The sequence below is a fragment of the Triticum aestivum genome, chromosome 4D (genome assembly GCF_018294505.1).
Source record: "Triticum aestivum cultivar Chinese Spring chromosome 4D, IWGSC CS RefSeq v2.1, whole genome shotgun sequence".
NCBI classification, from domain to species: Eukaryota; Viridiplantae; Streptophyta; class Magnoliopsida; order Poales; family Poaceae; genus Triticum; species Triticum aestivum.
Genome location: NC_057805.1, coordinates 303,742,551 through 303,814,639, shown reverse-complemented (window position 1 = coordinate 303,814,639; position 72,089 = coordinate 303,742,551). Strand labels below are relative to the sequence as shown.

Genomic DNA, 72,089 nt, shown 5'->3' with positions numbered 1-72,089 from the left:
CAGGCTCGGTCTGACCGCCTTGGGCCGCCCTAGTCGGAGGAGTCGGCCCCGGCGCCTCCCTCACGAAGATGACGTCGTCGCCGCTCCCGCCCAGACCCGGCTGGGAACCGCTGGCTCCCCTGGCGAGGGATCCACGTCCCCGGGCGCCATGGCCTCCCCTGCCGCCGCTTCAGCCTCGGCCTCTGCCTGGGCCTTGGCTGCAGCCTCGGCGAGCGCCTTCGCCGCCTCCTCGTCCCGAGCTGCCTGGGCGGCGGCTGCCTTCCGTGCCTCCGCCTCCCGCGCTTCCTGCTCCTCCCGCACCTCCCGCGCGTTCCTTTCCGTCGCCTCCAGGAGGGCGGCGCGGGGATCTACGCGGCGGGTGGTGCTCCCAGAGCCCCCTGGCGACTCGACAACGGAGCCGGCAGCCGCCCGCTCGAGTGACAGTGGAGCTCTGATCAAAGAAAAGAAGACAAAGGTTCAGAAGACCACCCAAGAAAAGAAAGAAGGAGAATACACAGAAAGAAAGAAAGCTTACGCTGACACAGCCTGCGGCTGCTTCACCACTTTGCGGAAGCGAGCCGCCTTCGCGGCCGCTTCTTCCCGCCTGGTGGCTGCCGCCCCACCCCTCGGCTTCTTCGTCCGGCTACCGAACATGCCCTGGGTGGCGCGACGTTTCTGGCCTCTACCCCGAGCAGGCTGCGCGCCGGAGGAGCCCGCGCCGCGTCCGGAGGCTGGCTGGCGGGGCGGGACGACTTCGGCTTCATCCTCGTCCGGCCAATCGTCGAAGGTCGCGGAGAACCCGGCGCCGCCTGCTTCGCCGCCGGCTTGGCCACCAGCCGGCTCGGCGGCTTCCTCCATATGGACCGCCCCCAGATCGGGGTCCTCCTGGTCGTGCTCGGTCCGGTCGGGGGCGAAGCGGCGCTCCACGTCCGCCCCGCCGGCCGGCCGAAGCAGAGGATTCTGTCAAAAGAGCGAGCCGACTGAGTTAGAGTCGGCCCGGAGGAACTCGGCGACAAAGAGAAAAAGAGAAGGGGAGCGTACCGTAGGCGGAGGATTGGCGCGGCTGTATGGCTCCTTGCCGAATTGCCAGTCGTCGGGAAGCTGGCAGTTGGCGAGGTAGTTCACCATGTCGGCAGCGTCGGCCTGCGGCATCTCCTTGGTACACATCCAGCTCGGATCGAGCTGGCCGCTCATCTGACAGATCAGATGAGGCCGGCTCTGGAGCGGGAGGACCCGGCGCGTGACGAACGCGGCCAGGAGGTCGGGCCCCGTCAGGCCCTCCGTCTGGACCATCACCCGCAGGCGGGCGATGGCGGCGTTTCCTCCCTGCGACAGCGTCACCGCCTGGAAGGACCACTGGGGCAGCCTCCCCGCCGGCTGGCCGGCTACGTAAGCCGGCAGGTTGACGTAGTCGCCCCGTGGAGCGATGTTCCGCACGTAGAAGTATGACTTCTGCCACTTCTTCACTGATTGGATCAGCGTGATGACGGGGAAGGGGTTGTCGGTGCCCGATCTCCGCGACGTGATGAAGGCACCAGTGTGGGCCGGCACGCCCTTGCTGCGCGTACCCAGCTTCAACTGGAAGAACTCCCCCCAGAGCTCAAGGGTGGGGAGGACGCCGAGATAGCCCTCGCACAGGGTGACGAAGGCCGACAGCAGCACCACCGCGTTGGGGGTGAGGTGGTGCGGCTGGAGCTGATAGAAGTCCAGCCAGGTGCGGAAGAAGGCGCTCACTGGCAGGCCGAAGCCGCGCAGGAAGTGCGAGCGGAAGACCACCCGCTCGCCATCCCGTGGCGCTGGCCTGATTTCTTTCTCCGGCGCGAGGCGGACCTCCACTTTGTCCGCACTGGGCAGACGCCGTGTGTCGCGGAGGAAGTCGATGTGGTCGTTGTGGACGATGGAGCCATCCCAATCCCCGCCAAGCTGCTCTACGTGGGGAGGCATGGCGGAAGCCGGCACGGCGGCGGAGGAGCGTGCGAAGGAAGAGCGCGGCGGCGAGGCGCTGTCGCAGGAACGAGCAAGGCGAGAAGACGAAGGGAGTAGGAGGAGCGTGCGAGGGTCTGCCGCCCTCCACCTCCCCCTACTTATAGCCTCACGCAGCCGAAGAGGCCGGACGTGGGGGGGAGACGTGGGATTAACTGCGCCCACTCCCCCCACGTCTCGCGTTTATTACGCATAAGTGCGAGCCGAAACTGCCGCACGGAACATGCGGGCGGTTCCGGGATACAAAAGATCCGCGCCTGGGCTGGGGCGCGGACGTGGCGGGCCCCCTCTCTGCGGCAACGTCCCGTCTCGCGCGTGGGCTGGCAGGCTTTCCGGCTACGTGGCGCGCCGTCGGCCCGTGGCCGGCCCGCAGCCCGGCGCACATGCCAGCGGGTTCCCGCCCTCCGACTCCAGAAGATTTCGGCTCAGGCGACGTGCCTGACCAAGGCCGGCTCCCAGCTGCCGGCTTGTCGCGATGGGAAGCTGTTCGAGCTTCTCGAACCCTACTCCACCTCGAAGCCCGATCAGCTTCGGGGACTACTGTAGGAGTAAGTGGCCACGGGTAGCCAAACCGGCTACCCCTGGCTCTTCAGAAAATTTATCAGGCCTTTGGGCCTTCAAGCACTCCAAGCATTTGGGCCGCCTTCCCGGGCCGGCTACCACTAAAGCCGACTCCCGGAAGGCGACCCAGCCTCGCCGACTCCAAGAAGCCGGCCAAGAGAAACGCCGACTGCTAGAAGCCGGCCGAGACCACAACCGCCCCTACATAACGACGACCTGACGGGGCATGGCCACAGTGCGGCCCACGACCCCCGAGGCCCGAGGCAGGCATGGTTACAGGAGGCCGTACGGGAGGGATGTCTCCCGTGCGGCCGGGCACTGTAGCCACGCCAGCTACGACGTCATCCACGACCCACTCCTGCACGGCCCAAGGACTGCGGGCCCCTTCAGCCAGAGGGAGGCGTGAAGGCGGCCCGGCCTTTCCTAGTCGGCCAGGAGCATAGCCGGCCTCCAGAAGCCGGCGACTCCCTTCCTCGAAGCAGGAGCCCATTTAAGGAGACAAGACGAGGCGAGGCTACAGTGATAGCCCCCGACGCGGACCACTGTAGCCACGCTTACCTCGATAAAGCCCTCATCATCAGAGGCGCGGCTACAGTAAGCAGCCGCCGACAAGACCCTAGGCGGTGGGGCCGGCCTGCCGACCGAGTAGCCGGCAGCCGGTGGGACCCACCAGCCGGCGGAGGAGCCGGCAGGCGTAGACACTGACGGCTGGGGCCAGTTCCCAGTCGGATTACCATTGTACCCCCGGGGGGTAGGCCTATATAAACCCCCCGGAGCACCCATGCAAAGGGTTGGCACCTCTGCATGTTTGGCTTCCAAGCATAGCACACGCACACACATCATAGATAGAGAGAAGCAAGAGCTAGCCTTGTTCTTCTTCTCCCTTGATCCCAACAGCTCTAGGAGCGATTGTAGCTACTCTTTATCGAGCTAGTGATCATGCGGAAACCCCGCAGAGCAGGACTAGGGGTGTTATCTCCTCGGAGAGCCCCGAACCTGGGTAAGATTCGCCGGCGTGCATGTCTTCGCCTCATCCCGTTTCCAGGCACCGGCGACGTTTTATTGGCTCCCACAATGATAAGCCATCCTTTGGCATATGTCGCACCAACCACCCGACAGAAAGCACAAAGGATCGAACTCATACCCTAACTTGGCGATGAGCTCGCTACGGTGGCAACGGCAGTGAAGATTCCCGTTGACAGCAGCGGAGACCAGCAGCAGGAGGTCGCTAGCGATGAGGAGACAATCCGGAGACTCGAGTCGGCAAAGCAGGATATGCACGGGCGAAGGGTTTCGGAGGAATTTCCAAAATTGACCCATGGGTATATATATCCTGACCCTATCGGTGTGCCGAGTGGAACGACTCGGTGGCACCGAGATGCAGAATCGCAAGCGGTTACTGCAACTCGGTGTGACCGAACTGATCTAATCGGTTGCACCGAGATTGAAAACCTAGATCAACTCAATGAACTCGGTATGACCGAAAGGGATGAATCGGTCAGACCAAAATACACAGAGAGGTTTTGGAAGTTTAAGTCTATGACGAATCGGTGGCTCCGAGTGCTCCTCACCAGGAGGGTTCGAATCTGACTTGATCAAACTTTGTGATGTAGCATGAATAGAGTTTGAGATGAGAAAAGAATAGATAGCTAGAGTAAGTTCTTAGGCATTCTTGTCCATCCATTTGGCAAAACAAAAAGACCAAACAATCAAAGCAACAAATGGATGTCCTCGAATGAAAAAAATATGCAATCAACATGCTCACACAATAAGATGGAAAATGAAATATGTGGCAAAGCATGCACAAACACTCTAGCATCTATCAAGCAATTGGCGATGACTAGGTCATCTATATAAGAGTATATTGACTGAGGAGTCAAATGAGAACATTTGATCTTAGGTCATACTCATCGTTTAAGCACAAGTGGGGTTACCACTTTTACATAAAGCATTGTTGTATTCACACCATTAGAGTTGCTTTAGCTCAATTCTTAGAGTAAAGCTCCCCCTAGATGTGATATCCCCCCTAAGAGGGATGAACTAACATTGGGTTTTGTCGATGATGACTTCATGTAGATGTTGAAGATGTGGATGCTCAATGTTGATGTAGATCACTTGGAGCAATCCATTGGAGTGAGTTGCACTTTCAATACCTACATGGGTTAGTCCCACAAGAAACAAACAAGGATATCCATAGACATAGAGTGAAGTACATACAAGATGATGTCCATGAAAGTATTAGGTTACCTTGTCCCTTGTCTTACCAACAAGAGGGTTTGTGACTCCTTGAACTAGTGCAAGATGTAGAAGTTGTTTGCACATGTTCTCGCCAAAATGATGTGAGTGAAGTATGTTGGCGGAGTCACCCTCAAGAACTATCTAGTTCTTCTTCTTCGGGATCCACATCAACTTGATGGGAATCCTTTGAGTTGTTGTCGTACTTGATGAAGTAGAACTTGATGTAGTCTTGGGAACCCACTTGACCAAGGCCTTGGGAGCTTCTTCAAATGCATCAATTTCCTCTTGAAGCTTGTCCTTGCCTTTTTGCTTGTGGTCTTGTGGTGGAAGATCATCTTGAGCTTGTGTCCCCTTGAAGGAAGTAGGATCATACTTCTCTTGTTGAGGAACAAACTTAGTCTTGGGGTATTGATGTTCTTCCCACTCAACTCCATTGGCATTGAACTTTCATTCAAAACCAACACCTTGATTCTTCTGGTGCCTTCCTTGCTTGCGTATAATTTCCTCAAATTGCTTACTTCCGGCAAGGATCTTGTAAACAACTTTCTCTATAATTCCCTTCAATAGGCTATTTTCTTGCTCAAGTGTAACTTGGCCAAGAGAATCATTAGTGGAATCAAGAGAACTACTAGCAGCAACAATATTGGATTTAGCATGATTATTGTTACTACTAGATGAAGAATCTTTCTTATTCTTGTTACTAGATTTTACTTGTGGCATGTAAGTAGACAAGAGTAAACACTTGGCAATGTAAGAAGAAATTTTCTTACGAAGACCATCATTGATTGCTTTTAAGAACCCATGCTCTTGCTCTAGGTTGAGCTTTTCAAAGCGTAGCTTCTCATGAGTCTTTAAAAGCTCTCGATGATCTTCTAAGGTAGTTTCATGAGCTAACTTAAGAGTGTTTAGTTCTTTAGTTAGATGCTCAATCTCCTTCTTATCATCGTCATTCATTTTATCTTGAGTAGCATGATTAATAGCAAGTTCATCATATTTTTCATCACTAGAGTTGTCAACAAGTAAATCATCATCACCTAGCAAATCATCTTCATCACTATTGAAATCAACATACTCGGGTGTGATACCTTTGGGCCTTTAGCCATGGCATCTTCCAATTCCTTCATTTGATGAATCAAAAATGTCATAGGAATTGGTTGACACAAGTGCTAGACCGGCAACACCTTCATCTTGAGTATATTCTGAGTCGGAGTGATAACTTCTCTCAGAGTGGTGGTCGGAGTCGGAGCCGGATACCCATTCACCAACATGATCTTGATGTCTTCGTTTTGTATAGCTCCTTGATGACTTGTCCTTCCTTTCCGAATCCTTGCTTCTGCGAGAGGTTCTTCGTTCATAACGATCATATCTACTCCTCTCTCTTGGAGCTGATTCTTCTCTATTGCTTCTCCTTTTAGGTGATTCTTCTCTTCTTTTGTAGGGAGTCGTACACTCATTGGAGTAGTGCCCGGGTCTTCCACAATTGTAGCAATTACGCTCACGACTAGATCTTTTGTCATTGTAGGACCTTGACTTGGAACTTATTTCTTTGCTTCTACTCTTGTAGAACTTGTTTAAGTTCTTCACCATTAGGCTCAATTCTTCATTGAAGGCTTGTTTCTCACTTGATGATGTAGGAGCATCACATGAGGCTTTGTAAGCACCACTAGACTTGTTGTGAAGCTCTTCTTTATCCTTGAGTGACATCTCATGAGCAGCAATTCTTCCAATGACTTCGGTTGGCTTGAGATCTTTGTAATTGGGCATCATTTGGACCAAAGTGCACACGGTCTCATATTTTCCATCCAAGGCTCTTAGGATCTTCTTGATGATGAATCTGTCGGTCATCTCTTCACTTCCTTAGCCGCAATCTCATTTGTGATGAGAGCAAGCCTAGAGTACATTTCAGCGACACCTTCACCATCCTTCATTTCGAACTTGTCAAGCTGACTTTCAAGCACATCCAATTTGGATTCCTTGACGGAGTCGGTAGCTTCGTGCATATCAATCAAAGTATCCCAAATTTCCTTAGCATTCTCAAGATGGCTGATTTTGTTAAATTCTTCGGGGCACAATCCGTTGAAGAGGATATCGCAAGCTTGAGCATTGTATTGCAACATCTTCAATTCTTCCGCGGTCGCTTCACGATTCGGTTCTCTCCCATCGAAGAATTCACCTTGCAAGCCAATACACACAATAGCCCAAACGGCGGGGTTATGTCCAAGAATAGGCATTTTTCATCTTATGCTTCCAACTAGCAAAATTAGTACCATCAAAGTAAGGACATCTACGGTGGTAATTTTGCTAGACGCCTTACTCTCCTAGGTTGTGAAACCAAGGCTATGATCACCAAAACTATGGAAATCAAGGCAAAGGGAGACCTAAGCTCTGATACCACTTGTAGGATCGAAAGTATGTCTAGAGGGGGGTGATTAGACTACTTGACCAAATAAAAATCTAGCCTTTTCCCATTTTAAGTCTTGGCAGATTTTAGCAACTTAGCACAAGTCAAGCAATCAACCTACACATGCAATTCTAAGAGTATAGCAGTAGAATGTAAATCATTGCATATGAAGGTAAAGGGGAGGAGTTTGAAGGGACCAAACGCAATATAGACATGGAGATTTTTGGCGTTGTTCCGATAGGTGGTGCTATCGTACATCCACGTTGATGGAGACTTCAACCCACGAAGGGTAACGGCTGCGCGAGTCCACGAAGGGCTCCACCCACGAAGGGTCCACGAAGAAGCAACCTTGTCTATCCCAACATGGTCATCACCCATGAAGGACTTGCCTCGCTAGGGTAGATCTTCACGAAGTAGGCGATCTCCTTGCCCATACAAACTCCTTGGTTCAACTCCACAATCTTGACGAAGGCTCCCAAGTGACACCTAACAAATCTAGGAGACGCCACTCTCCAAAAGGTAATAGATGGTGTGTTGATGATGAACTCCTTGCTCTTGTGCTTCAAATGATAGTCTCCCCAACACTCAACTCTCTCTCACACAGATTTGAATATGGTGGAAAGATGATTTGAGTGGAAAGCAACTTGGGGAAGGCTAGAGATCAAGATTCTTGTGGTTGGATTGGAATGTCTTTGTCTCAACACATGAGTAGGTGGTTCTCTCTCAGAAAATGAGTAGTGGAAGTATAGGCACGTTCTGATGGCTCTCCTCACGAATGGAGGAAGGGTGGAGGGGTATATATAGCCTCCACACAAAATCTAACCGTTACACACAATTTACCAAACTCGATGGGACCGAATAGTGAAACTCGGTCAGACCGATTCAGTTCCAAATGTGAACGTTAGGCTTTTCAGTGGGACCGATGTGCTAGGGTTAGGGCATAACTTGATCTCGGTGAGACCGATCACATGAACTCGGTGAGACCGATTTCAGTAATAGGCAAACAGAGAGTTGGTCAGGAAAACTCGGTGGGACCGATCGCTCATTTCGGTAAGACCGAAACGTTACGAAAAGGGAACAGAGAGTTTGCATTGCGAACTCGGTGGGACCGATCGCTCATTTCGGTTAGACCGAAACGTTACGAAGGGAAATAGAGAACTTGCAATCCCATCTTGGTGAGACTGAGATCCCTATTGGTGAGACCGAACTGATTAGGGTTTCTGGCTATGGCTATGTCAATAGAACTCGGTGGCGCCGGATAGATCAAATCGGTGGGGCCAAGTTTGACTTTAGGTTTAGGACATACGTGGGATTGAGAAAGAGGTTGAGGGCTTTGGGAGCATATCACTAAGCATTTTGAGCAAGCAAGCCATTAAGCAACACCTCATCCCCTTTTAATAGTATTTGCTTTTCCTATGGACTCAATGTGATCTTGGATCACTAAAATGAAAATGTAGAATCTTGAGCTTTTGCCAATATGTGTCCTTAACATTTTGAGGGGTCCACATCTCTAGTCCATGCCATGCCAATCATTAAACTTTCTGAAATGATCATCTTGAAATAGTATTAGTTCAATGAGCTGTATGTTGTTAAGAATTACCAAAACCACCCAGGGATTAGTTGCACTTTCACTTGTTCAGCAACCAGAATGTATTTCGCCTCTTTCTTTACCGTCTTTAATAGTACAAGTATACAACTGTGGTTCATCATTCTTTATTTGGTTCTTATGTAATTCTTGAACATATGTACCTGTGAATCGAATAATGCATTTGTTGTTTGAACCTGATGGATATGAATACAGCTATAGCATACTTTCAAATTCAAATTCGGTACAATTTGAAATAGCAGCAATTACGTTACGGTGAAGTTACGCTCCACAGGTCGTTACGGCGCACATGGTCGGTAAAACACAAACGTTTGTGATATAAACCATAATCCGACATGGTTCACAGAGAGGAAACGTGTGGGAGCATGCACACAGTTGCCGTTTGCAAACCGTGTGTGATGTCAGACAATAATACAAACGGTGCGGGCAAACTAAACCTTTGTGATAGGTGCCTTATCATACACGATTTGCAACCATGAACTGTTTCTGATGTATTACGCATCATAAACGTTGCACCACAGAATAGTGTGTGCAATAGTTATCATGTATGACGATGTTACAACGGTCCGACATTTCGTAATCCTATATGACACTCGTATGACCATTAGCTAATCTTCTTAATTAGTTATCGCACACAGTTCGGGAAAAGTGAATGTGTGTGATTGTCTGCTTATCATACATGTTCTATAATCGTGAACCGTTCGTGATGGGCCGCGCATCGTAAAAGTAGCACCACAGAATACGGACTTTAATGGCAATGCGAGCACAAACAAGTAGGGACAACTATATATATGCACCAAGGCTCCCTATCCCCGACGGTTTTTGGGTCGTGTGGGAAGGACCCCCCCCCTATCGCAGTCACTCACTAGGCAACGGTTCAGAATGCCGTCACGGAAAGGGGTTAAAAAACGTTTGTATAGCACCTTGCTACCTCTTGAGCATGCGTTGGTTTTCCCTTGAAGAGGAAAGGGTGATGCAGCAAAGTAGTGTAAGTATTTCCCTTAGTTTTTGAGAACCAAGGTATCAATCCAATAGGAGACTACACGCGAGTCACCTAGTACCTGCACAAACAATCAAGAACCTTGCAACCAACGCGATTAAGGGGTTGTCAATCCCATCACGGCCACTTGCAAAAGTGAGATCTGATAAAGATAATAAGATAAATATTTTTGGTATTTTTGTTGTATAGATTGGAAAGTAAAGATTGCAAAATAAACGGCGACAGAAATTGGCAAGTTGATAATAAACTAATATGATCTAAAATAGACCCGGGGGCTATAGGTTTCATTAGTGGCTTCTCTCAAGATAGCATATATACGGTGGGTGAACAAATTACTGCCGAGCAATTGATAGAAAAGTGCATAGTTATGATGATATCTAAGGCAATGATCATGAATATAGGCATCACGTCCGTGTCAAGTAGACCGAAACGATTCTGCATCTACTACTATTACTCCACACATCGACCGCTATCCAGCATGCATCTAGAGTATTAAGTTCATAAGAACGGAGTAACGCATTAGGCAAGATGACATGATGTAGAGGGATAAACTCAAGCAATATGATATAACCCCCATCTTTTTATCCTCGATGGCAACAATACAATACGTGCCTTGCTGCCCCTGCTGTCACTGGGAAAGGACACCGCAAGATTGAACCCAAAGCTAAGCACTTCTCCCATTGCAAGAAAGATCAATCTAGTAGTCCAAACTAAACCGATAATTCGAAGAGACTTGCAAAGATATCAAATCATGCATATAAGAATTCAGAGAATAACCAAATAATATTCATAGATAATCAAGTTCATAAACCCACAATTCATCGGATCTCGAGAAACACACCACAAAAGAGTATTACATCGAATAGATCTCCAAGAACATCGAGAAGAACTTTGTATTGAGATCCAAAGAGAGAGAAGAAGCCATCTAGCTAATAACTATGGACCCGAAGGTCAGTGGTAAACTACTCACACATCATCGGAGAGGCTCTGGTGTTGATGTAGAAGCCCTCCGTGATCGAATCCCCCTCCGGCAGATCGCCGAAAAAGGCCCCAAGATGGGATCTCACGGGTACAGAAGGTTGCGGCGGTGGAATAGTGGTTTCATGGCTCCCCTGGATGTTTTTAGTGTATAAGAGTATATATAGGCAAAAGAAGTAGGTTGGTGGAGCTACGAGGGGCCCACGAGGGTGGGGGCGCGTACCCCCTGGGCGCGCCCTCCTGCCTCGTGACCGCCTTGTTGCTTCCTTGACTTCCACTCCAAGTCTCCTGGATTGCGCTTGTTCTAGAAAAGATCCTCGCGAAGGTTTCGTTCCGTTTGGATTCCATTTGATATTCCTTTTCTGCGAAACACTGAAATAGGCAAAAAATAGCAATTTGCACTGGGCCTTCGGTTAATAGGTTAGTCCCAAAAATAATATAAAAGAGCATAATAAAGCCCATTAAACATCCAAAACAGATAATATAATAGCATGGAACAATCAAAAATTATAGATACGTTGGAGACGTATCAAGCATCCCCAAGCTTAATTCCTGCTCGTCCTCGAGTAGGTAAATGATAAAACAGAATTTTTTATGTGGAATGCTACCCAATATAATTTTCAATGTAAATCTCTTTATTGTGGCATGAATGTTTAGATCCAAAAGATTCTAGACAAAGTTTTAATATTGACATAAAAATAGTAATACTTCAAGCATGCTAACCAAGCAATTATGTCTTATGAAAATAACATAGCCAAAGAAAGCTTATCCCTACAAAATCATATAGTTTGGCCATGCTTCATTTTCGTCACACAAAATGCTCCCATCATGCACAACCCCGATGACAAGCCAAGCAATTGTTTCCTACTTATCCTTTTCAAACTCTTTCAACTCTTACGCAATATATGAGCGCAAGCCATGGACATAGCACTATGGGTGGAATAGCATATGATGATGGGGGTTATGTGAGAAGACAAAAAAGGAGAAAGTCTCACATTTACGCGGCTAATCAATGGGCTATGGAGATGCCCATCAATTGATGTCAATGCGAGGAGTAGGGATTGCCCTGCAACGGATGCACTAGAGCTATAAATATATGAAAGCTCATCAAAAGAAACTAAGTGGGTGTGCATCCAACTTGCTTGCTCACGAAGACCTAGGGCATTTTGAGGAAGCCCATCATCGGGATATACAAGCCAAGTTCTATAATGAAAAATTCCCACTAGTATATGAAAGTGACAAATAAGAAACTCTCTATCATGAAGATCATGGTGCTATTTTGAAGCACAAGTGTGGAAAAAAAGGATAGTAACATTGTCCCTTCTCCCTTTTTCTCTCATTTTTTGGGCTTCTTTGGCCTCTTTGTTTTTATTTGGGCTTCTTTGGCCTCTCTTTTTCGTCCGGAGTCTCATCCCGAATTGTGGGGGAATCATAGTCTCCATCATCCTTTCCTCACATGGGAGAATGCTATAATAATGAAAATCATCACACTTCTATTTATTTACAACTCAAGAATTACAACTTGATACTTAGAACAAAATATGACTCTATGTGAATGCCTCCGGCGGTGTACCAGGATATGCAATGAATCAAGAGCGACATGTATGAAATAATTATGAAGGTGGCTTTGCCACAAATACGATGTCAACTACATGATCATGCAAAGCAATATGACAATGATGGAGCGTGTCATAATAAACGGAATGGTGGTAAGTTGCATGGCAATATATCTCAGAATGGCTATGGAAATACCATAATAGGTAGGTATGGTGGCTGTTTTGAGGAAGATATAAGGAGGCTTATGTGTGATAGAGCGTATCATATCACGGGGTTTGGATGCACCGACAAAGTTTGCACCAACTCTCGAGGTAAGAAAGGGCAATGCACGGTACCGAAGAGGCTAGCAATGATGGAAGGGTGAGAGTGCGTATAATCCATGGACTCAACATTAGTCATAAAGAACTCACATACTTATTGCAAAAATCTACAAGTCATCAAAACTAAGCACTACGCGCATGCTCCTAGAGGGATAGATTGGTAGGAAAAGACCATCGCTCGTCCCCGACCGCCACTCATAAGGAAAGCAATCAAAGAACACCCCATGCTTCAAATTTGTCACACAACATTCACCATACGTGCATGCTACGGGACTTGCAATCCTCAACACAAGTATTCCTCAATTCCACAATTACCCAACTAGCATGACTCTAACATTACCACCTTTATATCTCAAAACACTATCAAGTATCAAACTTATCATAGTATTCAATGCACTCTATATGGAAGTTTTTATTATACCCATCTTGGATGCCTATCATATTAGGACTAATTTTATAGCCAAAGCAAATTACCATGCTGTTCTAAAAGACTCTCAAAATAATATAAGGAAGCATGAGAGATAAATAATTTCTATAAAATAAAACCACCACCGTGCTCTAAAAAGGTATAAGTGAAGCACTAGAGCAAAATTATCTAGCTCAAAAGATATAAGTGAAGCACATAGAGTATTCTAATAAATTCCGATTCATGTGTGTGTCTCCCAAAAGGTGTGTACAGCAAGAATGATTGTGGTAAACTAAAAAGCAAAGACTCAAATCATACAATACGCTCCAAGAAAAACACATATCATGTGGTGAATAAAAATACAGCCTCAAGTAAAGTTACCGATAGACGAAGACGAAAGAGGGGATGCCTTCTGGGGCATCCCCAAGCTTAGGCTTTTGGTTGTCCTTGAATTTTACCTTGGGGTGCCTTGGGAATCCCCAAGCTTAGGCTCTTGCCACTCCTTGTTCCATAATCCATCAAATCTTTACCCAAAAACTTGAAAACTTCACAACACAAAACTCAAACAGAAAATCTCATGAGCTCCGTTAGTATATTCTAATAAATTCCGATTCATGTGTGTGTCTCCCAAAAGGTGTGTACAGCAAGAATGATTGTGGTAAACTAAAAAGCAAAGACTCAAATCATACAATACGCTCCAAGCAAAACACATATCATGTGGTGAATAAAAATACAGCCTCAAGTAAAGTTACCGATAGACGAAGACGAAAGAGGGGATGCCTTATGGGGCATCCCCAAGCTTAGGCTTTTGGTTGTCCTTGAATTTTACCTTGGGGTGCCTTGGGAATACCCAAGCTTAGGCTCTTGCCACTCCTTGTTCCATAATCCATCAAATCTTTACCCAAAAACTTGAAAACTTCACAACACAAAACTCAAACAGAAAATCTCATGAGCTCCGTTAGTATAAGAAAACAAATAACCACCTTTAGGTACTGTAATGAACTCATTCTTTATTTATATTGGTGTTAAACCTACTGTATTCCAACTTCTCTATGGTTCATAACCCCCGATACTAGCCATAGATTCATCAAAATAAGCAAACAACACACGAAAAACAGAATCTGTCAAAAACAGAACAGTCCGTAGCAATCGGATTTGTTCGAATACTTCTAGAACTCCAAAAATTCTGAGAAAATAGGAAAACCTGGATAAATTTTATATTGATCTACTTCAAAAATAATTGGCATTTTATCACGTTCTGGTGAATTTTAACAATTACTTTCGTGAGCGTAAAGTTTCTGTCTTTTTCAGCAAGATCAAACAACTATCACCCAAGAAGATCCTATTGGTTCTACTTGGCACAAACACTAATTAAAACATAAAATCACATCTAAACAGAGGCTAGATGAATTATTTATTACTAAACAGTAACAAAAAGCAAGGAACAAAAATAAAATTGGGTTGCCTCCCAACAAGTGCTATCGTTTAAGGGTCTGTCTAGGACACATCTAGATGTGACATAGTTATATCACATCTAACCTGATTTGCACTATGTTTGTGGTATGCTTTTTTGTTGTAGTTTTTTTTATTTTTTGTTGCTGCATTATATATTTGTGGGTGCTTAGATGTGACATCCTTAAAAAAACATCTAGATGTGAATTAGACAAATTGATCGTTTAACGACTCTAGCTAGGCGGTATTGTCATCTTTGGTATGCAATCCATAAGTGGCTCTCATAATAGATTCATAAGGTAATTTAATTTTCTTCCTAGGAAAGTGTTACATGCCTTTTCTTAATGGAAATTGGAATCTAATATTTCCTTCTTTCATATCAATTATTGCACCAATCGTTCTAATGAAAGGTCTACCAAGAATAATAGGACATGTAGGATTGCAATCTATATCAAGAACAATGAAATCTACGGGCACATAATTCCTATTTGAAACAATAAGAATGTCATTAATCCTTCCCATAGGTTTCTTAATGGTGGAATCCACAAGATGCAAATTTGAAGAACAATCATCAGATTCACGGAAACCTAGCACATCACACAAAGTTTTTGGAATCGCGGAAACACTAGCACCCAAATCACATAAAGCATAGCATTCATGATTTTTTATCTTAATTTTAATAGTAGGTTCACACTCATCATAAAGTTTTCTAGGGATAGAAACTTCTAATTCAAGCTTTTCTCCATAGGATTGCATTAAAGCATCAACGATATGTTTGGTAAAAGCTTTATTTTGACTATAAGCATGAGGAGAATTTAATACGGATTGCAACAAGGAAATACAATCTATTAAAGAACAATTATCATAATTAAATTCCTTGAAATCCAAAATAATGGGTTCATTGCTATGTAAAGTTTTGACCTATTCAATCCCACTTTTACCAATTTTTGCATCAAGATCTAAAAACTCCGAACCATTGGGACGCCTTTTAACTAAAGTTGACTCATCTCCAGTCCCATATTTATAAAGATTCATATTGGAAAAAAAGATTTAATAAGAGACACATCAATCACTTTTAGATCTTCATTATTATTATCATGAAAACTAGAAGAACACGCTTTCACAAAGCAATCTTTTTTAGCACGCATCCTAGCGGTTCTTTCTTTGCACTCATCAATGGAAATTCTCATGGCTTTGAGAGACTCATTGATATCATGCTTAGGTGGAATAGATCTAAATTTCAAAGAATCAACATCAAGAGAAATTCTATCCACGTTCCTAGCCAACTCATCAATCTTAGGCAATTTTTCTTCAAGCAAAGCATTGAAACTCTTTTGCGAATTCATAAATTCTTTAACACTAGTCTCAAAATCAGAGGGCATCTTATTAAAATTTCCATAAGGTTTGTTGTAGGAATTACCATAATTATTAGAGGAATTACTGGGAAACGGCCTAGAATTAAAATTTCCTCTATACTCGTTGTTACCAAAATTGTTCCTACCAACAAAATTCACATCCATAGATTCATTATTATTCTCAATCAAAGTGGACAAAGGCATATCATTAGGATCAGAAGAAACACTCCTATTAGCAAACAATTTCATAAGTTCATCCATCTTTCCACTCAAAACATTAATCTCTTCAATAGCATGAACTTTTTTACTAGTGGATCTTTCGGTGTGCCATTGAGAATAATTAACCATAATATTATCTAGGAGTTTAGTAGCTTCTCCTAAAGTGATTTCCATAAAAGTGCCTCCCGCGGTCGAATCTAAAAGATTTCTAGAAGCAAAATTCAATTCAACATAAAAAATTGTATAATCATCCATAAATTCAAACCATGTGTAGGGCAATTATGTATCATTAATTTCATCCTCTCCAAGGCTTGTGCAACATGCTCATGATCAAGTTGCTTAAAATTCATAATATCGTTTTTAAGAGAGATGATCTTAGCGGGAGGAAAATACTTAGAGATAAAAGCATCTTTGCACTTATTCCATGAATCAATACTATTTTTAGGCAAAGAAGAGAACCAAGTTTTAGCACGATCTATAAGAGAAAACGGAAATAGATTCAATTTAACGATATCATTATCCACATCTTTATTCTTTTGCATATCGCACAAATCAACGAAGTTGTTTAGATGGGTAGCGACATCTTCACTAGGAAGGCCAGAAAATTGATCTTTCATGACAAGATTCAACAAAGCAGCATTAATTTCACAAGATTCAGCATCGGTAATAGGAGCAATCGAAGTGCTAATAAAATCATTATTGTTGGTATTGGAAAAGACACACAATTTAGTATTATCTTGAGCCATCGTGACAAACAATCAAACCAACGCACAAGCACAGAAGAAGCGAGCAAAAAGAGACGAACAAAAAAGGGCGAATAAAACGTCAAAGGTGAAGTGGGGGAGAGGAAAACGAGAGGCAAATGGAAAATAATGTAATGTTTGTGATGGGTACTTGGTATGTGATGTCTACTACACAACCTTCTTCTTGTAGACGTTGTTGGGCCTCCAAGTGCAGAGGTTTGTAGGACAGTAGCAAATTTCCCTCAAGTGGATGACCTAAGGTTTATCAATCCGTGGGAGGCGTAGGATGAAGATGGTCTCTCTCAAACAACCCTGCAACCAAATAACAAAGAGTCTCTTGTGTCCCCAACACACCCAATACAATGGTAAATTGTATAGGTGCACTAGTTCGGCGAAGAGATGGTGATACAAGTGCAATATGGATGGTAGATATAGGTTTTTGTAATCTGAAAATATAAAAACAGCAAGGTAACTAATGATAAAAGTGAGCGTAAACGGTATTGCAATGCTAGGAAACAAGGCCTAGGGTTCATACTTTCACTAGTTCAAGTTCTCTCAACAATAATAACATAATTGGATCATATAACTATCCCTCAACATGCAACAAAGAGTCACTCCAAAGTCACTAATAGCGGAGAACAAACGAAGAGATTATGGTAGGGTACGAAACCACCTCAAAGTTATCCTTTCTGATCTATCTATTCAAGAGTCCGTAGTAAAATAACATGAAGCTATTCTTTCCGTTCGATCTATCACAGAGTTCATACTAGAATAACACCTTAAGACACAAATCAACCAAAACCCTAATGTCACCTAGATACTCAATTGTCACCTCAAGTATCCGTGGGTATGATTATACGATATGCATCACACAATCTCAAATTCATCTATTCGACCAACACATAGAACCTCAAAGAGTGCCCCAAAGTTTCTACCGGAGAGTCAAGACGAAAACGTGTGCCAACCCCTATGCATAGGTTCATGGGCGGAACCTGCAAGTTGATCACCAAAACATACATCAAGTGGATCAATAGAATACCCCATTGTCACCACGGGTATGCCACGCAAGACATACATCAAGTGTTCTCAAATCCTTAAAGACTCAATCCGATAAGATAACTCAAAAGGGGAAACTCAATCCATTACAAGAGAGTAGAGGGGGAGAAACATCATAAGATCCAACTATAATAGCAAAGCTCGCGATACATCAAGATCGTATCACCTCAAGAACACGAGAGAGAGAGAGAGAGAGAGAGATCAAACACATAGCTACTGGTACATACCCTCAGCCCCGAGGGTGAACTACTCCCTCCTCGTCATGGAGATCGCCGGGATGATGAAGATGGCCACCGGTGAGGGATCCCCCCTCCGGCAGGGTGCCGAAACAGGGCCCCGATTGGGTTTTGGTGGCTACAGAGGCTTGCGGCGGCGGAACTCCCGATCTATTCTGTTCTTCGATGGTTTTAGGGTATATTGAGATATATAGGCGAAAGAAGTCGGTGAGGGGAGCCACGAGGGGCCCACGAGGGTGGAGGGCGCGCCCAGGGGGTGGGCGCGCCCCCCTGCCTCGTGCTCTCCTCGTTGATCCCCTGACGTGCACTCCAAGTCTCCTGGATTGCTTTCTCTCCAAAAATAACTTCTCCCGAAGGTTTCATTCCGTTTGGACTCCGTTTGATATTCCTTTTCTTTGAAACACTAAAACAAGGGAAAAACAGGAACTGGCACTGGTCTCTGGGTTAATAGGTTAGTCCCAAATATAATATAAAAGTGTATAATAAAGCCCATAAACATCCAAAACGGATAATATAATAGCATGGAACAATAAAAAATTATAGATACGTTGGAGACGTATCAGCATCCCCAAGCTTAATTCCTGCTCGTCCTCGAGTAGGTAAATGATAAAAACAGAATTTTTGATGTGGAATGCTACCTAGCATATTTATCAATGTTTTCTTTATTGTGGCAAGAATATTCAGATCCATAAGATTCAAGACAAAAGTTTAATATTGACATAAAAATAATAATACTTCAAGCATACTAGCAAAGTAATCATGTCTTCTCAAAATAACATGGCCAAAGAAAGCTATCCCTACAAAATCATATAGTTTGGCTATGCTCTATCTTCATCACACAAAATATTTAAATCATGCACAACCCCGATGACAAGCCAAGCAATTGTTTCATACTTTTGATGTTCTCAAACTTTTTCAATCTTCACGCAATACATGAGCGTGAGCCATGGACATAGCACTATAGGTGGAATAGAATGGTGGTTGTGGAGAAGACAAAAAGGAGAAGATAGTCTCACATCAACTAGGCGTATCAACGGGCTATGGAGATGCCCATTAATAGATATCAATGTGATTGAGTAGGGATTGCCATGCAACGGATGCACTAGAGCTATAAGTATATGAAAGCTCAACAAAAGAAACTAAGTGGGTGTGCATCCAACTCGCTTGCTCACGAAGACCTAGGGCATTTTGAGGAAGCCCATCATTGGAATATACAAGCCAAGTTCTATAATGTAAAATTCCCACTAGTATATGAAAGTGACAACATAGGAGACTCTATATCATGAAGATCATGGTGCTACTTTGAAGCACAAGTGTGGTAAAATGATAGTAGCATTGTCCCTTCTCTCTTTTTCTCTCATTTTTTTTGTTTGGGCCTTTTCTCCCCCTTTTTTTAGGCCTCTTTTTTCCCCTTTTTTATTTTTTATTTTTTGTCCGAAGTCTCATCCCGACTTGTGGGGGAATCATAGTCTCCATCATCCTTTCCTCACTGGGACAATGCTCTAATAATGATGATCATCACACTTTTATTTACTTACAACTCAAGAATTACAACTCGATACTTAGAACAAAATATGACTCTATATGAATGCCTCCGGCGGTGTACCGGGATGTGCAATGAATCAAGAGTGACATGTATGAAAGAATTATGAACGGTGGCTTTGCCACAAATACGATGTCAACTACATGATCATGCAAAGCAATATGACAATGATGGAGCGTGTCATAATAAACGGAACGGTGGAAAGTTGCATGGCAATATATCTTGCAATGGCTATGGAAATGCCATGATAGGTAGGTATGGTGGCTGTTTTGAGGAAGGTATATGGTGGGTGTATGGTACCGGCGAAAGTTGCGCGGCACAAGAGAGGCTAACAATGGTGGAAGGGTGAGAGTGCGTATAATCCATGGACTCAACATTAGTCATAAAGAACTCACATACTTATTGCAAAAATCTATTAGTTATCGAAACAAAGTACTACGCGCATGCTCCTAGGGGGATAGATTGGTAGGAAAAAACCATCGCTCGTCCCCGACCACCACTCATAAGGAAGACAATCAATAAATAAATCATGCTTTGACTTCATCACATAATGGTTCACCATACGTGCATGCTACGGGAATCATAAACTTTAACACAAGTATTTCTCAAATTCACAACTACTCCACTAGCATGACTCTAATATCACCATCTTTATATCTCAAAACAATCATAAGGAATCAAACTTCTCATAGTATTCAATGCACTTATATGAAAGTTTTTATTATATCCCTCTTGGATGCCCATCATATTAGGACTAAATTCATAACCAAAGCAAATTACCATGCTGTTCTAAAGACTCTCAAAATAATATAAGTGAAGCATGGGAGTTCATATATTTCTTAAAAATAAAGCCACCGCCATGCTCCAAAAGGATATAAGTGAAGCACTAGAGCAAACGACAAACTACTCTGAAAGATATAAATGAAGATCAATGAGTAGTTGAATAATCATGCAACTATGTGAAGACTCTCTAACACTTAAGAGTTTCAGATCTTATTATTTTATTCAAACATCAAGCAAAGCTAAATAAAATAAAACGATGCTCCAAGCAAAACACATATCATGTGATGAATAAAAATATAGCTCCAAGTAAAGTTACCGATGAACGAAGACGAAAGAGGGGATGCCATCCGGGGCATCCCCAAGCTTAGGCTTTTGGTTGTCCTTGAATATTACCTTGGGGTGCCTTGGGCATCCCCAAGCTTAGGCTCTTGCCACTCCTTATTCCATAGTCCATCGAATCTTTACCCAAAACTTGAAAACTTCACAACACAAAACTTAACAGAAGATCTCGTGAGCTCCGTTAGTATAAGAAAATAAATCACCACTTCAAGGTACTGTAATGAACTCATTATTTATTTATATTGGTGTTAAACCTACTTTATTCCAACTTCTCTATGGTTTATAAACTATTTTATTAGCCATAGATTCATCAAAATAAGCAAACAACACACAAAAAACAGAATCTATCAAAAACAGAACAGTCTGTAGTAATCTGTAACTGACGCAAACTTCTGGAACTCCAAAAATTCTAAAATAAATTTCTAGACCTGAGGAATTTGTCTAGTAATCATCTTCAAAAAGAATCAACTAAATAGCACTCTCCAGTAAAAAGTTTTAGCTAATCTCGTGAGCGCTAAAGTTTCTGTTTTTTACAGCATGATCATAAAGACTTCACCCAAGTCTTCCCAAAGGTTCTACTTGGCACAAACACTAATTAAAACACAAAACCACATCTAAACATAAGCTAGATGGATTATTTATTCATAAACAGAACCAAAAAGCAAGAAACTAAACTAAAATTGGGTTGCCTCCCAACAAGCGCTAACGTTTAACGCCCCTAGCTAGGCAGGATGATTTCAATGATGCTCGTATAAAAGATAAGAATTGGAACATAAAGAGAGCATCATGAAGAATATGACTAGCACATTTAAGTCTAACCCACTTCCTATGCATAGGTATTTTGTGAGCAAACAACTTATGGGAACAATAATCAACTAGCATAGGAAGGCAAAACAAGCATAACTTCAAAACTTTAAGCACATAGAGAGGAAACTTGATATTATTGCAATATGTAGAAGCATATGATCCTCTCTCATAATAATTTTCAGTAGCATCATGAATGAATTCAACAATATAACCATCACATAAAGCATTCTTTTCATGATCCACAAGCATAGAAATTTTATTACTCTCCACATAAGCAAACTTCTTCTCATGAATAGTAGTGGGAGCAAACTCAACAAAATAATTATCATGTGAAGCATAATCCAATTGAAAACTAAAATCTTGATGACAAGTTTCATGGTTATCTTTATTCTTTATAGCATACGTGTTATCACAATAATCATCATAAATCGGAGGCATGCTTTCATCATAATATATTTTCTCATCAAAACTTGGGGGACAAAAAATATCATCTTCATCAAACATAGCATCCCCAAGCTTGTGGATTTGCATATCATTAGCATCATGGGTATTCAAAGAATTCATACTAACAACATTGCAATCATGCTCATCATTCAAAGATTTAGTGCCAAACATTTTAATGCATTCTTCTTCTAGTACTTGAGCACAATTTTCCTTTCCATCATTTTCACGAAAGACATTAAAAAGATGAAGCATATGAGGTAACCTCAATTCCATTTTTTTGTAGTTTTCTTTTATAGACTAAACTAGTGATAAAACAAGAAACTAAAAGATCCGATTGCAAAATCTAAAGATATACCTTCAAGCACTCACCTCCCCGGCAACGGCGCCAGAAAAGAGCTTAGTTGACGGGGTGTGTGTGCCGCTTACCTAGCCTCCCCGGCAACGGCGCCAGAAAAGAGCTTGATGCTACTAGACAACCTTCTTCTTGTAGACGTTGTTGGGCCTCCAAGTGCAGAGGTTTGTAGGACAGTAGCAAATTTCCCTCAAGTGGATGACCTAAGGTTTATCAATCCGTGGGAGGCGTAGGATGAAGATGGTCTCTCTCAAACAACCCTGCAACCAAATAACAAAGAGTCTCTTGTGTCCCCAACACACCCAATACAATGGTAAATTGTATAGGTGCACTAGTTCGGCGAAGAGATGGTGATACAAGTGCAATATGGATGGTAGATATAGGTTTTTGTAATCTGGAAATATAAAAACAGCAAGGTAACTAATGATAAAAGTGAGCGTAAACGGTATTGCAATGCTAGGAAACAAGGCCTAGGGTTCATACTTTCACTAGTGCAAGTTCTCTCAACAATAATAACATAATTGGATCATATAACTATCCCTCAACATGCAACAAAGAGTCACTCCAAAGTCACTAATAGCGGAGAACAAACGAAGAGATTATGGTAGGGTACGAAACCACCTCAAAGTTATCCTTTCTGATCTATCTATTCAAGAGTCCGTAGTAAAATAACATGAAGCTATTCTTTCCGTTCGATCTATCACAGAGTTCATACTAGAATAACACCTTAAGACACAAATCAACCAAAACCCTAATGTCACCTAGATACTCAATTGTCACCTCAAGTATCCGTGGGTATGATTATACGATATGCATCACACAATCTCAAATTCATCTATTCGACCAACACATAGAACCTCAAAGAGTGCCCCAAAGTTTCTACCGGAGAGTCAAGACGAAAACGTGTGCCAACCCCTATGCATAGGTTCATGGGCGGAACCCGCAAGTTGATCACCAAAACATACATCAAGTGGATCAATAGAATACCCCATTGTCACCACGGGTATCCCACGCAAGACATACATCAAGTGTTCTCAAATCCTTAAAGACTCAATCCGATAAGATAACTCAAAAGGGGAAACTCAATCCATTACAAGAGAGTAGAGGGGGAGAAACATCATAAGATCCAACTATAATAGCAAAGCTCGCGATACATCAAGATCGTATCACCTCAAGAACACGAGAGAGAGATCAAACACATAGCTACTGGTACATACCCTCAGCCCGAGGGTGGACTACTCCCTCCTCGTCATGGAGATCGCCGGGATGATGAAGATGGCCACCGGTGAGGGATCCCCCCTCCGGCAGGGTGTCGAAACAGGGCCCCGATTGGGTTTTGATGGCTACAGAGGCTTGCGGTGGCGGAACTCCCGATCTATTCTGTTCTTCGATGGTTTTAGGGTATATTGAGATATATAGGCGAAAGAAGTCGGTCAGGGGAGCCACGAGGGTGGAGGGCGCGCCCAGGGGGTGGGCGTGCCCCCCTGCCTCGTGCTCTCCTCGTTGATCCCCTGACGTGCACTCCAAGTCTCCTGGATTGCTTTCTCTCCAAAAATAACTTCTCCCGAAGGTTTCATTCCGTTTGGACTCCGTTTGATATTCCTTTTCTTCGAAACACTGAAACAAGGGAAAAAACAAGAACTGGCACTGGGCTTTGGGTTAATAGGTTAGTCCCAAAAATAATATAAAAGTGTATAATAAAGCCCATAAACATCCAAAACGGATAATATAATAGCATGGAACAATCAAAAATTATAGATACGTTGGAGACGTATCAGTATGTCTTGACTTGTGCGTAGATCTCCCCGACAACGGCGCCAGAAATCCTTCTTGCTACCTCTTGAGCATGCGTTGGTTTTCCCTTGAAGAGGAAAGGGTGATGAAAGCAAAGTAGCGTAAGTATTTCCCTCAGTTTTTGAGAACCAAGGTATCAATGCAGTAGGAGACTACACGCGAGTCACCTAGTACCTGCACAAACAATCAAGAACCTTGCAACCAACGCGATTAAGGGGTTGTCAATCCCTTCACGGCCACTTGCAAAAGTGAGATATGATAAAGATAATAAGATAAATATTTTTGGTATTTTTGTTGTATAGATTGGAAAGTAAAGATTGCAAAATAAACGGCGACAGAAATTGGCAAGTTGATAATAAACTAACATGATGTAAAATAGACCCGGGGGCCATAGGTTTCACTAGTGGCTTCCCTCAAGATAGCATTTATATGGTGGGTGAACAAATTACTGCCGAGCAATTGATAGAAAAGTGCATAGTTATGATGATATCTAAGGCAATGATCATGAATATAGGCATCACGTCCGTGTCAAGTAGACCGAAACGATTCTGCATCTACTACTATTACTCCACACATCGACAGCTATCCAGCATGCATCTAGAGTATTAAGTTCATAAGAACGGAGTAACGCATTAGGCAAGATGACATGATGTAGAGGGATAAACTCAGGCAATATGATATAAACCCCATCTTTTTATCCTCGATGGCAACAATAAAATACGTGCCTTGCTGCCCCTGCTGTCACTGGGAAAGGACACCGCAAGATTGAACCCAAAGCTAAGCACTCTCCCATTGCAAGAAAGATCAATCTAGTAGGCCAAACTAAACCGATAATTCGAAGAGACTTGCAAAGATATCAAATCATGCATATAAGAATTCAGAGAAGAACCAAATAATATTCATAGATAATCAAGTTCATAAACCCACAATTCATTGGATCTCGACAAACACACCGCAAAAGAGTATTACATCGAATAGATCTCCAAGAACATCGAGGAGAACTTTGTATTGAGATCCAAAGAGAGAGAAGAAGCCATCTAGCTAATAACTATGGACCCGAAGGTCTTTGGTAAACTACTCACACATCATCGGAGAGGCTGTGGTGTTGATGTAGAAGCCCTCCGTGATCAAATCCCCCTCCGGCAGATCGTCGAGATAGGCCCCAAGATGGGATCTCACAGGTACAGAAGGTTGCGGCGGTGCAGAAGTGGTTTCGTGGCTCCCCTGGATGTTTTCAGGGTATAAGAGTATATATAGGTGAAAGAAGTAGGTCGGTGGAGCTACGAGGGGCCCATGAGGGTGGGGGCGCGCCTACCCCCCCGGGCGCCCCCTCCTGCCTCGTGGCCGCCTCGTTGCTTCCTTGACTTCCACTCCAAGTCTCCTGGATTGCGTTTGTTCCAGAAAAGATCCTCGCGAAGGTTTCGTTCCATTTGGATTCCGTTTGATATTCCTTTTCTGCGAAACACTGAAATAGGCAAAAAAACAGCAATTTGCACTGGGCCTTTGGTTAATAGGTTAGTCCCAAAAATAATATAAAAGAGCATAATAAGCCCATTAAACATCCAAAACAGATAATATAATAGCATGGAACAATCAAAAATTATAGATGCGTTGGAGACGTATCACACCTCGATGTACTAGTGGGTGGCCCTTTCCTTTCTCTCATGTGGAGGGGAAAGCAGGAGGGGCTAGCCCTCCCCCTTTCCTTCCTTAGGGTCGGCGGCCTAGAGGTGGGGCCCGCCAGCCCCTTGAGGGCTGTTCTGCTCCCCTCGTTTGGCCCATTAACCTCTCAGGGCCTCCCGGAACCGCTTCCGGTGATCTGATGTGATGAATACTCGATACATTCCGAAACCTTTCCAGTGATCAAATAGCATCGTCCTATATATCATCTGGGACTCCAAACAACATTCGGTCACCAACTCATATAATACTATATCATCAACGAACATTAAGCGTGCAGACCCTACGGGTTCGAGAATGATGTAGACATGACCGAGACGCCTCTCTAGTCAATAACCAATAGCGGGACCTGGATGCCCATATTTGTTCCTACATATTCTATGAAGATATTTATCGGTCAAACCTTTATGACAACATATGTAATTCCCTTTGTCTGTCGGTATGTTACTTGCCTGAGATTCGATCGTCGGTATCTCTATACCTAGTTCAATCTCATTATCGGCAAGTCTCTTTACTCATTTCGTAATACATCATCTCGTAACTAACTCCTTAGTCACTTTGCTTGCAAGCTTCTTGTGCTGATGTATTACTGAGAGGGCTGAGAGATACCTCTCCGATACACGGAGTGACAAATCCCAATCTCGATCCATGCCAACTCAAAAGACACCTTCGAAGATACCTGTAGAGCATCTTTATGATCACCCTGTTACATTGTGACGTTTGATAACACACAAGGTATTCCTCCGGTATCCGGGAGTTGCATGGTCTCATGGTTGAAGGGATATGTATTTGACATTAAGAAAGCAGTAGCAATAAACTGAACGATCATATGATAAGCTAACGGATGGGTCTTGTCCATCACATCATTCTCCATCACAACTCATGTCCACGGTTAGGAAACCTTAGCCATATTTGATCAACGAGCTAGTCTAGTAGAGGCTCACTAGGGACACGGTATTTGTTTATGTATCCACACATGTATTTAAGTTTCCGGTCAATACAATTCTAGCATGAATAATGAACCTTTATAATGAATAAGGAAATATAATAATAACAACTTTATTATTGCCTCTAGGGCATATTTCCATCAGATTCATCATGTAATTGAGTTAGTTTTGTTAGGGCTTGATCCCTAGTATCCACTATGTTCTGAGATTGAGGTTACTATGACTTTTCTATGCTTAATGCTTGTCACTAGGGCCCGAGTGCCATAATTTCAGATCTAAATCGTTTATATTTTCATCATTATATCTATGTTCTAGATCCGATCTTGCAATTCATATGCACCTATTACGTGTTATGATACGTAAATGCTTGTGTGACAGTAATTGGGATACTTTTCCGGTGATGACCGTAGTTTGAGGAGTTCATGTATTCACTATGTGTTAATGCTTTGTTCCGGTTCTCTATTAAAAGGAGGCCTTAATATCCCTTAGTTTCCTTATGGACCCCGCTGCCACGGGAGGGTAGGACAAAAGATGTCATGCAAGTTCTTTTTCATAAGAACGTATGACTATTTGCGGAATACGTGCCTACATTATATTTATGAACTGGAGCTAGTTCTGTGTCGCCCTAGGTTATGACTGTTATATGATGAATATCATCCAACGAATTCACCGATCCAATGCCTACGAGTTTTTCAAATATTGCTCTTGCTAAGTTACTATTGCTATTGCTACTGTTACAACACTACAAAAAAAGACACATCCGTGACATTTTGGGCCGAACGAATTTTTTTCCTGTCATGCTTATGACACTTCTATGACGATAATTGTGACAAAACCACATATCATCATAGATGTGGTGGGCTCCTACTTCTATGAAAGAAATCATGACAAAAAATGGGCTTTTCATCCTGGGCGGGCCAGGGACGCACCTGCATGACATTCTTTGGGCCATCCATGACGGAAAAATTTGTGGTAGAAGCGAAGGCGAGGAAAATATTGGGGAGTTCCCGGTTACGATGGGTGATCGGGGCCGAGCGATGCACGGAGGTTTGTGCGTTTCTCTCGTACACGTACGCGCGCATGTGCGAGGCGTTGGGCTCTAACTGAACCCGAGCGAGGTGTTCGCTTACTGAACCCGAGCGATTGCACTAGCTACGTTACTAAACCCAAGCTATCGATCCCTTGGCTGTTAACTGAACCCGAGCGATTCCTTCGCTACTGGTGCTAACTAAAGCCGATCGAACCTGCTGCCTCTTGATGAACAGTGACCGTTGTTGGGGGTTGGATGAACAGGACCCCGTGGTAGTAGAGGCCCTTCCCGCAGGATGAACAGGACCCCGATCGAGGAGGTGAGGGTGGATGAACAGGACCCCGTGGAGGGCTGGTTGAACAGTAGCCGGTGGAGGCTAGATGAACAGGACCCCGTGAATGAACAGTAGCTGGTGAAAGCTGCAGGAAGTCGACGGTGGATGAACAGTAGCAGGTGGAGGCTGGAGGAAGTCGACGGTGGATGAACCGTAGCCCGTGGAGGCTAGAGCATATTGGAGAGAGAAAATATTGTGCTCCAAAGATGCGTATATCATGTCATTGTGTCTATGTTTCTGGATGCTTTTGTTGTTTTAAATATGTCTTATTCTAGCTCCAGCAAAAAATCCTTGCCTTGGCCGCATTTTTTTTTGCCTATACATCACTCCCAGTTTTTTTCTTAAAGGTGAGACACTGAAAGTTTGTGGATTTTCACGGAGTTTGTAAGGGTCACCTCAACACCTACTTCTGGGCCGAGATAGAGTTTTAATTCTTGGGGCTCATGGAGAAGAATGTGGGACTTTGTGTCGTTCGGGATACACCTCTCCAATGGAGACTAACTTCCCTCCAAAAAAAGTGAACTTCGACATACATCTTCGTCTCTAAGTGATTTGATTGTTTCTATCATTCTTCTTCATTTGCAATGTTATCTCGCTTGCTAGTACATATAAGGGTCACACATAGTTGCATGTTTAGAGAATATTATTTATCCGCAATTCCTAAAATCATACTCAACCCCCTTACCCCCTAGTTGATATCTTTGGTCCTTCACAAACCCACAAAATCAGGGACAATCCGGTAGTCGTTCTCATTGGTTTTAGCACAGAACACCAATAGGTTGCTCAGCTCCCACACGGTGGAGAAACGCCGGAGCTCCACTCAAACATGTGCAGGTTGTCCTTGGGGTGCATGTTGTCCTTCGGGTCATCGTGGGCACGCACCACCGCTATGACCGATCTTACCCTACGGATGTGCTCATAGAGTCTAGATATGAACTTTGGCGTGTATTGCCTCCACGAGTGCGGTGATAATGGGCCCGCAACGCAGAAGATTCGATGGCACAGAGGCTTTGTGGGAGCGAAGGCGTTCCATTGTTGGTGGTGGCAGAGAAGCTGACGATGGGTGAAGGTGCCCCCCTCATTGTGTTGTTCGGTGAGCTAATTAGATCTCTTCGTCCATCAGATTTGACGACGCGGCAAGGGGTCCACACTACCGTCATCGCCACAAGAGATCGAGGTGAGAGTGACTCCACCACACGACTACGTGCGTGCTTTTGAGGACCACCTTAGCCTGCGCCTGGCAAGCGTATCATGCATGACTCAACGGGCCATAATCTTTAAAAAGGTATAGTTAGTGACGATTTCACTAAATTGAATAATTAGGGGGAATTTTAACTAAATGGGGTAATTGGTGTCACAAATGTGTAACTAGGGGGTTAAAAGTTGAAAATATGTTTTGGCTCTCACGCTTCATGGACCCTGTTATTTTTTAAAACTTGAAAATAAAATTCAAGTTATCAAAAAAATTGTAAGATAAAATTCTTGATGTAACTACGCGTGTGCAAAATTTCAGTAGAAGAGAATTTAACATGCGGCAAATGCGTGGACTTGAAAATAGCAAACAACACACGCACTGTTTATACTAGTATTAAAATTCCACAAAGTTGTCCTTTTTTTAGCTCACTTGTTCAGGTATCTCACTATGGAACTTTATACACACGTAGAATACATTTTTTTTTTATATTTCAGAAATTTTGATACTTTGAAAGAAGAGTTTCAATTTTCTTTCTTCTAAATTTCAGGCTTCATGTATCAAAATTTATTAGGAAAGTAAAGTTGGATATTTTTTCTTGTAGTTCCGCTATTTTTCTCGAGGTTTCTTTCATGGAGCCTGTTGCATAACTTGTTGATTGTGTTTCCTTCTCCTTTTGGCGTCAAAAGATCCTAGAAAGGGCATCGCCACTTGTGACTGTGACCTAGGTTTGGTTAATAACGTTGTTTTCAACACTGGTATCATCTCTCGTAGGCACGAGCTGTACCCCGCATGTAAAAGACCTCGTGATGGTGTTTTGGTTCTCCCTAACACTCTCATCACCAGGGTATCTAGATATTTCCCAAAATTTAAACCAGGCTAACATTCATAGTTGTAATCTTAATGTTATTGCAAGAGCATCAAATCATGCCGGGGAACTTACCCCGCTTCAGACCAATTATCCTGCTACCATGGTTCACAGCCTTTCATCATCAGCGACAGAAATCACCATCATGTGACTCTGAAAAGGCAGCCTAGTCGGTAAAAAGAGGACTTATTGCCTTCAAAAATCTGTCTGCACCTAGAGTAAGTGCAACGTATATTTTCAGTGTTTACAAATTAGCCACTTGTCAGAGTTAATTACCTCAACTGAACGCAAGAAAGATCATGGAAAAACATGTGAGATCACGCTCAGTTTATCTTCCTTCTTTTGTGAGGATATTCAACCTTGCACTGCCTTCCGCGGACAGCGTCGGCTTCGCTTTCACTTCACTGTCGATCACAGATTAACATCAATGAGACACGGTCCTATTATCTCTTGCGAAGACCTTTTCCTTAACCATGCTCTAATTAAGGCATGCCTTGTCAGCATAGTCCAAAATATAATCTATATAACTGAAAGAACATTCTCTCCAGTGCAAAAGTGGGTGATAAAGAAGGTCAATCATGGGCATCATTAGTTTAATCCCCACCAAATTTCCCTCTTTACGTGCCTTGAATCGCACCCCTAATCATCACTAAACTCCTTTAAACCCCAATGAAAAACAGACTTTCCAAGCAGCACCACGAGCATGACATGAAAGACCAGCACACTAGTCACTAGTGCACTCGTACCGACTGAACTCAAGATTGAGGTGGGGAGGAGTTGCCGTAGAGCAAGGGTCACGTTCGCGCGGCCGTATCTTCCGCGGACAGCGAGACGTACGGGGACGACCGGTATCGGCGTGCTCAGCTACAGCCAGCCACCGAGGAATTGCTGGGGCAGTGGGAGCTTGAGGCTTGGCTTGCTTTCAAGTCAAGTCGTTGATATTTGGCACCACTTCTCCCGCCTGTATCTTTCTCTCCAGAGCTTGCAGGATCCTATCATTTTAGCTTGGCGAATGCACGTCCCATCATGAGCCGCATCATGGGCTGCGGTTGTGGTGCCGGTGGTTGCCTTGCGCTCCAGAGCTTTTGCTGAGCACCTAAAACCGCACCTCGCCCCCCTCTGCGAGCTCGATCGGCTCACTTCTTGCGTGCGTGCGTGCGTGGAGGAAGCTGGTGGCTGTGCGAGGATGGGTCTGAGAGGGGTGCTTCTCGCTCTGGCCTTGCTGCTCTCGGTGTGCGTGCGAGCAAGCCATGGACTCACGGACAGCCAGGACAGTGAGTACCCTGACTCATCCATTCTTGCTTAGTTTCACAAGTACTGTAGTACAATTCATCGATGATGAGACAAGAATTTTGAGCTCTTTCTCCTCTTTCTTTACCCAAGTAGTATAACTCACGTGTGATAACTCATACTACCTTGGAGTCGATTGTAGCTTCTGTTCTCCGAGCGTTAATGGATCAGTGGCAGAACTCGCCGCCTACGTGGGGACAATCCGATGATCCCTGCGGTGTTTCGCCATGGGACGGAGTGACATGCAGCAACGACAGGGTGATCTCCATGTAAGTGTGGGCAAAGCTCAACAAGAATTTCACTGCACACTCCGCCGAGTGCCAAGTCAACAAATCTTACCATTATTATACAACCGTGTCTTTCAGAAAAGTGTCAACCATGGGTATCAAAGGACTTCTAGCTGCTGACATCGGGCAGCTGACCGAGCTGCAATCCCTGTATGTAGCGGCAGAGCACTAGAGTGTCAAGCTAAACCTTTTCTTCAACATAATCCCTCTTCTTGCAGCTCTGCTTGAATTACTGAGCCATGACATGAGCAATTCTATGTGTATGCAGGGACCTGTCATTCAACAAAGACCTTGGAGGTGTGCTCACTCCGACCATCGGTAATTTGAAGCAGCTTGCGACCTTGTAAGTTTCCAAACGTGCTCTGCCTCTTGTTTTCGGTTAGGTTATATGTCACTATGCTCATGTGTTGTACTTGTGCCGCCTGGTTTGAAGGATTCTGGCAGGTTGCAGCTTTCATGGCAACATCCCTGATGAGCTAGGCAGTCTTCCAAAACTATCCTACATGTAAGAGACTACTCGCTGGCGCAGGAATCATCCGCACAGATGATCGTGCACGTTTGTTCCTCTGTGCTTCAGTTTTTGCAGGAAAATAATGAGATTGATCAAACTCTCTTTCAGGGCTCTGAACTCGAATCAGTTCTCTGGAAAAATACCAGCATCTCTGGGCAATCTCTCCAGCCTCTATTGGTTTGATGTCGCCGACAATCAACTGACCGGCCCATTGCCAATCTCATCAAACGGGGGAATGGGTCTAGACAAGCTTACAAAAACCAAACACTTGTAGGTTATACAAGACTTTTTTTTTGGTCATCATCATTTCTGAAGCAGAAATGAGAAGTGGAACGTATCTCTAACCGTACTGTTTCTGGTGATCTGTAGCCACTTCAACAAGAACCAATTGTCTGGTCCCATCCCAGATGCTCTCTTCAGCCCTGAGATGACACTGATTCATCTGTGAGTTCCTGAAGCCCTCTCTGTCTATAGACTCATCTTTCTCCTGCTTCGCAACATATTTGCTGACACCTTAAGATATTCGGTGCAGGCTTTTCGATGGAAATAAGTTCACCGGTGACATCCCGGACTCTCTTGGGTTTGTTAGCACACTCGAAGTTGTGTAAGTGTCCTTGTCAGACGAAACTCTGCCCAATTCTTCTTATTTTGTTGGATGAGCTGCCAGATATGAATCTTCTATATGTTTGTTTGGACAGCCGGCTGGATAGAAATTCCCTCTCCGGACCAGTTCCGGCGAACCTGAATAACCTCACCAAAGTAAACGAGCTGTAAGTTGTCTACGATACACTGTGTAAGTAAGTGCAAGTACAAAGCTACAGCCATTGTAAGCACATTATCTTTATATATGTTTCAGCAACTTAGCCAACAACCAGCTTAACGGACCGTTGCCCAATCTATCTGGGATGACTCTTCTCAATTATGTGTAAGCACTAAGAAATTCGCTGCGCACAAGATTTCTGCTGCTAATTTGTTCGAACCACCAGGCTTGATCTCATAGTAATTCATCTGGTCTAATTGCACCGCAGTGATCTGAGCAACAACACATTTGATCCTTCCCCGAGCCCGCAGTGGTTCTGGAAGTTGCCACAGCTCTCAGCTCTGTAAGTTCCCCTGAAATAACTTTGCAACTTCACAGTACATATGCTCGGATGGATAAATCTGACACTGTCTTGTGATGCCAAACCAAGGATCATACAATCCGGAAGACTCTACGGCACGGTGCCGATGAAGCTGTTCAGCAGCCCGCAGCTGCAGCAAGTGTAAATTCGCGCAAAAACCTTGTCTGGATTTTGCACCAAAAAATGGTGAAACTGGTGTTCTTTAGAGTGCCGTGCTGTGGCAAATCTGACAAGGCCTCTTTGCAGGATCCTGGACGGCAACGCGTTCAATGGCACCCTCGACCTGGGGAGGAGCATTAGCAGCGAGCTGAGCATGGTGAGCTTCAAGGACAACGACTTCTCCTCCGTCACGGTGACCTCCAGCTACAACGGCACCCTCGCGTGAGTACCAAGTAGTAGTGTCCAGTTCCGGTTTCCAGACGGTGGCAGTGCTGTCATCTTACTTACAAACTCCTGCCACGGCATGGCATCGTTCAGGCTGGCCGGGAACCCGGTGTGCGACCACCTGCCGAACACGGCGTACTGCAACGTGACACAGCACGCGCCTTCTCGGGCGTACACGACAAGCCTGGTGAAGTGCTTCTCCGGGGCGTGCCCGCCGGAGCAGAGCATGAGCCCGCAGAGCTGCGGGTGCGCGTACCCGTACCAGGGGGTGATGTACTTCCGCGCGCCCTTCTTCGCGGACGTGGGCAACGGCACGGCGTTCCAGGAGCTGGAGAGCAAGCTGTGGACCAAGCTGGAGCTCAGCCCGGGCTCCGTGGCCCTGCAGGACCCCTTCTTCAACAGCGACTCCTACATGCAGGTCCAGGTGAAGCTCTTCCCTTCCGGCGGCCCCTACTTCAACCGCACCGAGGTGATGCGCATCGGCTTCGACCTCAGCAACCAGACCTTTAAGCCGCCCAAGGAGTTCGGCCCCTACTACTTCATCGCCTCCCCGTACCCCTTCCCAGGTCACCAACGAACAACGATTACCTGTTGTTTGCTCAACCTTTGAGTACGTATGTGGCTGAGTGAGATACCATGTGGGATGTGTGGTTTGCAGATCGGAACGTGCCGGCATCCAAGAGCAAGGGCGCCATCATCGGGATCGCGGTTGGCTGCGGCGTCCTGGTCATCGCCCTCGTCGGAGCTGCTGTCTACGCGCTCACGCAGAGGCGCCGCGCACAGAAGGCCACGGAAGAGCTCGGCGGACCTTTCGGTACGCCTTCTTATAAATAAACTTATAGGAGGATTGAAAGCATTTTCTTCACCGGCCGGCCAGACGAGTGAAGTGAAACTGGTGGTGCTGCAGCGTCGTGGGCTCGGAGCGAGGAGCGGGGCGGCGCGCCGCGGCTGAAAGGGGCGAGGTGGTTCTCGTGCGAGGAGCTGAAGCGGAGCACCAACAACTTCGCGGAGGCGAACGAGCTGGGGTACGGAGGGTACGGCAAGGTGTACAGGGGCATGCTGCCCAACGGGCAGTTCATCGCCATCAAGAGGGCGCAGCAAGGGTCGATGCAGGGCGGGCACGAGTTCAAGACCGAGATCGAGCTGCTCTCCCGGGTGCACCACAAGAACCTCGTCGGCCTCGTCGGCTTCTGCTTCGAGCAGGGCGAGCAGATGCTCGTCTACGAGTACATGTCCGCCGGCACACTGCGCGACAGCCTCACCGGTATGCAGAGCATGGCTTCGTCCCGTCTCAATAATAATCGTATCAAGTCAAGTACAAGTCCAGCAACCTTCCGCCCGTGGTTGCAGGGAAGAGCGGCCTGCATCTCGACTGGAAGAAGCGGCTCCGGGTGGCGCTGGGCGCCGCACGCGGCCTCGCCTACCTGCATGAGCTCGCCGACCCGCCCATCATCCACCGGGACGTCAAGTCCAGCAACATCCTCATGGACGAGCACCTCACCGCCAAGGTCGCCGACTTCGGCCTCTCCAAATTAGTGTCTGACAGCGACAAGGGCCATGTCAGCACCCAAGTCAAAGGAACGCTGGTAAGGCTCATGCATCCATCCCTGCAGTTGCAGATGTTCCTTCCAGTGAATGTGACTTGGTGTGGTTTCTGTTCTTGGCCTGCAGGGTTATCTGGACCCCGAGTACTACATGTCCCAGCAACTGACGGAGAAGAGCGACGTCTACAGCTTCGGCGTGGTCATGCTCGAGCTGATCATCGCCAGGCAGCCGATCGAGAAGGGGAAGTACATCGTCAGGGAGGCCAAGAGGGTTTTCGACGCTGCCGACGCCGAGTTCTGCGGCCTCAGGGGCATGATAGACTCCAGGATCATGAACACCAACCATCTCGCCGCGTTCAGCAAGTTCGTGCAGCTGGCCCTCCGGTGCGTGGAGGAGGGCGCTGCCGCCCGACCGTCGATGAGCGACGTCGTCAAGGAGATCGAGATGATGCTGCAGAGCGAGGGGCTCAGCAGCGCCTCGACATCCGCCTCAACGTCTGCGACGGACTTCGACGTCACAAAAAGCGCTCCTCGCCACCCTTACAACGATCCTCTCCCAAAGAAGGACAAGGACATGAGTACAGACTCATTCGACGATTATAGCGGAGGATATTCTTTCCAGTCAAAGGTCGAACCAAAGTAGCTGGTTTCTGGTAGGGATTCTATGCTGGCCGGACCTTTTCTTCCTCCTCAGCAAGTAGCTTGCCTAATACTATGTCGAGATGTGAAGAATTTTTATTCTATGTGATTTACCTCCCATTAGCACTCTCTTATTAGAGTGATTTTGTATGGCCATGTTCTAATCAAAACGTTGTTACTTACGGCTAACACCGCTGGGGCCACCAAACAAACAGTTCTGAATGAGTAATTGCCCTGCTAATAGGGGGAAATCCTATTTATGATACTAGATCGGTCCTGACTTTTGCCAGACGAATTCATTGCACGGAAGAATTTCCTCACACACAAAAATGTTTTCAGCACACTACATTTGTTGCATGAAAACATCTCAGAAATAATGTTATGATACAGCAATTTCTATGTTGCACATATACAGAAAACACTGTTGCGGCACAATTGACATGTTTCATTGCTAGTCAAATTCTATGTCAGGAATTTGGATCAGATTACCAATCCTAAGTTCTCCCGCGATAGTGCAATTAAACAGGCACACTGACTCGACAAGTAACAAGGCATCTATCTATGTTGTATTTCCTGAGGGATAATACTATCAGATTTGCTGCAAAAGCTAATGCCGCTGCCGCATAGGTTGCATTTTGCTATCTAGTTTTATCATACAACCAAACACAGGATAATTCTTAAACACAATTTACTGGTCATATAAAATTGATTCGTATCTGCTCCACATGCAAAGATTTCATCCATTTCATAAAAAGTGAATCAATTCCGTTACAGAAGGAACACACTCAAGGTTACAATGGTACAATGACTATTTTCTATAAAATTAGCTGTCAAAATTTCCAATCATAGGTCCTTCTTGCTACCTACAGGTCTAGGGTGGAAGTCCAACATCCATTGCTTATAATTTGTGTACAGGGTCAAAATAATAAACTGTGAGAAGCAGATGAACATTATCAGTGCATCAAAGAGGAAGGGATACCTCTTTGGAGGCTCTATTTGCAGGTACACAGTGTGAAGTAAGATCGAGCATAACAATGGCAGGCTCAGAACTGCCATTGTTCCAGACGAAATTTTCATCCCCTTTCCATAGTTTCCACCAGGTGAGTAGTAAATAAGAACGAATAATCCAAGAACAGATATATATTGTAGAAGAAGCTGATCACGGCAGATAAGCGGGTACATCGAAAAAAGTGCATAGTACGTGAACCATCCATGCAGGTGAGGTTCGTGTAATGCTAAAAGGCTTGCGGGTAAAAGAGGAAGCAAAATTGATTTCTCATGCACTGCAATTATAAAACAAAGAAACATGAAGATCAAAGAAATATCACATATACTTGCAAAAAAAAGAGTATCAACCCAGCAGTAGAACATACCTTGGTACGAGAATAGGTAGAAAGAGAACGAACTGTTCAACAGAGAATAGAGGAAGCCAAGATTACTTGGTGACTTGACTTGCTGAATAAATGAAGGCAAGAAAGCCAGGATGGTAGCAGAAAGACTCATAAGTTTCAGCGGCTTTATTGCGTACAATCGCTTCCACTTGATAAGAACTGAGGTGGTACACCAGAAATTTGCAACATAATCCTCATATATACCTCTCTCAAACGGAGCCAATCGAGAGATCACCTGACAGTGGAGTTAACATGTTTAGTGAACTGAGCCAATTATGTATAGAGTAAGCTTCATTTTGGTGAATTGACCAGCTCAGTAAGGAGATCACTACATTTTAGTTAAACAAGATTTCTTCAGTATAGACTAGTTTGCTTGAACAACAAAATAACCAGATCACATATGCAGCAATTACCTGCATGGCAGCCTCATAAGAATGTAAATAAGGCCACCAAACAAGAGCAAAAGTTCCCAGTACAACAAAACCAAGTTTCATGATCTCAACAATTGGATACTTCCGCTTCAGGCATTTTCCAAGAAGATGCCCAAAAAAAGCTGGCGCAAAGTACATGCTCATCTGCAAGATATCAAATATGCCCATGATTTATAGGATCACAATTTATTTGCAAAGCTCTATATGAACAGGGAGAGGCGCAGGTTAGTTTTATGGAAGTAGTGCAGGAAACTGTAGTAGATAAAAATCCATGCAAGACTTGTAACTGATTCAGCAGGTTTACTCTATTTCCCATCAAAGTAAGTGGCACAATTATAATGGATTCACTCCCAATTTTCATCTCTATCAGCCCATTATACTGCCAGCTTGAGCTAGTTGGAAATTCAGCTAGTAGCCCTCAAAAGTTGAGTACTAAGTGTTGACGTATAATGTGCTGCCTAGTCTCTTCCATCAGATCGGCCTTTTGGTTGCATTGGCTAGGGCATGCACTTCTACATGGTATCGGAGCCAAGAGGTCTTGAGCTCAAGACCCGGCTGGCGCAATTAAATTGCAGCCCACTTTCGGTCCATGTTTAGGCCTGAGGGCCACACGTGAAGGGGAGTGTTGATGTATAATGTGCTGCCTAGTCTCTTCCATCAGATCGGTCTTTTGGTTGCATTGGCTAGGGCATGCACTTCTACACTAAGGATTGTACCAACACTGCATGCACTTTTTGTGACAGCCTACTCTATTTGTATTGCTTTGGGATTGTCTCTTACAGGTCTGCGACTACTGGCATTCACTGTTGATGCCACTGCCACTCGTGATCACTAACTTTGTCATTCATGCTAGCAGCTTTTTCCCCACCCTCCCGGGTCGCACGCGTGTGCGGCTCCGGAGGCTTCCCCAAACCCTAGCCCCCAAGACCTCAGATCCCCTCCCCCGCTGCCGCCGCCGGCGCCGGCGGTGGCGGCCCCGCCCGGCCGGCGAAGGCGGCGGGTGCTGGCTGCGCCCTCTGGACGGCTCCCCTTCGCGCGGAGCGGGACGTCCCTGAGGCGGCCATGATGGTGGTGGACTTTCACGGCGGGGAACGCGGAGTGCGGCGACGCCAACAGATCCAGGGGCGCAGCAGGGTGGCGGAGGTAGGTGGATTCGGCTTTGCTGGGGGCGGCGGCGCGAGCTCAGCCATGGTGGTGGCGGCGCCGAGGAGGCCCTGCCAGGAAGGGATCTTGGTGGGCAGCAGGTGGCCGGCCAGCCGCCGTGTGAGGAGCGCGCGGTGATGCCCCGGTGGAGTTGGCGCAGGAGTGTGGCTGGAGGCACAGGTCAGCTCCATGCTTGTGGCAGTCCCCTGGTGTGGGTGAAGGCCGACAGTGCTGGATCTTGCCCTTGCACGGCTTGGTGGATGCTGCTGCTCCTCGTCTGTGGTTGACGGTGGTGTGGGTCGCGTTCTCTCGGCAGTGAGGGTGGGAGAGGACCACGGCTGCGCAGCCTCGACGGCAATTTGCTGCAGTGGCGGCGGTGCGAGGCATCATGGACGGTACTGTCCAATACCTTGGAGGAGTGGAGTGGCGCGGCATTATGGATGAAAATCTAGTCCGGTTTTGGCCGGGCCGGCGGCGATGGCACCCGTGGGTGTTATTCCCCTCCCTAGAGGCGTCGCTGAGTGTGTCGCCAAGTCCCTCTCTTGCTTGGTATTGGCAGTAGTCTCCGGGCGAAAGCCTTGATTCGGCGTTGAATCGGCACGATGGCGGCGTTCTCGACGTCGTCTCTCTGTTGGGAGCATCGTGCTGGGAGACTTGGAGTTCCTATGTTGCGCTCCTCCGGTGTTCGCCGTTACCCTGATCGTTCTTACCCCCCCCCCCCCCCCCCCCGGCGCAATGCACGGTCGTCGACGGTGATTCCAAGACGGTGCCTTTCTTAGGTCGGATCGAGTCCTGCCATCCTCTTGCCACCTCCTCTTGGCTTTATTGGGGATGGTGCGTTGATAAGGGAAGCTTGGAGGGAGCTGCTGTTCTTCGGAGGTGACCGACGTCGGTCGAGACACGGCGAGGTTTTCGGTTTTGGGTAGGCTCTTTTGCGTTGTTGTTGTGTTGTCGTGGGTGGCTGTCCTTGGACTAGCCGGGTGTGGAGTTATGCTACGTTCGTTGTTCGCAGCGAGTGGTAGTGGTCTCGTACTTGATATTCTCTTCTTCTATAAAGCTATGGTACGCAATTTGCGTACTCTCAAGAAAAAGTCATTCATGCTAGCAGTCGCTTGGGTTAAGTTGGTATCCACTATACACCCCAGGAGCTCCCTTTGGGAATCTGTGGGGTTTGCAAAGGCAGAGATCTCTAAGATTTATGACTTACATCATGTTTGTTGACGAAGCTTGAAAGTAGGAAATTAAAGAGTAAATGCAGTTTCACCTCCCTGGAAATAAAACAGATATATTTATCTTTGTTCCAGATAAGAAAGAACCTGCTTATGGTTAATTGCAAGACTGAAGAGAGCAGCAGCAACAAGTTCGTTCCTCGACAGAATACCAGCAATCGCTCCGAGTGTCAGCCCAAGACTGATGCAGTTATACTGAAACAAAAGGGCAATCCGTCATTGTGTAACACACTGGGCAATGCAGTCAAATGCCCTGCTCCAATGCACATACACCACTAGTATAATCCTCACCTGAAAATGGCCGTGGTCGATTAATACTAAACACGGGTTGAGAAGAACCATGGCGAGCAGCCACGTCCACCCCTCACGCCTCTCCCCACTACCGCCAACCCCATCCTTCATGTACGCCCACACGAACCATAGCGCCGCGGGGAAGAACAGAATGAGATCAGACGAGAGTACTGTCCACCGCATAAGCAACTTCCTGCAGGAAACAAACCACAGAGACTTAAAACAGACACACGATTCTGCACACCACGCCATGTACTAAATGTTAGTCCAAAGATGTCCGTACGATTCCTGGGACTCGAACCCGCGAGAGGATCGGAGGGCGACAGCGTCGGGGAGGGAGGCGTTGATGAGGTGAGCGTGGAGCCGGCTCTGGTAGGCGGAGAGGGGCGGGTAGTCGAGGCCCCAGTGGGCGAGGTCGTTGTCGGAGGTGTTGCGGTACCAGTCGGAGGAGGGGAGGTGGAGGGTGAGCTCCATCCAGTGCCGCTGAGCCTCGTAGTCGCCGAATTTGGGTGCTGCGCCCTGACCCGAGTAGGGGCCGACGGAGACAAGCGCGCGGAGGAGGAGGGCAGCGAAGGAGATAAGGAGGGCAGTGGCGAGCGGCGGCGCTGAGGGCTGCCATGGGAGCCGGGCGGCGACCAATGGATCTGGGGCGGAGTTCCGGGATTTCTTCGGCTTCGCCATTGGCGACTTCGCTTCCGGCAGATCTTGGTGTCTGACTTGATTAGTTCCAGGTGGTTTGCCGTAGGCATATGTGAAATCTTATTTTCCTATTCTGAATCGACCTTTAATTCGTATATTGCGAGCTCATAGGTCTATACTGAATTCTGCTGGATATTACCACTTTTTCGATTGATTTAATTTTTAAGTAAATCATATTTTTTTGAAAAAGTTCAGATCTAATAAAAGATTTACCGAAAGTATAAAGCACCTCAAACATAATAAAAATTACATCGAGATCGATGAACCACCGAATGACCATTGTCACCGCCAGAACAAGCCGCCGATGCGCCGTTGTCGCCGCTCCCATATCGGAACCGGCTTGACCTTGTCGATGATAGTCAGGAAGTCTTCGTGCACGTGCCCGTAAAGATCAGCGCCCTGTAGCCGCAGTCGTCGCTTTTGAATTCTTGAATCGATTTGAAGAACCTGGCACCAAATATTGCCGTTATGTACGTACGGCAAGAAACCTTAACCTCACCGCCCCAAAGAGCTAGTATGAATCTACGCCAGAGCTCCGTCTAATACGTCCCAACGGACGAACTTAAGAAGGATCAGAGGCCGAAAGACTGACTCAAAGAAGGAGCGCCATCATACGTCCAAACGCCGCCCCTGCGAGAACTAAAACCCTACCTATCTACTAGTGGAAGTCGAGACACTAGGATTCTCCTCCCCACCACCGGCCGCCAGAGCGGCAGCCGGGGGGAGGCGAATCCACGGATTCACCGGAGAAGATCGAGGGAAGGAAAGCTTTCCTAAGTCGCCTTGAGAGAGAGGAAAGATTGTCTTTACTATAGTTTTAAGTAAATCATTAACATGTTATTACCAATATAAATCTCATACAAATATATAAACATGTGAGCACGTATCAAACATAGAACTGACACATCTATGAACATAATATGGGCGTGTTTGGATGCTTTCCACGTTGGTGTACACCTGGCGTGGATGATGCCTGGGTTCTGCCTGGCAGCTGTTTGCTTTATGTCTATGTAGAGAAGATGTGTGTCTGGCTTGGCCGTTCCTGCCATATGATTAGCCTGGCTCAATTAGGAAAAAAATTACAAAGAAAATAGTTAGCCCAGGCAACCTCGTTAGCCTGGTCCAGGTGTCCATTTTCATGCGCCTCGCGCGCTACAGCAGGAGCCTGGAGTTAATTAATGACCGGTAATTGTACGTCTATTCTTTAACAATATTTTAAACAATCAACTCACATCAACCAAGCAAAGACAAGAATAGCAGGCGAGCCTGGCCTGGCAAAATTGGCACCTTATTTTCTCAGGCACATTGGCCAGGCCTCTAACCAAATGGCCTCTATATGCGGCTAGCACATGAACGAGCAAATAGAGGATGAACAGATCGTACTCTCCGGTAGGTCAAGCTAAAGCCGCGCACGGGAAGTGGTTGCGGCCTTGTTCGCGTCCTTCTTCTTGGCGGTAGCGGCGGCCATGGCACCGGTGTCGAGCAACTAGTAGAAGTCGAGGACGGAGATGAAAACGGGCCGAGACGCTCCCCAAAAACCTTATTGCGCTTCTCCCGGTGCAGGATTGCAAAGGACAGGGTTCCGGAGGCCTGCTCTCTCAAACGGTCGTGCACACAATCGACGGGATGGTATCGCCGGAAGCAGCAACAATTAGTGGAATAGTAGATGATGGCTAGGGTTATGCGCGAGAGGAACTGACTGTATCGGCGGGGGTTGCCAAGTGAGTCGTGGGCCTAGGCTTAGGCCCACGAATAAGCCGGCAAACAGCTCGGGATCCAACGTCATGGACAGTGACACATCTATTAGCAACTCGTAATTAATCTCTGATTAATTAACCATTCCCGACGGCAAAAATAAAATGCAAAGTATTACATAGGACTGAGCTCGGCTCAGCTCATTCATGAAACACGATATGCGCGGGGGAGGGGAGGCGTTGTGAGGTGGGCGGCGGAGGAGGAGCGCAAGTGTACCATTCATCTTCTCAAGCTCCAATAGCATGTAAAAGAGAAACCCTTATAAAGGGATCTCAGCTCTCCTCTACTTGTGAGGTGGTACGAAACATTCCACTGTGTCATGCACCTACATGAGCCTTGGAGATTAATCAGGAATTATTATTGTTATATGTGCCCAAGGCCCATCTATAATTCAACAATCCTCCACAGTTCTCGAGGCACATTAGTATGTCCTTTGCTCCAAACAATGTTTTGATACGAGAATTTCCAGTGAAGACCGGTTAAGGTTGAACATCCATCTAGAGCAAATAATTAGACTTCTTCACAACTAAACAAAAGGACTATACCTTGAACTGTGGGTTTGATGTTCAGAAGTTTCATCCATTGTCATACTGGTACTAGGCTACTGAAAGCTAACCCTGCGGGTGGAGCATATTAGTCATACTCCTGCCCGTCCATGAGCTTCCTAGAAATTGTCGTATCTCATAGACTAGGGGTGGAATTCGAGTCGAGTTGAGCCAACTTGGTTTGGCCCGTTAACATAACAAGTTATCTCAGCTTGACTCATTAACACAACGAGTTATCTCGGCTCGACTCATTAACATAATGAGCTCGAATCCAAACTCGGCACGACTCGTGGAGTTAGCCGTTAAGCTTGTTATAGACGTGTGCTACTTCTTGAGCTTGCATTGATTTTTCCCTTGAAGAGAAAAGGGTGATGCAGCAAAGTAGAGATAAGTATTTTCCTCAGTTAAGAACCAAGGTATCAATCCAGTAGGAGGCACAAGCAAGTCCCCAATATATGCACCTGCAAAAACTAACAAACACTTGCACACAACGCGGAAAAGGGGTTGTCAATCCCTTCACGGTCACTTGCAAGAGTGAGATCTAATGAGATAGATATAAAAGATAAGTAAATAAAAAAATAAAGTAAATATAAATAAATTGCAGCAAGATATTTTTGGATTTTTAGTTTTATAGATCTGAAAATAATATGGTGGAAAATAGACCCAGGGGCCATAGGTTTCACTAGAGGCTTCTCTCTCGAAGAAAGCATACGGTGGGTAAACAAATTACTGTTGAGCAATTGATAGAAAAGCGAAAAGTTATGACGATATCTAAGGAAATGATCATGAATATAGGCATCACGTCTGTGATAAGTAGACCGACTCCTGCCTGCATCTACTACTATTACTCCACACATCGACCGGCTCCTGCCTGCATCTAGAGTATTAAGTTCATAAGAACAGAGTAACGCCTTAAGCAAGATGACATGATGTAGAGGGATAAACTCAAGCAATATGGTATAAACCCTATCCTTTTATCCTTAATGGCAACAATACAATACGTGCCTCGCTGTCCCTTCTGTCACTAGAAGAGGACACCACAAGATTGAACACATCACAAAGCACTTCTCCCATTGCAAGAAAAACCAATCTAGTAGGCCAAACCAAATCGATAATTTGGAACAGAGGGAGTAGATCGAAGAGTATTACTAAGCTATCTCATTCATGCATAAGAGAGTTCAGAAAAGACTCAAATAATATTCATAGATAATCTGATCATAAATCCATAATTCATCGGATCTCAACCTGAAGGAAATATGCCCTAGAGGCAATAATAAAGTTGTTATTTATATTTCCTTATATCATGATAAATGTTTATTATTCATGCTAGAATTGTATTAACCGGAAACTTAGTACATGTGTGAATACATAGACAAACAGAGTGTCACTAGTATGCCTCTACTTGACTAGCTCGTTAATCAAAGATGGTTAAATTTCCTAGCCATAGACATGAATTGTCATTCGATGAACGGGATCACATCATTAGAGAATGATGTGATTGACTTGACTCATCCGTTAGGTTAGCACTATGATCGTTTAGTTTATTGCTATTGCTTTCTTCATGACTTATATATGTTCCTATCACTATGAGATTATGCAACTCCCGAATACCGATGGTGTTTGCTGAGTTGGCATAGATCGAGATTAGGATTTGTCACTCCGATTGTCGGAGAGGTATCTCTGGGCCCTCTCGGTAATGCACATCACTATAAGCCTTGCAAGCAATGTAACTAATGAGTTAGTTACAGGATGATGCATTACGGAACGAGTAAAGAGACTTGCCGGTAATGAGATTGAACTAGGTATGTTGATACTGACGATCGAATCTCGGGCAAGTAACATACCGATGACAAAGGGAACAACGTATGTTGTTATGCGGTTTGACCGATAAAGATCTTCGTAGAATATGTAGGAGCCAATATGAGCATCCAGGTTCCGCTATTGGTTATTGACCAGAGATGAGTCTCGGCCATGTTTACATAGTTCTCGGACCCGTAGGGTCAGCACGCTTAACGTTCGATGACGATCAGTATTATGAGTTTATGTGTTTTGATGTACCGAAGGTATTTCGGAGTCCCGGATGAGATCACGGACATGACGAGGAGTCTCGAAATGGTCGAGACATAAAGATTGATATATTGGATGACTATATTCGAACACCGGAATGGTTCCAAGGTGTATCGAGTATTTACCGGAGTACCAGGGGGTTACCGGAACCCCCCGGGGGGTTATTGGGCCTCATGGGCCTAGTAGTGGAAGAGAGGAGGAAGGCCAAGAGGTGGCGCCCCCCTAGCCCAAACCGAATTGGACTAGGGGGCTGCCCCCCTTTCCTTCTCTCCTCCCTCTCCTTCCCCCTTCTCCTAGTTGGAATAGGAAAGGGGGGGCCGAATCCTACTTGGAGTAGGATTGCCCCCCTTGGCGCGCCTCCTCCCCTTGGCCGGCCTCCTCCTCCCTCCCCCTTTATATACGTGGGAGGGGGCACCCCAAGGGCACACCAAAGTTTCTCTTAGCCGTGTGCGGTGCCCCCCTCCACAGAAACACACCTCGGTCATATCGTTGCAGTGCTTAGGCGAAGCCTTGCGCCGGTAACTTCATCATCACCGTCACCACACCGTCGTGCTGACGAAACTCTCCCTCGGCCTCAGCTGGATCAAGAGTACGAGGGACGTCATCGAGCTGTACGTGTGCAGATCGCGGAGGTGCCGTGCGTTCGGTGCTTGATTGGTTCGATCGCGAAGACGTTCGACTACATCAACCGCGTTACTTAATGCTTCCGCTTTCAGTCTATGAGGGTACGTGGACACACTCTCCCCGCTCGTTGCTATGCTTCTCCTAGATAGATCTTGTGTGATCGTAGGATTTTTTTTTGAAATACTACGTTCCCCAACAGTGGCATCCGAGCCAGGTCTATGCGTAGATGTTATATGCACGAGTAGAACACAAAGAGTTGTGGGCGATAATAGTCATACTGCTTACCAGCATATCATACTTTGATTCGGCGGTATTGTTGGATGAAGCGGCCCAGACCGACATTACATGACCGCGTTCAAGAGACTAGTTCTACCGCCGTGCTTCGCACACAGGTGGCTAGTGGGTGTTTGTTTCTCCAACTTTAGTTGAATCGAGTGTGACTACGCCCAGTCCTTGTTGAAGGTTAAAACAGCAAACTTGACGAAAAATCATTGTGGTTTTTGATGCGTAGGTAAGAACGGTTCTTGCTAGAAGCCCGTAGCAGCCACGTAAAACTTGCAATAACAAAGTAGAGGACGTCTAACTTGTTTTTGCAGGGCTTGCTGTGATGTGATATGGTCAAGACGTGATGATATATAATTTGTTGTATGAGATGATCATGTTTTGTAACAGTTATCGGCAACTGGCAGGAGCCATATGGTTGTCGCTTTATTGTATGAAACGCAATCGCCATGCAATTGCTTTACTTTATCACTAAGCGGTAGCGATAGTCGTAGAAGCAATAGTTGGCGAGACGACAACGATGCTTCGATGGAGATCAAGGTGTCAAGCCAGTGACGATGGTGATCATGACGATGCTTTGGAGATGGAGATCAAAGGCACAAGATGATGATGGCCATATCATATCACTTATATTGATTGCATGTGATGTTTATCCTTTATGCATCTTATTTTTCTTAGTACGGCGGTAGTTATAAGATGATATCTCACTAAATTTCAAGGTACAAGTGTTCTCCCTGAGTATGCACCGTTGCTACAGTTCGTCGTGCCGAGACACCACGTGATGAACGGGTGTGATAAGCTCTATGTTCACATACAAAGGGTGCAAGCCAGTTTTGCACATGCAGAGTACTCGGGTTAAACTTGACGAGCCTAGCATATGCATATATGGCCTCGGAACACTAAGACCGAAAGGTCGCGCGTGAACCATATAGTAGATATGATCAACATAGTGATGTTCACCATTGAAAACTACTCCATCTCACGTGATGATCGGACATAGTTTAGTTGATATGGATCACGTGATCACTTAGATGATTAGAGGGATGTCTATCTAAGTGGGAGTTCTTAAGTAATATGATTAATTGAACTTTAATTTATCATGAACTTAGTACCTGATAGTATTTTGCATGTCTATGTTGTTGTAGATAAATGGCCCGTGCTACTGTTCTGTTGAATTTTAATGCGTTCCTAGAGAAAGCTAAGTTGAAAGATGATGGTAGCAACTACACGGACTGGGTCCGTAACTTGAGGATTATCCTCATTGCTGCACAGAAGAATTACGTCCTGGAAGCACCGCTAGGTGCCAAACCCGCTGCAGGAGCAACACCAGATGTTATGAACACCTGGCAGAGCAAGCTGATGACTACTCAATAGTTCAGTGTGCCATGCTTTACGGCTTAGAACCAGGACTTCAACGATGTTTTGAACGTCATGGAGCATATGAGATGTTCCAAGAGTTGAAGTTAATATTTCAAGCAAATGCCCGGATTGAGAGATATGAAGTCTCCAATAAGTTCTACAGCTGCAAAATGGAGGAGAATAGTTCTGTCAGTGAGAATATACTCAGAATGTCTGGGTACCACAATCACTTGACTCAGCTGGGAGTTAATCTTCCGGTTGATAGTGTCATTGACAGAGTTCTTCAATCACTGCCACCAAGATACAAGAGCTTCGTGATGAACTATAATATGCAAGGGATGGATAAGACGATTCCCGAGCTCTTCGCAATGCTAAAGGCTGCGGAGGTAGAAATCAAGAAGGAGCATCAAGTGTTGATGGTCAACAAGACCACTAGTTTCAAGAAAAAGGGTAAAGGGAAGAAGGGGAACTTCAAGAAGAACGGCAAGCAACATGCTGCTTAAGTGAAGAAGCCCAAGTCTGGACCTAAGCCTGAAACTGAGTGCTTCTACTGCAAAGGGACTGGTCACTGGAAGCGGAACTGCCCCAAGTATTTGGCGGAAAAGAAGGATGGTAAGTGAAAGGTATATTTGATATACATGCTATTGATGTGTACCTTACTAATGCTCGCAATAGCGCCTGGGTATTTGATACTGGTTCTGTTGCTAATATTTGCAACTCGAAACAGGGGCTATGGATTAAGCGAAGATTGGCTAAGGATGAGGTGACGATGCATGTGGGAAATTGTTCCAAAGTCGATGTGATCGCCCACGACACGCTACCTCTACATCTACCTTCGGGATTAGTTTTATACGTGAATAATTGTTATTTGGTGCTAGTGTTAAGCATGAACATTCTATCTGGATCTTGTTTGATGCGAGACGGTTATTCATTTAAATCAGAGAATAATGGTTGTTCTATTTATATGAGTAATATCTTTTATGGTCATGCACCCTTGATGAGTGGTCTATTTTTACTAAATCTTGATAGTAGTGATACACATATTCATAGTATTGAAGCCAAAAGATATAAGTTTAATAATGATAGTGCAACTTATTTGTGGCACTGCCGTTTAGGTCATATTGGTGTAAAGCGCATAAAGAAACTCCATGCTGATGGGCTTTTGGAATCACTTGATTATGAATCACTTGATGCTTGCAAACCATGCCTCATGGGCAAGATGACTAAGACTCCGTTCTCCGGAACAATGGAGCGAGCAACAGACTTGTTGGAAATAATACATACTGATGTATGTGGTCCGATGAGTGTTGATGCTTGCGGCGGGTATCGTTATTTTCTGACCTTCACGGATGATTTAAGTAGATATGGGTATATCTACTTGATGAAACATAAGTCTGAAACATTTGAAAAGTTCAAAGAATTTCAGAGTGAAGTGGAAAATCATCGTAACAAGAAAATAAAGTTTCTATGATTTGATCGTGGAGGAGAATATTTGATTTATGAGTTTGGTCTTCATTTGAAACAATGCGCAATAGTTTCGCAACTCACGCCACCCGGAACACCAGAGCGTAATGGTGTGTCCAAACGTCGTAATCCTACTTTATTAGATATGGTGCGATCTATGATGTCTCTTACTGATTTACCGCTATCGTTTTGGGGTTATGCTTTAGAGACGGCCTCATTCACGTTAAATAGGGCACCATCTAAATCCGTTGAGACGACACCATATGAACTATCGTTTGGCAAGAAACCCAAGTTGTCGTTTCTTAAAGTTTGGGGCTGCGATGCTTATGTGAAAAAGCTTCAACCTGATAAGCTCGAACCCAGATCGGAGAAATGTGTCTTCATAGGATATCCAAAGGAGACTGTTGGGTACACCTTCTATCACAGATCCGAAGGCAAGATATTCGTTGCTAAGAATGGATCCTTTCTAGAGAAGGAGTTTCTCTCGAAAGAAGTGAGTGGGAGGAAAGTAGAACTTGATGAGGTAACTATACCTGCTCCCTTATTGGAAAGTAGTTCATCACAGAAATCAGTTCCAGTGATTCCTACACCAGTAAGTGAGGAAGCTAATGATGATGATCATGAAACTTCTGATCAAGTTACTACCAAACCTCGTAGGTCAACCAGAGTAAGATCCGCACCAGAGTGGTACGGTAATCCTGTTCTGGAGGTCATGTTACTTGACCATGATGAACCTACAAACTATGAGGAAGCGATGATTAGCCCAGATTCCGCAAAATGGCTTGAGGCCATGAAATCTGAGATGGGATCCATGTATGAGAGCAAAGTGTGGACTTTGGTTGACTTGCCCGATGATCGGCAAGCCATAGAGAATAAATGGATCTTCAAGAAGAAGACTGACGCTGACGGTAATATTACTGTCTACAAATCTCGACTTGTTGCGAAAGGTTTTCGACAAGTTCAAGGAGTTGACTACAATGAGACATTCTCACCCGTAGCGATGCTTAAGTTCGTCCGAATCATGTTAGCAATTGCCGCATTTTATGATTATGAAATTTGACAAATGGATGTCAAAACTGCATTCCTTAATGGATATCTTAAAGAAGAGTTGTATACACTACAAAAAAAGACACATCCGTGACATTTCGGGCCGAACGAATTTTTTTCCCTGTCATACTTATGACACTTCTATGACGATAATTGTGACAAAACCCGGTATCATCATAGATGTGGTGGGATCCTACTTCTATGATAGAAAATCATGACAGAAATGGGCTTTTCGTCCTGGGCGGGTCGGAGACGTAGCTGCATGACATTCTTTGGGCCGTCCATGATGGAAAAAACCATGGTACAAGCGAGGGAGAGAAAAATATCGGGGAGTTCCCGGTTATGGTGGGTGGTCGGGGGCCAAGCGATGCGCGTTTCTCTCGTACGTACGCGCGTGTGTGCGAGGCGTTGCGCTCTAACTGAACCCGAGCGAGGCGTTGGGCTCTAACTGAACCCGAGCGATTGCACTGCAGGCTACGCGTTACTGAACCCGAGCGATCGATCGATGGCTGTTAACTGAACCCGATCAAGCGATTCCTTCGCTACTGCTGCTAACTGAAGTCGATCGATCCTGCCTCTGGATGAACAGTGAGCATTGTTGGGGAGGTTTGGATGAACAGTTCCCGGTGGGGGTTGGATGAGCAGGAACCCGTGGTAGTAGAGGCCGTTGCCGCTGGATGAACAGTACCCCGATCGATCGAGCCGGTGGATGAACAGGACCCCGTGGAGGGCTGGATGAACAGGAACCCGTGGAGGGCTGGTTGAACAGTAGCTAGTGGAGGGCTGGTTGAACAGTAGCCGGTGGAGGGCTGGATGAATAGTAGCCCGTGGAGTGGTGGTTGAACAGGACCCTCGTGGAGAGGGCTGGTTGAACAGTAGCCGGTGAAGGAGCGCGCGGTGGAGGCTGGATGAACAGGAGCCCGTGGATGAACAGTCACAGGTGGAGGCTGGAGGAGGTCGACGGCGGATGAACAGTAGCCCGTGGAGGCTTGAGGAGGTCGACGGTGGAGATGAACAGTATCCCGTGGAGTCCCGTTTTGCGGTACACCACACCCCTCCCGATGAACAGGACCCCCGTTTCGACCGTAGCGCTCCAACACAAGTCCGTTTCCTCCATTTTGTGGTACGCCACACCCCTCCCGGTCAACAGGACCCATTTCGACCGTAGGAGGTCCAACAGAAGTCCGTTTCCTCCGTTTTGCGGTACACCAGACCCCTCGATGGACGGGATCTCGTTTCGACCATGGCCGGTCGAACACCAGGCCATTTCCTTCGTTCTGCGGTACGCCAGGCCTCATTTCCATCGGCTGTTCCGTCCAAGCCGGTTGGCTCCCGATGAACACAATGATGCATTCCGTTTCGACCCAGGCGGTTGGCTCCCCATGAACACGACGACGATGCAGTTTCTCCGTTTCGACCCAGCCATGTACACGAGCCCTGGCCGTACGTATGCGTGAGTAGGCATTCGAGACCCCGCCCGTATGTACGTACGTGGTCGTATTTACTTTCTTGCACCCTGGCCGCTGTACGTATCGTGTACATGCTACGTGCGCGCCTCTACTACCACACGTGCGCGCCTCTACATCGACCAGTATGTATGTACTCGTTCGCGACCAGAATGACATCACTACGTACACTTCGACTAGGTGGGTCCCGACTGTCAGGCACTTCCTTGCGTGCGAAGATGTAGCTGGTGGATCCCAGCAGTCAGGGGGGAAACGTTTTTTTCATGAAATACGGTGGCCCGTCCGGTGGGTCCCTGCTGTCAGGTGGAGGAATAATTTTTTTGCGCATAATAAGGAGGCACTTCCTTGCTACGGCCGTGGACCCAACTGTCAGCCTCTCCACGTACAGTACTCTTCCGATGGAAGTCGTTCCTTGACCACATTGACCACACCGCACCGAGAGCACCAGGGCGATGGATGACAGTGAGGCCTAGGAAGGGGACGGCGCGGGGCCGGGGAAGACGCGGCAGTGGATGCCCACGCGGAGAGGAGTACGAGGGTTCACTGGTTCGGCTGCGGTGTGAGGCTGCCGTCGCCGCAGGGCCTGGCCAGCGGTGGGAGTAGTAGGGGGCGGGGAGGCTTCCGCGGTAGCACAGCCGGCCACGGGAGGCAGGAGCAGGTGGCCTCGCCGGCGCTGGTTTGGGCCGCTGGTGGAAGAAGAGCAGCGATTGAAGAAGCAGCAGGACCGTTCGATTCAAATCCAATGGTCACTGCTGCTAGAACCGTTTGTTGACTAAGTTGACAAGCCCTGCGTATGCGTCAACTTAGTAGACCCACAGGTCAGCCTCCCAACCGGTGCGGCCCAGATGTTAGTGGGAGGAATCATTTTTTTCGCGTAATAAGGAGGCAGTTGATTGCGTGCGGCCAGGCCAGCGGAGGGAGTAGGGTGGGCCGGTGAAGCCTGCGCATCATCACAGCGGGCCACAAGAGGTGGGAGCAGGCAGTCCCGCCGACGCTAGTTTAGGCGGCTGGAGCAGGAAGACCAGAGATTGAAGAAGCCCGTCGGCCGTTGGATGGACATCCAACAGTCACTGCTGCTAGAATCGTGTGTTGTATGACAAAGCCTTGCGTAAACAAGTCAGCCTCGAAATCTATGGCGTGTACAACCCATTTGCTATTATTTTTTATAATTTTTACTCATTTTCTAATTCATATGGAATTTATTGCAGCCCATTTTCCATTTTTAGAATTGCTACCCATTTTCTAGTCAGTACCAGGGTTAAAAAATTGAACTAAATATGTGCGAAATTTTGAAAATTCGCAAATTTTTGCTGGGGAACAAAATATTCTTAATCCAAAAATTAGTAGCCATACTAAAACAAATTAAAAAATAAATTAGTACTATGTCATGTTAAATCCGATGAAATATAAAATATCAGTGAAGAACAAAAACAAAAAAGAAACTAATTTCCCATTTGCTATAATTTTTTTGGAATTTTCAACCCCTTTGATATTACTTTTAACAGACACTGACCATACTCTTTGGCCAGGCCGGAATGCATCCCTCCTCGTCTTGAAAGATTGGCAGCCCAGTAAGTCAGAGAAAACAAATAGGCCTAGCTTGCGTATTCTTCAAAAAGAAATACTGGGCTACCTATTTTCCCCAAAAAAAATGCTGGGCTGGTCATGTTTTTAGACGGGCCGCAGAGACCGCACAACCCAGTTTATAGCCTGCTCCTCCGAATTACTACTCAAAAAAAGTTGTGCAATTCTGTCGTTAATTGACTATACGTTGAAAATGATGTGGGTCCCAGATATCAGCAGGGTGGATTAGAGTAAAAAACGAGGGGTGCATCTGAGTAGTAAAAGAGGCGCTTGCTTGTGTTCGGGAGTGGACCTGGTGGGTCCGTACTGTCATACTCACAACTACAGTCCTCTCCCGATTCACTATGTTGACAGGGCCGGACGGCGGCGCCGCGGCGAGCGCACCAAGGCGGAGGATAAAGTGTTGTCGCCAATGTGCTAGGCTGGGTTGGACATTCTTATTGAAAAATAAAAATGGACCAGAACTATTTACGACATTGACTACGATTTGCATGGGTCCGCTGGTTGCAGGAAGAAAATGGTGGGAGAAAGAAGACTGGTCGCTATCTTTGCCTAAGAATAATATCGACTGAATGTAACGACACTATCATAGGAAATAATATCCTCCTGTTAAATCGTGAATTTAAAGAACTGGTGCATGAGCATTTAGCTTTATTTATTTATTTACTTATTTATGTTTAGGGGAACATGAGCATGTACCTGGGCCGGATTCATGTGAGAGCGTCCCTTCAAGTTAATTATGGGCTCCTCTATTGGGCCTTCATCAGTGGGCTGCATGTTATCAACAAGTGGAAAATGTGTTCCGTACCAAAAATAGTATGCGCTACGTACGGTACGGGGCACTAAAGGATCGGACCGTGCAACGACTTCCAAAACATTGTGTTTGTCGTTCTAACAACACATTTATTCAACCAACAGACGAAATATACTACTGATTGTACATTGAAAACAGCAGCAGCAGCAACCAGGGCTGGGGGTGCAACAGAAGCAGTAAGCAGGCCAGAAGAGTAAAGACGCAGCTCTCTCTTCCAAACCAAACATCAGCCATCATTACAAAAGGGCTACCAAAAAAGAACAAGTGTATGCATCAAACTAAATAAAGATCCTACTACACCAAGTGTACGCATCTAACTAACTGGCTCAGTTAGACGTTACTATTTATTAAGCTGTGGAGATTGGCTGACGGCTTGAACCAGATGGGTGCCTGACGGGGGAAACTCCAGCCAGCAGGTCAAAGTCTGATACTTGCGACCCTCTCTCCTACTTTGGGCTGCAGAGCGTGGCGGCACATATCAGGGTATGGTGCATGCAGAGACGCATGGTACGCTGTGTACACACAGTTTTGCCTGATGAACGAAACCGCGCTGCCATCATGATCCTTGCCGTCGGTTATCTCCTGGTTAATCGGATAATTCAGTCCGAGAAACAGAGAGCGTGTACCAAGGCTACTTACCAGCCTCCAGTCAAAAATTCCTGAAGGCCAAGAGAAGCTGGGATCCTGCTCAAAGACCTTGCAGTGACTGTGATTGTATTCCGCGAAACAACACGTCCGGTACGTGCGAACGATCATCAATCGTTCGCCGTCGTCTGATCGAGCCAGGAACCACCTGCAACTGCCATGCCGCTTTTCTTTGAAAGGTTCTGGGATTAGGAAGGGTAGGGACACCAGGCGGCCTACAACATCATATCAAGTTGGAGTCAAATAAAAAGGGCTCTTAATGTAGTCAATCTTAAGAACAACATGTTATGAGCATGAATTTTTTTCCAGTAAATGTTGACAGTAATATAAGCAAGCCATCATGATATCATAGGAAAGTAACATACTGCTGTAACAGCCGTTTGTAGCGATGACTGGAGTAGGCCAGCAATACGTCCAGCCATAGAAGGAGTCGACAGCGTAAATGAAGCCCTTGTGTTCAATGGCATCAGAGAACCATGGAGGATGTATGATCCTGCGATGGACGTGCAGATTTATCCACTTACCGCAGTGACCTGTCAGATAGGCGAGACCGCGGTTGAAGAACGCAATTAGCCTGAAGTCTTTATAATTCGCAGATCTTGTGGGCACTTGGCAGATTACAACCTTGAGCAAATCAAACTTGGTATCATGTTGGCTACTGTAAGATTCCGAGTATTCTGGGCCGCGGTGCCAAAGCAGTGCAGTGTTAATCGAAGGAAGGGGGATCAATCGCCGGGTGTAGACCTCCACGAGCATCCAGCTGCCGCGACCGTCGACGAGCACCATCCAAGACGTGTTCATGTCGACCCATTACATACCGTTAATGTAGTTGAGCGTGACGGGGATCGGATCGCAGTCAAGGGGGTTGATGCTCGCCACCCTACGATCGTTATGCTGCGTGACACGCCATTTCTGAAGATCAGGCGGCATCAGCAAGCAAGGAGCTGGCTTAAAAAGCTCCGGCCTGAGGGCTTTGAGTAAACGGTACAACCCCGACGAGCACGCGATGAGCGGCATGGTACTGAGATTGTCCACACGCGAAACAATGAGCTTGATTACCTCTGTGGGGAGCGAATTCCAGCCACTCTTTCGGCGGATGCTGCTTGGTTCTGCCATTGTTAGTGCTTGGGTTTTGGACGAGGGGGAGGCGCCTTAGCGGGCATGGAAGATTGGACGAGATTATGTGCGGACAAAGATGGAGAAGCGAATATGTGCTGCGGGAAGTGGACAGGTGATGATGACTACAACACGCCGCTTGACTTACGAGACACATACCAGCAGCGTAGGGTCATATCAATGCCAGACAACTTGCTTGAGTGATCACAGTACTGGTACTCCCTACAGTACCTACTACTATGCCCTAACTTGCTTGAGTAGAGTAGCAGTGGAGTAGGACTGGAGGAGGAGTATATTCTAATCTAAAATAGTTACAAAGTTCAATGCCCGAGCGTGGAACAACTACGAACCGCCATCGGTGCTAACTCCAATCCCTAGCAAACGTTCGCTGGGAGACATGGCAGTTGCAAACGCCCGCGACGCAGTTACAGTACGTGTGTAAGGGTGGCGGTTTTGTCAAATACTATGGCTTAAAAACAGGCCACCGTCGGATGGAAATCTGATGGTTACGTGGGATTTGCCAGGATTGAGCTCGTGGCAAACAATCGCTAGATATCATCACTAAAAAAAAGGTTAAAACACCCGGGGCTATAACTTGCACTAGCTGACCACTAACAATGATACTAACATAGTTGTAAAATGGTCAAAGACCGTGTCTACGTGGCATTTTTTACAAAACACCAATTGTGATTGACCCATGCAGGAGTAATCCCATGTGTAAAAACTAATGATATCCTGAGAATTTTATCAGAAAATGGTATGTCGACCATTTCATCGAAAAAAAGATATCTCGAGAAAGATGATAGATAAGGTGAGGAGGAGTGGGGCATGGTGGTGACTGGTGGTCGGACTGGGCGGAGGCATGGGGATGGACGGCGCCGGTAGCGGCCACCATGCCAGATTGTTCCAGAGACTTCCTTTTTTTAATTTCTCAGCAATGAGGTTGTGGGAGATAAGGATGAACGAGGCAAGGCCTTATCTGTAAATGTGGAGAGAGGTGCAGGTATCTTTTGTAAAATTGTCATTGTTTGCTTTCTATCCGTCAGATATAGATCAGACAGTCTATATTATAATATGGCAGGCACACCATCATCACCAACTAGGTTTTTTCTCTACTCCTACTCCTATAAAAGACTCAGTTGGTGATGATGGTGTGTCTGCCATCCGCCATTTCTGACCATTAGATTTGCATCTAATGGCTGTGATGTAAGTTGTGGCCTTTTGCAACAATTCCCACTTCTCTGCTCTAGTTTACACAAAACCCCTTAGTATCTTGAAACCAACCACATTCCTCCCTTACTTCATCAAAACAGCCCAAAGAATATATTTGGAGTGAAACATAAGATATTTTTAGTGATACGTATATCAAAACTAAACCGTCCCCTACAGCCACTCTCGTTTCATGGATGGCCTGGTCGATGCCTCCAAGGAGCCCTTCGTCTACTGCTATGAGTGACCGGTGCCGTTTTGGGGCTCGCCGACGGACCTCGTGCGTCACCTCACGCAGGCGTCCGTCTATCACTACTGGCCCGCGGCAAAGAACATCAAGTACGAGACGTGCTACCCGTTCACCGTGTCGGAGTCGCTGGAGGAGGACGGCGGCGTCTTCCTCTTGATCTTGGGCACCGGCGAGGCTAGCGCAGGCCGCCGCCCCGTCTCTGTAGTGTGCGTCAGGGGCGACGCCGCTGACGCTGACACTGACACGAGGTCGATGTACGGGTGCGTGCTCATTATTACTACCCCTCAGAGGTACGTGGGCGACGACACTGGCTACGTCAAGCTGACTAGGACTGTGCCGAGCTGGGACCTTCCCGCCGATGTGGACATGGAAGACGCATGGCATGATTTGACCCCCAACAATGTGCACGGGGACTCCAAGGAGGTTCACCTGGACATATGCATTACCAAGTTAAATGTTGATCATTAGTCTTCGCTCAATGTAATCCGCTGTCTAAGCATGTGGAGACTTCCATGCATGATCTTGCTCTATTGGAGTATCACGCATGAATAAAAGTGTATCCATTTATGGTTTAGTCTAGAATCTTCCATGTATGAAATTTTTACTACAGTACTGGTGAAAGACTTATGATGAACCATTTCTTACATCTCCTCTGCCCCCTTCCAAGTCATCCTGATTTAATCCCTCCGTCTAGGTGTATAAGGGCATGGTTAATACTTAATAGTATGGCCAACTTTTGACTATAAGAAACTGCCATGTCATCTGTAGCCAACATGTATAACAATCGATACTCAAAAACTAATTCTTAAAGATCATTTCTTGCAAAGCACAATAAGTGTTATTTCTTCACAAGTTTTGGATGCAGGTTGAACGGTTGAACGTTTTTGTTTGCAAAAGATACTTTTTTATCTATTTCACCCGGATGTTTGTGAGCTCTAGAGATGAAATAATATCCGAAGAAACCTATCGATACCCGTTACACATGAGATGACCCCCACATCCCTTGTCAAAATAAACAACTCCCCGATCAATGCATTTCACTGTTCCGTGCAACACACGGGCACCTTACCATAGATTAGTACGACCAAAAATTGAACTAACAATATATATAGTACGATAAATGCTGATGCATGTCACCTAAAATTATATCATTGAAAACTATGTTCAAATACGAATCCAACGATATAGTTTTTGTTGACATGCACTAACATTTTGTCAGTTAAATCTTCAGTCAAATTCAATGGGGGACTAATAAACCACGACCGATGTAGTACTAGTGTAGAGGGCGGCACTGCACGCGAGTCTCACCCCGCTCGTGGCGCGGCAGTAAAGCCGTCATATCACAAAACCGAACCACTCCCAGTAATAAGTGGCCTGGTAAAATAAACGGACAAGCAACCATCACATACCTCCGTCTTTTTTGCATTTCATCTCTCTGCATTTACTTTCTCCGGTTCATCTTGCACACTCGATCCCTAGCTACTACTCCTAGTATCCCTAGCTACTACTCCTAGGGCCAGTTCTTTTGGCGGCTTAAAAAATAAGTCGTCTCTTCCCCGGCTTTCCCATAAGACTAGTCACAGTGGAGAGTAACATTAAGGCCCTGTTTGGTTCATAAGTCCTAGGACTTTTTCTAGTCCCAACTAAGAAGTCCCTCCCTGTTTGTTTCCAGGGACTAAAAAGTCCCTAGTCCCTCCCTGGAGGTTATTAAGGGCCTGTTTGGTTGGAGACTAGTGTGGCCAAGCCAAAGTGTGGCTAGCCACACAAGTATAGCAAGCCACACAAGTGTGGCTGAGAAATTGGATGCCAAACTTTGGCAAAAGTTGGCCAAAAAATAGTCTCTATGACAAGTGGGCCATAGGTGCAATAAAGTGTGGCAAGCCAAAGTGTGGCAAAAACCAAACACATGCCAATTAAAATGTGGCTGCCAAATTTTGGCTTGGCAAACTGTGGCCGGGAACCAAACAGCCCCTAAATGACCATGTTTCCCCTAGTATACAGAAAAATAACAACCAAACAACACCATGGGCCGGCGGAAACAAACACCCCCTAAGGCGCCTCACTCATTTATTTGGGCCTCTAAACTACTACTAGTACCTCCGTCCTGGTTTATTCGTCACCAATGTAATTTGTGCTAAATTTTGACCAAAGATTTAACTGATAAAATGTTAGTGCATGTGACGTGCACTAACATTTCATTAGTTAAATTTATGATCAAAATTTGACACAGATTACAATGGGGACCAATAAACCAAGATGGAGGTAGTAGTTATGGGATTACTAATCTAGAAGCCTAAAAGAACTGGCCCCTGGTACTCCTACCAGTAGTAGTACTCAAGTTGGAATTCCAATTGCACGGCACAACTTGTTAGGCAAAAAATTCGATACAGGGTGTAGGAAGCAGTTTGGGAATTTGCATGCCTTTCCGACCAGTGAGATACTCCGTACAAAGTATGACGGAGAAATAACCACGGAGAAGGAAGCTAAAAGTAAACAATCAAACAAGCATTTTTGCATTTGTTTTGCATTGAATCGTTTCACAAGCTTGACTAGTGTTGTTTTTCTACTTTTACAAAAACCGCATCGTAATGTTAAAACGTGCATTTGCACGTACATAAGTAATAGTAGTACTCCCTCTGCCTAGGTGTATAAGTCTTCCCTCCTTCTTGGTCACGGTGCACAACCAAAGATGACTTATTCACCTGGACGGAGGGAGTAGCACAGTTTGCAAGCATATATAGAGAGAGAGACGTGTAGTGCGATAGTATATAGGAGTAGTAAAGTTTGTGCTATATGCACGTACTTACAAAATGCGTACGGATACACAAGGTTTACATACTTAATTAAGGATGCTAATAATTCTTGAACGTTCGGGATTTATCATTTGCATCCCAAAACTAATGAGATCGCCTTACGGAACTAAATTATACTCCTACTAAAAGCCACGACGGTCGCAGGAGCGCTTGCGGCGCGCCACGAGTGCCCTGGTGCGCGGCCGTTTCCCAGCGCGCCGACACAACGCCTCTTCCTCAGCCTCGCAACTCGCGAGGTGCTGATTGGCGGCTTGCCGGCGGGCGAGCAAGATCTCACTGGTGTGGTGATCTGGCGCCAACAGGTACTCCTCGTTGGAAGCGTGCACCCCGTCCACGTACTGCCAAGCGTAGATGAGGCACTTGGGCCCGACTGCACTCAGGGCTTTGGCACGGGCGTCCTCCGCCACCCTCACGGCCCTCGCACGAGCCTTCTGCCAAAGAGCCAATTGCCTGACTCTCTCGGACGCGACATAGGCCTGCCAGACAGCTTGTCCCGCGGCGCGCTTCTCTTCCTCGGCCTTCTTCTCTGCCTCTATTTTGGCGCGCTCTGCCGGAGGCAAAGCCTCCCACAAGGCGACATCCATTTCTTTCGAAAGCTCCTCAAGGCCGGGGGCTCGGCGAGCGGCGCGGCGTTCTCCTCGTAGCGGGGAGCCGACGCGTCCTTCGACGCGCGTGCTGGCGAGATTGGGAACGTCGACACATCCACCTCGACGTGTCGCGGCGAGGAGCGGAACACCGACGCGTCCTCCTCGACTAGTGGCGGCGAGGAATGGAACGACGACGCGTGACCGTCCGCGCGGTGCAGCGAGGGGCGCCTAGGGCTTGGGAGGGGCGATGCCATGGTGGTCGACGTGAGAGGGAGGGGGAGGAGATAGCGATGAACATGAGCGTTCTTCCGAATGCCGTGGGAGGTGCAGTATTTATAGCGAGCAATGGCACACCTACGTAAGATATGGACTGAGCTGCACTGACTTAACTGCAGGTCCAGTTGCATCACTGACATGTGGGCCAGACACCTGTTGGGCCCATATGTTAGTGACCCAATGCACCTGCAGTTAAGTAACTGAAGTAGCGTCCCGTAAGATATGTTGCGTGATTAACATAACAACTACGTGGGCATATTTGTTGGAGTAAATTACGGGGGAGGAAGGGGTGGAAATATTGGTGGTCACAACGGATTGGATGAGCGCGGGGGGAGGAGAGTCATGCATGCAGATTTTTTCCACACGGGGTGGAGTGGTGGGACCGCCGGAGGGAGAAGGAGAGTCAAGCAGGCATATTGTTTTCACACATGGAGAGGAAAAGATTTGGAGACGAATAGGCTTCCTGCAGGTATGGGTAACGGTGCATAATAAGTCATCTTGCATGCCGGGCTAGGTATAGTCTCAAGTCATTAAAAACATACACGCCCCACACATGTTCATATTTCAAGGTGCACTAAATTATTGCATGATGATTAAGGCTGGCCATAATGGTGGTATCTTAGCTGGTATCTGATAATCCCCAAGTGCAGGGAATCATCATAGCAATTTCCAAAGGTGGAAGTGATAAGTATGGAGTGTCGAACCCACAAGGAGCTAAAGGTAAGATCAATATTCTCTCAAGTCCTATCTGCCACTGATACGACTCTACGTACACCGAACGTTTGCTTCCAACTAGAAACGAGAAATAAAATTACGTTGTGGGTATGAAGAGGATAACTTTGCATGGTATCGGAGAGCTAAAATATAAAAGTAGGTGTTGTTATCATAAAGTTAGAATATATTTCTAAATTATATAAATAGCGAGTGTGGAATAATGATGGATCGGTGTGCGGAATTGTCCTAGGCAATCGTTAACAAGACTGGTAGTCGTCATTGCAATTTCATATGAGGGAGAGGCATAAGCTAACATACTTTCTCTACTTGGATCATATGCACTTATGATTGGAACTCTAGCAAGCATCCGCAACTACTAAAGATCATTAAGGTAAAACCCAACCATAACATTAAAGCATCAAGTCCTCTTTATTCCCATACGCAACAACCCCCTTACTCGGGTTTGTGTTTCAGTCACTCACCAACCCACTATAAGTGAATCATGAACGTATTGCAACACCCTACAGCGGGAATCCCTCACGCTTGCGCGACACGGAGGGCACCATAGGACAGCACCAAAATGAAACATACAACTCGTACCAATCTATCATCAATCAACCCAAAGACAAAGGATATCTACTCAAAACATCATAGGATGGCAACACATCATTGGATCATAATATGTGGCATAAAGCACCATGTTCGAGTAGGGATTACAGCGGGGTGCGGGGGAGTGGACCGCGTAAAAGAGATGAGGATGGTGATGATGGTGGTGATGTTGATGAAGACGATCACCGCGGTGATGATTCCCCTCTCGATGGCACTCCGGTGCCACCAAGAGAGAGGAGGAGAGGTTCTCCCCCTTGTGCTTCCTCCTCCATGGCCCCCCTGGATGGGGAAAGGTTCTCCCTCTGGTCCTTGGCCTTCATGGCGATGATGGCCTCTCCGGGATACTCCTTCATGGCCATCGGTGATGATGGCCCCCTCCGGCAGGGTGCCGGAGAGGGCCTAGATTGATTTCTCGTGGCTACAGAGGCTTGCGGCGGCGGAACTTCCGATCTAGGTTTCTTTCTGGAAGTTTGGGCATATATGAGAGGTGTTGGCGTCGAGAACAAGTCAGGGGGGTCTCCGGGCTGTCCATGAGGCAGGGAGGCGCGCCCAGGGGGGTGGGCGCGCCCCCCACCCTCGTGGGCAGCCCGGGACTCTTTTGGCCCAACTCTTTGACTCCTTGGCCTTCTTTTGGTCCAAAAATAAGCTCCGTCAAGTTTCAGGTCAATTGGACTCCGTTTGGTTTTCCTTTTCTGCGATACTCTAAAACAAGGAGAAAACAGAAACTGGCACTGGGCTCTAGGTTAATAGGTTAGTCCCAAAAATCATATAAAATAGCATATAAATGCATATAAAACATCCAAGGTTGATAATATAATAGCATGAATACTTCATAAATTATAGATACATTGGAGACGTATCAGCATCCCCAAGCTTAATTCCTGCTCGTCCTCGAGTAGGTAAATGATAAAAGAAATAATTTATGAAGTGTGAATGCTAGCAGGTGCACCATTTTGATCAATGATAATTTCAATCACCTTTTCTAGCATCCTTATATGTCATAACAGTAGCTCATCTCATAAAACTTTTCATGATCAAGTAACAAGCTATTCACATGTTAAAGTATAGTTCATAAACTTTCTTGAAAACTAACAAACAGTGCTCTTAGTCATCAAACAATTGCAATTCATCTTATTTTCAGGAAGGGTCTATGTCAGAGCTTTGATTTAGCAAACTCCACATACTCAACTATCATTTAATCTTTCGCAATTGCTAACACTCGCGTGATATTTATGGGTTCAAAGTTTTAATCGGATACAGAGAAAGATAGGGGCTTATAGATTCGCCTCCCAACCTTTTACCTCAAGGGTAATGTCAACAATAATAGTTCATGATAACTTACATCCAATTGGATATATATATATATATATATATATATATATATATATATATATCAGGATCTTTCCAACACAATGTGCTTGCCAAAGGATAAAATGTAAAAAGAAAAGGTGAGGATCACCATGACTCTTGCATAAGGTAGAAGATAAAAGTAAAAGATAGGCCCTTCGCAGAGGGAAGCAGAGGTTGTCATGTGCTTTTAAGGTTGGATGCACAAAATCTTAATGCAAAAGAACGTCACTTTATATTGCCTCTTGTGATAGAGACCTTTATGATGCAGTCAGTCGCTTTTATTTCTTCCCTATCACAAGTTCGTATAAAGCTTATTTTCTTCGCACTAATAGATCATACATATTTAGAGAACAATTTTTATTGCATGCACCGATGACAACTTACTTGAAGGATCTTACTCAATCCATAGGTAGGTATGGTGGACTCTCATGGCAAAACTAGTTTAAGGGATATTTGGAAGCACAAGTAGTATCTCTACTTGGTGAAAATAATTTGGCTAGCATAAGGGGGAAAGGCAAGCTCAACATGTTGGATGATCCATGACAATATACTTTATTTCAGATATAAGAAAACATAACCCATTACGTTGTCTTCCTTGTCCAACATCAACCTTTTAGCATGTCATATTTTAATGAGTGCTCACAATTAAAAAAGATGTCCAAGATAGTATATTCATATGTGAAATCTCTCTTCCTTCAATATTCTTTCATGAATTGTTCAAGTGACCAATTCTACGTTTGCTAACTTTCAATGAGTTTACTACCTATACTTATTATGTGTGAAGTAATTACTCCCCATGTTGTAAGCATATGAAACATATATAAATTCAGATTTATGACATTCAATTCATTCAACCTTTTACTCATAGGATATACGTGAAGCACGTGAGTTATTAACAAACTACTCCAAAAAGATACGAGTGAAGAACACTGAGTAGTCAAATAATTAGCTAGCCATGGGATGACTCTTTTTAATTCAATAATTCAGATCCAATGATTTTATTCAAACAGCAAGTAAAAATGAAAATACGCTCCAAGCAAAACACGTATCATGAGACGAATAAAAATATAGCTCCGAGTAAGGTATACCGATAGTTTTGAAGACGAAAGAGGGGATGCCTTCCGGGGCATCCCCAAGCTTAGGCGCTTGAGTCTTCCTTGAATATTAACTTGGGGTGCCTTGGGCATCCCCAAGCTTAGGGTCTTTCCACTCCTTATTCTCCTGATATCGATATCTCACCCAAAACTTGAAAACTTCAATCACACAAAACTTAAAGGAACTTCGTGAGATAGGTTAGTATGATAAAGAGTAAACCATTCACTTTGGTACTGTCAAAGACAAGGTTGATAATTGTTCTCACACAATGCCTACTTTACATATCATTTCTACAATTTATATTGAGAAATATAAGCTATAGAAACTAGAAAACAAGCAGACTATGCAATGAAAACAGAATCTATCAAAAACAGAACAGTCTGTAATGATCTGAACAGCAACCATACTTCTACTACTCAAAAAATTATGAAATAAATAGGTGTACGTGAGGAATTTGTCTGTTAATCTTCTCCAAAAAGAATCAACTCAAAAGCACTCTTCTGTAAAAGATGGCAGCTAATCTCGTGAGCGCAAAGTTTCTGTTTTTTACAGCAAGATCACATTAACTTTCACCCAAGTCTTCCCAAAGGTCTTACTTGGCACTTTATTGAAAAAAGCTATAAAACATGATTACTACAGTAGCTTAATCATGTAAACACACAAAAACAGTAAGGGTAAATATTGGGTTGTCTCCCAACAAGCGCTTTTCTTTAATGCCTTTTAGCTAGGCATGATGATTTCAATGATGCTCACATAAAAGATAAGAATTGAAACATAAAGAGAGCATCATGAAGAATATGACTAGCACATTTGAATCTAACCAACTTCCTATGCCTAGGGATTTTGTGAGCACATAATTTATAGGAACAAGAATCAACTAGCATAGGAAGGCAAAACAAGTATAACTTCTAAACTTTAAGCACATAGAGAGGAAACTTGATATTATTGCAACTCCTACAAGCATATATTCCTCCCTCATAATAATTTTCAGTAGCATCATGAATGAATTCAAAAATATAACCAACACATAAAGCATTCTTTTCATGATCTACGAGCATAGGAATTTTTCTACTCTCCACATAAGCAAAATTCTTCTCATTCGGAATAGCGGGATCACTAGTTCCTAAAGTTGACACTCTTCAAAACCCGCTTTAGATGATAGTATTATTCATACTCCAAAATATATAAGTGAAGTTCATGGAGCATTCTACAAATAATATAGACTAACCAATGTCCAAGCTCAAAATGTATAAGTGAAGCACACGAAGCATTCTATAAAACCATACTCAAAAGATTTAAGTGAAGCACAAAGATCAATTCTATAAGATCATACTTAAAAGATATAAGTGAAGCACATGAAGTATTCTATAAATTTATGAGGGGACATCTCATACTAGCATGGTTCGTAAAGAAAAAGAAAACACAAAGGACACAAATCGTGTGAACAAAACAAAAACCGAGGTATACCGATAATTGTTGAAGAAGAAAGATGGGATGCCAACCGGGGCATCCCCAAGATTAGATGCTTGAGTATCCTTGAAATATTTACTTGGGGTGCCTTGGTCATCCCCAAGCTTGAACTCTTGCCTCTCTTTATTCTTCTCATATTGATAGCTCCTCGATCTTCGAACACTTCATCCACACAGCACTTCAACAAAAACTTTGTGAGATCCGTTAGTATAACAAAGCAAATCACTACTATAAGTACTGTTGCAAACCAATTCATATTTTGTTTTTGCATTATAGCTACTGTAATATAACTTTTCCATGGCTTAATTCACTGATAGAAATCGATAGTTTCCTCAAAACAAGCAAGCAATGCATCAAAAACAGAATCTGTCTTAAACAGGACAGTCTGTAGTAATCTGGAAGTTTAGCAAACTTCTGTAACTCCAAAAATTATGAAATAAATTTGAAAATTTGAAAATTTTGTGCAGAAGTAATGTGAAAAAAGTTTCAGACTCATCTGACCTTCCAGTAAAAAATGTAAAATCACGCGCTACAGCCAAAGTTTCTGTTTTTGTTCTGCACATAGTAAACAAGCAATCTAATCATCCTAAAACCAAAGCTTGGCACATTATTTTTATAATACGATGGATATACACAAGGGGATAATTATTTACAGAGAAACTTCCATGAAAAATTCTACATTGTTTCTGTTATCATGAACACAAGTGCTCAAGGTCGGCCCTCACTTCTTCAATGCATAACTTTCCAATCACTTCTCTTTTTGAAAAACTTTTTAGGCATGAGAGGCAAGTAATAATTTTTTTGTATTTCATTCTTTTTTATGTTTCACCCACAACTAAACAGAAACAAAAAGGAAAAACAAAATTTACTCAGTGAAGAAAACAAACAAGCACACATGAGAATATCAACCCCACGCTATTGTTCCCCGGCAACGGCGCCAGAAAAGAGCTTGATAATCCCCAAGTGCAGGGAATCATCGTAGCAATTTCCAAAGGTGGAAATGATAAGTATGGAGTGTCGAACCCACAAGGAGCTAAAGGTAAGATCAATATTCTCTCAAGTCCTATCTTCCACTGATACGACTCTACGTACACCGAATGTTTGCTTCCAACTAGAAACGATAAATAAAACTACGTTGTGGGTATGAAGAGGATAACTTTGCATGGTATCGGAGAGCTAAAATATAAAAGTAGGTGCTGTTATCATAAAGTTAGAATTGTTGGGAATCGTAGCAGAATTTTAAAATTTTCCTACGCTCACCAAGATCCATCTATGGAGTATACTAGCAATGAGGGGAAAGGAGTGCATCTACATACCCTTGTAGATCGCGAGCGGAAGCGTTCCAATGAACGAGGTTGACGGAGTCGTACTCGCCGTGATTCAAATCACCGATGACCGAGTGCCGAACGGACGGCACCTCCGCGTTCAACACACGTACGATGCAGCGACGTCTCCTCCTTCTTGATCCAGCAAGGGGGAAGGAGAGGTTGATGGAGATCCAGCAGCACGACGGCGTGGTGGTGGATGTAGCGGGATGTCGGCAGGGCTTCGCCGAGCTTCTGCGAGAGAGAGAGGTGTTGCAGGGGAGGAGGGAGGCGCCCAAGGCTGTTGTGTTGCTGCCGTCCCTCCCCCCTTTATATAGGCCCCTGGGAGGGGGGGGGGCGCCGGCCAAGTCCCATCTAGATGGGGGGGCGGCGGCCAAGGGGGTGCCTTGCCCCCAAGGCAAGTGGGGCGCCCCCCCACCCTAGGGTTTCCAACCCTAGGCGTAGGGGGGAGGCCCATGGGGGGCGCCCCAGCCCACTAGGGGCTGGTTCCCTTCCCACTTCAGCCCACGGGGCCCTCCGGGATAGGTGGCCCCACCCGGTGGACCCCTGGGACCCTTCCGGTGGTCCCGGTACAATACCGGTGACCCCCGAAACTTTCCCGGTGGCCGAAACTTGACTTCCTATATATAATTCTTCACCTCCGGACCATTCCGGAACTCCTCGTGATGTCCGGGATCTCATCCGGGACTCCGAACAACTTTCAGGTTTCCGCATACTCATATCTCTACAACCCTAGCGTCACCGAACCTTAAGTGTGTAGACCCTATGGGTTCGGGAGACATGCAAACATGACCGAGACGCCTCTCCGGTCAATAACCAACAGCGGGATCTGGATACCCATGTTGGCTCCCACATGTTCCACGATGATCTCATCGGATGAACCACGATGTCGAGGATTCAATCAATCCCGTATGCAATTCCCTTTGTCAATCGGTATGTTACTTGCCCGAGATTCGATCGTCGGTATCCCAATACCTTGTTCAATCTCGTTACCGGCAAGTCTCTTTACTCGTACCGTAATGCATGATCCCGTGACTAACGCCTTAGTCACATTGAGCTCATTATGATGATGCATTACCGAGTGGGCCCAGAGATACCTCTTCGTCATACGGAGTGACAAATCCCAGTCTCGATCCGTGCCAACCCAACAGACACTTTCGGAGATACCCGTAGTGCACCTTTATAGTCACCCAGTTACGTTGTGACGTTTGGCACACCCAAAGCACTCCTACGGTATCCGGGAGTTGCACGATCTCATGGTCTAAGGAAAAGATACTTGACATTGGAAAAGCTCTAGCAAACGAAACTACACGATCTTTTATGCTATGCTTAGGATTGGGTCTTGTCCATCACATCATTCTCCTAATGATGTGATCCCGTTATCAATGACATCCAATGTCCATAGTCAGGAAACCATGACTATCTGTTGATCAACGAGCTAGTCAACTAGAGGCTTACTAGGGACACGTTGTGGTCTATGTATTCACACATGTATTACGATTTCCGGATAACACAATTATAGCATGAACAATAGACAATTATCATGAACAAAGAAATATAATAATAACCATTTATTATTGCCTCTAGGGCATATTTCCAACAGTCTCCCACTTGCACTAGAGTCAATAATCTAGTTACATTGTGATGAATCGAACACCCATTGCGTCCTGGTGTTGATCATGTTTTGCTCTAGGGAGAGGTTTAGTCAACGGATCTGCTACATTCAGGTCCGTATGTACTTTACAAATATCTATGTCTCCATTTTGAACACTTTCACGAATGGAGTTGAAGCGACGCTTGATATGCCTGGTCTTCCTGTGAAACCTGGGCTCCTTCGCAAGGGCAATAGCTCCAGTGTTGTCACAGAAGAGAGTCATCGGGCCCGACGCATTGGGAATCACCCCTAGGTCGGTAATGAACTCCTTCATCCAGACTGCTTCCTGTGCTGCCTCCGAGGCTGCCATGTACTCCGCTTCACATGTAGATCCCGCCACGACGCTTTGCTTGCAACTGCACCAGCTTACTGCTCCTCCATTCAAAATATACACGTATCCGGTTTGTGACTTCGAGTCATCCAGATCTGTGTCGAAGCTAGCGTCGACGTAACCCTTTACGACGAGCTCTTCGTCACCTCCATAAACGAGAAACATATCCTTAGTCCTCTTCAGGTACTTCAGGATATTCTTGACCGCTGTCCAGTGTTCCATGCCGGGATTACTTTGGTACCTTCCTACCAAACTTACGGCAAGGTTTACATCAGGTCTGGTACACAGCATGGCATACATAATAGACCCTATGGCCGAGGCATAGGGGATGACACTCATCTTTTCTCTATCTTCTGCCGTGGTCGGGCATTGAGCCGTGCTCAATTGCACACCTTGCAATACAGGCAAGAACCCCTTCTTGGACTGATCCATATTGAACTTCTTCAATATCTTGTCAAGGTATGTACTCTGTGAAAGACCAATGAGGCGTCTTGATCTATCTCTATAGATCTTGATGCCTAATATATAAGCAGCTTCTCCAAGGTCCTTCATTGAAAAACACTTATTCAAATAGGCCTTTATACTTTCCAAGAATTCTATATCATTTCCCATCAATAGTATGTCATCCACATATAATATGAGAAATGCTACAGAGCTCCCACTCACTTTCTTGTAAACACAGGCTTCTCCATAAGTCTGTGTAAACCCAAACGCTTTGATCATCTCATCAAAGCGAATGTTCCAACTCCGAGATGCTTGCACCAGCCCATAGATTGAGCGCTGGAGCTTGCATACTTTGTTAGCATTCTTAGGATCGACAAAACCTTCCGGCTGCATCATATACAACTCTTCCTTAAGGAAGCCGTTAAGGAATGCCGTTTTGACGTCCATCTGCCATATCTCATAATCATAGTATGCGGCAATTGCTAACATGATTCGGACGGACTTCAGCTTCGCTACGGGTGAGAAAGTCTCATCGTAGTCAACCCCTTGAACTTGTCGATAACCCTTAGCGACAAGTCGAGCCTTATAGATGGTCACATTACCATCCGCGTCTGTCTTCTTCTTAAAGATCCATTTGTTTTCTATGGCTCGCCGATCATCGGGCAAGTCAGTCAAAGTCCATACTTCGTTTTCATACATGGATCCTATCTCGGATTTCATGGCTTCTAGCCATTTGTCGGAATCCGGGCCCGCCATCGCTTCTTCATAGTTCGAAGGTTCACCGTTGTCTAACAACATGATTTCCAGGACAGGGTTGCCGTACCACTCTGGTGCGGAACGTGTCCTTGTGGACCTACGAAGTTCAGTAGTAACTTGATCCGAAGCTTCATGATCATCATCATTAACTTCCTCCCCAGTCGGTGTAGGCACCACAGGAACATTTTCCCGCGCTGCGCTACTTTCCGGTTCGGAAGGGGTGACTATCACCTCATCAAGTTCCACTTTCCTCCCACTCAATTCTTTCGAGAGAAACTCCTTCTCCAGAAAGGACCCGTTCTTGGCAACGAAGATCTTGCCTTCGGATCTGAGGTAGAAGGTATACCCAATAGTTTCCTTAGGGTATCCTATGAAGACACATTTCTCCGACTTGGGTTCGAGCTTTTCAGGTTGAAGTTTCTTGACATAAGCATCGCATCCCCAAACTTTTAGAAACGACAGCTTAGGTTTCTTCCCAAACCATAATTCATACGGTGTCGTCTCAACGGATTTCGACGGAGCCCTATTTAAAGTGAATGCGGCAGTCTCTAAAGCATAGCCCCAAAATGAGAGCGGTAAATCGGTAAGAGACATCATAGATCGCACCATATCCAATAGAGTGCGATTACGACGTTCGGACACACCGTTTCGCTGAGGTGTTCCAGGCGGCGTGAGTTGTGAAACGATTCCACATTTCCTTAAGTGTGTACCAAACTCGTGACTTAAATATTCTCCACCACGATCTGATCGTAAGAACTTTATTTTTCTGTCACGTTGATTCTCAACCTCACTCTGAAATTCCTTGAACTTTTCAAAGGTTTCAGACTTGTGTTTCATTAGGTAGACATACCCATATCTACTTAAGTCATCAGTGAGAGTGAGAACATAACGATATCCTCCGCGAGCCTCAACACTCATTGGACCGCACACATCGGTATGTATGATTTCCAATAAGTTGGTTGCTCGCTCCATTGTTCCGGAGAACGGAGTCTTGGTCATCTTACCCATGAGGCATGGTTCGCACGTGTCAAATGATTCGTAATCAAGAGACTCCAAAAGTCCATCTGCATGGAGCTTCTTCATGCGCTTGACACCAATGTGACCAAGGCGGCAGTGCCACAAGTATGTGGGACTATCGTTATCAACTTTACATCTTTTGGTATTCACACTATGAATATGTGTAACATCACGTTCGAGATTCATCAAGAATAAACCATTGACCAGCGGGGCATGACCATAAAACATATCTCTCATATAAATAGAACAACCATTATT

General features: G+C 45.4%; 2 protein-coding genes across 2 annotated transcripts; one reads left to right on the top strand and one right to left on the bottom strand.

The window, feature by feature from the left end:
• The first annotated feature begins 30,917 nt into the window (after positions 1 to 30,917).
• Positions 30,918 to 36,204, top strand: LOC123097581 (leucine-rich repeat receptor protein kinase HPCA1). The gene is made up of 18 exons (XM_044519361.1): positions 30,918 to 31,477; positions 31,636 to 31,762; positions 31,859 to 31,930; positions 32,049 to 32,123; positions 32,214 to 32,285; positions 32,400 to 32,561; positions 32,661 to 32,735; positions 32,824 to 32,895; positions 32,990 to 33,061; positions 33,148 to 33,216; positions 33,320 to 33,394; positions 33,482 to 33,553; positions 33,659 to 33,793; positions 33,890 to 34,362; positions 34,455 to 34,610; positions 34,704 to 35,060; positions 35,147 to 35,382; positions 35,468 to 36,204. Exons 1-18 carry the CDS (start codon positions 31,390 to 31,392, stop codon positions 35,981 to 35,983), a joined length of 2,904 nt encoding a protein of 967 aa, XP_044375296.1. The 5' UTR covers positions 30,918 to 31,389; the 3' UTR covers positions 35,984 to 36,204.
• A 475-nt stretch (positions 36,205 to 36,679) lies between these two features.
• On the bottom strand, positions 36,680 to 41,215 carry LOC123097582 (probable dolichyl pyrophosphate Man9GlcNAc2 alpha-1,3-glucosyltransferase). Its single transcript, XM_044519362.1, has 6 exons — positions 40,748 to 41,215; positions 40,465 to 40,657; positions 40,261 to 40,368; positions 37,784 to 37,945; positions 37,353 to 37,605; positions 36,680 to 37,262 (listed from the first exon to the last, which is right to left on the bottom strand). Exons 1-6 carry the CDS (start codon positions 41,143 to 41,145, stop codon positions 36,823 to 36,825), a joined length of 1,554 nt encoding a protein of 517 aa, XP_044375297.1. The 5' UTR covers positions 41,146 to 41,215; the 3' UTR covers positions 36,680 to 36,822.
• Between the last annotated feature and the right edge of the window lie 30,874 nt (positions 41,216 to 72,089).

Excerpts from the sequence above, each read along its gene's own strand:
- LOC123097582 (XM_044519362.1), bottom strand. The coding sequence starts at position 41,145 with ATGGCGAAGCCGAAGAAATCCCGGAACTCCGCCCCAGATCCATTGGTC. Across the intron at positions 40,658-40,747 it reads GGGTTCGAGTCCCAGGAATC|GAAGTTGCTTATGCGGTGGA; the intron begins GTACGGACATCT and ends TGTTTCCTGCAG. Across the intron at positions 37,263-37,352 it reads CTACCTATTCTCGTACCAAG|TGCATGAGAAATCAATTTTG; the intron begins GTATGTTCTACT and ends TTATAATTGCAG.
- LOC123097581 (XM_044519361.1), top strand. The coding sequence starts at position 31,390 with ATGGGTCTGAGAGGGGTGCTTCTCGCTCTGGCCTTGCTGCTCTCGGTG. Across the intron at positions 32,286-32,399 it reads CTTCCAAAACTATCCTACAT|GGCTCTGAACTCGAATCAGT; the intron begins GTAAGAGACTAC and ends ACTCTCTTTCAG. Across the intron at positions 35,383-35,467 it reads CCCAAGTCAAAGGAACGCTG|GGTTATCTGGACCCCGAGTA; the intron begins GTAAGGCTCATG and ends CTTGGCCTGCAG.